This window comes from Polistes fuscatus, unplaced genomic scaffold, assembly GCF_010416935.1.
Source record: "Polistes fuscatus isolate 324 unplaced genomic scaffold, CU_Pfus_HIC Scaffold12, whole genome shotgun sequence".
In the NCBI taxonomy this organism is placed as follows: Eukaryota; Metazoa; Arthropoda; class Insecta; order Hymenoptera; family Vespidae; genus Polistes; species Polistes fuscatus.
This window is the reverse complement of record NW_025113020.1, coordinates 3339987-3412075: the sequence shown is the minus strand read 5'-3', so window position 1 is coordinate 3412075 and position 72089 is coordinate 3339987. Positions and strand designations below refer to the sequence as shown.

At 30.4% G+C, this 72089-nt stretch overlaps 2 protein-coding genes and 3 long non-coding RNA genes across 6 annotated transcripts; all 5 read left to right on the top strand.

The window, feature by feature from the left end:
• Nucleotides 1-21816: 21816 nt before the first annotated feature.
• LOC122513494 lies at nt 21817-22353 on the top strand. Its single transcript, XR_006302768.1, has 2 exons — nt 21817-21909; nt 21985-22353. It is a non-coding gene; the product is annotated as an uncharacterized LOC122513494 (long non-coding RNA).
• Nucleotides 22354-23162: 809 nt separating this feature from the next.
• On the top strand, nt 23163-23507 carry LOC122513181 (histone-lysine N-methyltransferase SETMAR-like). Its single transcript, XM_043629448.1, has one exon. The coding sequence runs from the start codon at nt 23163-23165 to the stop codon at nt 23505-23507; it is 345 nt and encodes a 114-aa protein (XP_043485383.1).
• Nucleotides 23508-39453: 15946 nt separating this feature from the next.
• On the top strand, nt 39454-39962 carry LOC122513493. 2 transcript variants are annotated; one of them, XR_006302767.1, is made up of 2 exons: nt 39454-39518; nt 39617-39962. It is a non-coding gene; the product is annotated as an uncharacterized LOC122513493 (long non-coding RNA). The 2 variants fall into 2 exon arrangements; XR_006302766.1 differs by having other exon boundaries at nt 39462-39518; nt 39594-39962.
• A 774-nt stretch (nt 39963-40736) lies between these two features.
• LOC122513180 (histone-lysine N-methyltransferase SETMAR-like) lies at nt 40737-41114 on the top strand. The gene has a single exon (XM_043629447.1). The coding sequence runs from the start codon at nt 40737-40739 to the stop codon at nt 41112-41114; it is 378 nt and encodes a 125-aa protein (XP_043485382.1).
• Nucleotides 41115-51194: 10080 nt separating this feature from the next.
• Nucleotides 51195-52874, top strand: LOC122513232. The gene is made up of 2 exons (XR_006302698.1): nt 51195-52268; nt 52633-52874. It is a non-coding gene; the product is annotated as an uncharacterized LOC122513232 (long non-coding RNA).
• The last annotated feature ends 19215 nt before the right edge of the window (nt 52875-72089 follow it).

Genomic DNA, 72089 nt, shown 5'->3' with positions numbered 1-72089 from the left:
TGTTATTATTATTATATTATTATTATTATTATTATTATTAATATTATTATCTTCTTCTTCTTCTTCATTCTTTAATTTAGGCAAGTTGCCTGTTTCGTAACGACGTTTTTCTGCCTATTGCACTGTTAAATTGTCGCACCATCGTTTTCGTGGGCGCCCCGTACTTCTGCGGCCAATCGGTGATTTATTCCGTGCAATTCTGTCGATTCTTGTTGTCCATTCTGCTAATAGACAGAGTGTCGTTTCTATGAGCCGCAAATTTTTTTACGTTGGGTAGGGAGCTAACCTGATCCAACAAGCCTTTTCCCAGGCTTAGGACCGGCAACATGATCGCTGACCTTGATCCGTCCAGCGATCATGCAGGCGGAGTTTAATATTATTATCATTATTATTATTATTATTATTATTATTATTATTATTATTATTATAAATTATCTTCTTTTATAGAATATACTTAATAAAGAAACCTGTTCCGCCCTCCCTGCTTGATGATCGATAATATTCGCTAATGTAAGCCGATTATTTTTCTTTTATTAATATTTTATTCATTTATTTATTTATTTAATTTTATAAATATATATATATATGTAACGAAATATTACTATTTATATTTTGTCACCTTTACTAATAATTTAAATTGGCCGCTGTCTTACAATTAAGACGCGCAGGCGTATTAGGCTTAGAAAGATTCTGGAACGTTAATAACGAGACAGAAAATATAGAAACGGTTAGTAGTTTGCTAAGCAGAGACGGTTAGAGTTCAAATTGCGAAGCTAGTGATAAGACAATAAAATAAGAGTGAATATTAGCTGTAAATGTTGTTTCTCTTATTTGCAGAAACTCAAGGAAGTTATATTTCCAAGACATCATCCTTATAAGAACTATATAGAATATACCTTATATATATATATATATATCGTGACCAGGTAATAAGGGGGAGGATTAGAAGTATAAGAAGATAAGCTACTAATTATTATTAATATTTATTTATTTAACAAAAATAAAGAACGGAATCATATTTTCAATCGATCGATATATTATATATTTATATATAAGAAAGAATAAAAAGATATTAAAATATAGATACCAGTCCACACTAAATATAAGGGAGATATATCGAATTACTATATGCTTCAAAGGCCATGACACGGTGATAGAACTAGTTCCCGCTCGATTATTTAAGTCAAGCAGCGCTGAGTACGATTAGTACTTGGATGGGTGACCCGCTTGAGGAAAAAAAAAGGAAAGAAGAAGAGAAAAGACGACTTCATGACGAAAATTTGAAAACGTTTCGCCGCGAATCGTTAAATACCGACAAATTTCGTGGTGTCGATTTTTACCTTGTCGCTCGGAAAAATTTTACTCCAATCACATTTTCCAAAACGCGCCAAAAGAAGAATACCTTCAAAAAAGGAATTCTGATAATGTTTATGGTAGTTTAGTTTTAAGTAAGAGAATTTCTTTGCACGGAAATGTAATATATTTTGATAAATAAAATACAAAACAATATTAATACAATAAGACGAGTACACTGTTTGAGTATTAGACGCTAACTGCCTTCTTAAATGATTTTTTTTGATTATTTCGTTTACCTCTACCCTTAATAAATTATAGTTATTCGACTATTTACATTATTTGGCCGATGACCTAATTTAGCTTGCATTCAATAATTTCACACTTTATGTCACTCACATACTAACGATTTGTCATACTCGTTGCAACACACATACATAATTGTTATAAATTGTGTGCCTATTTAGTACAAAATTTAAATAAATAACAATACCATTTTAAAAATCAATAATAACTTTATGTTTTCGTCTAATTCGTAAAAAATATGTAGTGTAAAAAACAAATTTTTTGGTCCTTAATATAAATTTATTTCGATAATTATGTAGGATCCAAATATAATTGTTTGAATTAATTCGAAATCATAAAAGAATACTGTTTTATCATAATATCATAGCCTTGTCGTTTATTTTATTTTATTTAACTTGTAATTGTTATTTGAAAGAATGATCATATAATGTTACATACTTTAAATCAATTATTTAACGTTGCAAATTATTAAAGAACAGAAATTTCAATAGTAATTTACGGTTAGGTTATTGTACTTTTACTTGTTTCTTTTTTATGTCCTTGTAGTTTCAAAGGCTCCTTCATTTGACTTGCGAATTAAAATTATTCTCTTCCATATTAATAGCAATACTTAAAATATCGTTGAACGGTAAGCCAGAAATATTATTTAAATGAGATCTTATATCATCGTTGATGATTCCATTGATAAATCTTTCACAAAAGTTTTCTCTTTGGCGACTTAAATAATCACACTTATCATATATTTTCTTTAAATTATCATAATATTTTGCAATCGTTTCTTTTTCATATTGATTTCTACACTTGAAACGTTTTATGTATAAATCAACTTCGTCGGGAAGAAAATAACGCAGGTAATGGATTACTGTTATCTCGTATGAGTATTCAGGGAAGTGGATAATACCGAATCTCTTCTTGACACTCGTATGAACATTTTGATCAACCATTCTATTAAAGAATTCAACCATTTCCACATCTGGTACTTCGATCATATCTGCTACATACTCAAATTTATTTAATCAAATGTCAAACTCACCTTCACATTCTTGGTTGTAAATATTAATCATTGAAAGTGCTTGATCCACATAACTATGTATTCCTTTTGTTCTTTCAAATTCAATTGCCTTTGCCTTCATTTCATTGAATGTCGTGCAAATATTTTCTGTTAAATATTCTTTTAATTTATCGTTTCGGATTCCATATTGAAATTGTTTGCAAAATATTATATCATGGTCGCATTTATATTGGCACATATTGAGTATTTCTTTTAAATTAATGATGTATTCTTCTAACGATTCGTTGTCGTACTGAATTCGACTTTTAAAACGATCTCTGTGCAATTGATTCTCGTTATTATCAGAAAAAAAATTAAAGTAGTTCTTTAATATATCATTGTATGAAAGATAAGAAAAGTTTATATTATCGTATTTATTTTTGACAAGCTTATGGACATCATCGTGCACCATTTTAACGAAGATTTTACCCATTTTATCACTTGGTATCTCGACCTTATTTGCTACATACTCAAATCTATTATACCACACATAAAATTTTTCTGCATTGTTTGTATTGTAAATATTAATAAAGGTAAGTGCTTTATTTACATAAGAATGTATTTTATTTTCTTTTGAATATGTAATTGCTTTTTCTGTCATTTCTTGGAACGATAACCCAACAAAATGTTGTATATAATTTCGTATGTTATCGTCGCGGACTCCGATTAAGAATTGTTCGCATAAAATTTTATTATGGTCACTAGTATAACTGCACTTATCTAATAATATCATTAAATTTATTGCATATTCTTTTATCGTTTCATTTTTATATTGATTTCGGCACTTGAAACGTTTCATGTGTAAATTAACTTCGTCGGGAAGAAAATAACGAAGGTATTGTTTTACTGTCTCTTTGTATGGAAGTTTATTGAAGTTTACAGCAGAAAAACTCTGCTTGACAATCGTATGAACATTTTGATCAACCATTTTATTAAAGAATTGTACCATTTTCTCCTCTGGTACTTTGATTACATCTGCTACATACTCGAATTTATTTAACCAAACGTGAAACACACTTTCCCTTTCTTGATTGTAAGTTTGAATCACTGAAAGTGCTTGATTCAAATAAGGAAGTAGTTCTTTTTCTTCTCTTTCCAATTCAATTGCCTTTGTTACAGTTTCATTAAATGTTTTGCTTTGAGATATCGTTAATCTCGTTTTTATATCTTCATTTCGGATTCCAATCAGGAATTGTTTGCGTAATGCAGATTCCTTGTAACATGTATAGTTGCACTTTTGATATAGTTTCCATAAATTAATAGCATATTTCTCTGTTGCTTCGTTTTCATACTGATTTCGAGCTTTAAAAACTTTCCTATAGAAAAGATATTCATCTATATTATAGAAATAATAGATGTAACAACTTATTATTTTTTCGTATGAAAGTTCTGACAAATTTTTATCGGAGATACTTTGCATGATAAGTTTATGGATATTCTCTTCTACCATGTTTTCAAAGAATTCAATCATTTTATTTTGTGGTACCTTGATCAGTTCTGCCACATACTCGAATTTATTTAACCACACATGAAATTCATCTCTATTATTTGGATTAAAAATATTAATCATTGTAATTGCTTGGTTTACGTAATGAAGTATATTATTTTCCTCAAAAAATCTAATGGCTTTTTCTACCATGTCTTCGAACGACAAGACAAGAAACTGTTTTAAATAATGTCTTATACAATCGTCGCAGATTCCTTTAAGGAATTGTTCGCATAATATTTCGTTTCGGTTATTTGCACCACTGCACTTATTAAATAATTTCAATAAATGTTTCGCGTATTTATCTATCGTTTCATTTTCATATTGATTTCGGCACTTGAAACGTTTTCTATGTAAATAAGCTTTCCAGGGAAAAAAATAACGCAGGTAACGGTATACTATCTCCTCGTATGGAAGTTTATTGAAGTTTACAGCAGAAAAACTCTGCTTGACAATCGTATGAACATTTTGATCAACCATTTTATTAAAGAATTTTACCATTTTCTCGTCTGGTACTTTGATTACATCTGCAACATACTCTAATTTATTTAACCAAACGTGAAACACACCTTCCCTTTCTTGATTGTAAGTTTGAATCATAGAAAGTGCTTGATTCAAATAAGGAAGTATTTCTTTTTCTTCTTTTTCCAATATAATTGCCTTTGTTACAGTTTCATTGTATGTTCTGATCGAAGAGATCGTTAATTGCGTTCTTATATCTTCCTTGCGGATTCCAATCACGAATTGTTCGCATAATCTAGATTCGGTATAATTTTTATAGTCGCATTTCTCATGTAGTTTCCATAAATTAAAAGCATATTTCTCTATTTTTTCGTTTACATTCTGTTTCCGAGATTTAAAACATCTCCTATAGAAAGTACTTTCAGTTGTATTACAGAAATAACGGATGTAATAGCTTATTATTTTTTCGTATGAAAGTTCTGACAAATTTTTATCAGAGATACTGTGCATGATAAGTTTATGATTATCCTCTCCTACCATTTTTTCAAAGAATTGAATCATTTTATTTTTTGGTACCTCTATCATTTCTGCTACATACTCAAATTGATTTAACCACACATGAAATTCATTACTATTATTTGGATTGAAATTATTAATCACTGTAATTGCTTGGTTTACGTAAGGATATATTTTATAATCCTTTAAAAATCTAATGGCTTTTTCCACCATCTCTTCAAACGATAAACCAACATACTGTTTTAAATAATTTCTTACATTATCGTCGCGGATTCCTTTAAAGAATTGTTCGCATAATATTTCGTTTTGGTTAATCGCATTACTGCACTTTTTACATAATTTCATTAAATTTTTAGCATATTTATCTATCGTTTCATTTTCATATTGATCTCGACACTGGAAACGTTTTACATGCACATCAACATCCTTGGATAAAAAAAAATTAAGGTACTTTAGTATTGTATCTTCGTATGTAAGATCAGTTAAGCTTAAAGTAGGGTAGTGTAGTCTGAAATCTCTGTGAACGTCATTATCAACCATTTTTTCGAAGAAATCCAGCATCATCTCTTCTGGTACTTGGATCATGTCTGCTACATACTCAAATTGATTTAACCACGTATGAAATTCATCTCTATTATTTGGATTGAAAATATTAATCATTGTAATTGCTTGGTTTACGTAATGAAGTATATTATTTTCCTCAAAAAATCTAATGGCTTTTTCCACCATCTCTTCAAACGATAAACCAACAAACTGTTTTAAATAATTTCTTACATTATCGTCGCGGATTCCTTTAAAGAATTGTTCGCATAATATTTCGTTTTGGTTAATCGCATTACTGCACTTTTTACATAATTTCATTAAATTTTTAGCATATTTATCTATAGTTTCATTTTCATATTGATCTCGACACTGGAAACGTTTTACATGCACATCAACATCCTTGGGTGAAAGAAAATTAAGGTACTTTAGTATTGTATCTTCGTATGTAAGATCAGTTAAGCTTAAAGTAGGGTAGTGTAGTCTGAAATCTCTGTGGACGTCATTATCTACCATTTTTTCGAAGAGTTCCAGCATCATCTCGTCTGGTACCTTGATCATGTCTGCTATGTACTCAAATTTATTTAACCAAACGTAAAACTCATCTTTCCTTTCTTGATTGTAAGTTTGAATCATTGAAAGTGCTTGATTCAGATAAGAAAGTAATCTTTCTTTTCTTACAAATTCAATTGCTTTTGCCATCATTTGATTGATGTTCTGGTAAATATTTTCTCTCAAATATTTTTTTAATTTTTCGTCTTGGATTCCATATTGGAATTGTACGTATAATATTTCTGCATGGGCACTTTCATAATCGCACCTACTTAGTATGTTGCGTAAATTAATAATGTATTGTTGTAATGATTCGTCGTCATATTGTAATCGACTTTTAAAACGACATCTGTGCAATAGTTTTTCTTCATAACTTGAAAAAAAATTAAAGTAATAGCTAGTTATTTCATAGTATGAAAGTTCAGAGACGTTTATATCAGAATATTTATTTTTGACAAGAGTATGGACATCATCGTGAACCATTCTAATAAAGAATTTACCCACATTGTCATTTGGTATCTTGATCTTATTTACTACATACTCAAATCTATTAAACCACCAAAAAAAATCATTTGCAGCATTTGTAGATGAAATTTCGTAAATATTAATCATTGTAAGTGCTTGGTTTACGTAAGAATTTATTTTATTATCCTCAAAAAATGTAATGGCTTTCTCTACTAATTCTTCGAACGATAAGCCAAAAAACTGTCTTAAATAATTTCTAACATTATCGTCGAGGATTCCATTAAAGAATTGTTCGCATAATAATTCGTTTTTGTTACTCGCAGAACCGCACTTATTAAATAATTTCAATAAATTCTTAGCATATATATCTATCGTTTCATTTTCATATTGATCTCGACACTGGAAACGTTTTACATGCACATCAACATCCTTGGGTGAAAAAAAATTAAGGTACTTTAGTATTGTATCTTCGTATGTAAGATCAGTTAAGCTTAAAGTAGGGTAGTGTAGTCTGAAATCTCTGTGGACGTCATTATCTACCATTTTTTCGAAGAATTCCTGCATCATCTCGTCAGGTACCTGGATCATGTCTGCCACATACTCAAATTTATTTAACCACATATGAAACGCTAAATTTACCTCATTATCAAAAATAGGCAATAACGATAGAGCCAAATCTACATAGTAAGATATTTGATTAGTTGCTATTGCTTCCTGTGATGAGTCCTGGTTGATCATTATTTTAAAGAAAGGAAAAACTTCTAATACTCATTGTTCATTAATAGATGAATGTTTGAAAATTCTTTGTACGGACTTTTTGTTTATCCTTTTACCACCAACTTCAGTACACTATTCATAGAGTGAGTTTGAAGGACTTAATTTTGAAAGATTTTGAAAGTTTAGGAACACAAATACGTTTTATATTTTCTATTATTTCTTTTATATTTAAAATGTAGGTTAACGATCTGAATTTCGTAGTTTATATGTGAAAGATTTTGAAAGAAATTATAAAGCAAACAAGAATAAATGTACAAAAGTTCAACAATACCTTAAAGGTTTAACGTATTCTTAACGACTGACTCACTATTTAAATCTATTTACTTTTTTTTTAGATAGATGTAGAGAAGGGAAATTTATTTAGCGTCCCACATTTGTTTTGGTTAGAAATAATAATAATATAAGAAGCAATGAGAAGAATCAAATCTTCGTTGAATATTTCAAATTTCAACTTTTAGCAGGATCAACAGTTACATTATCCTTTTGACAATGTTATGATTTTATATATGAAAAGAAATGTATTTATATTGACATATTAGTATTCTCATATTATTTTGATAATTATAAATTAATTATTGATAAATGTATCGCTCGAAAGTTGGACAAGGTAATAAAAAAATCATAACGTGATGCTTTGATCTTATTGAACGTTTTGTTTTCATTGGGAAATCTTCATCAATTATAAAATTTATGATATAACCTTAAAAATACATAGTTTATCTCTCTCTCAAAACATTTAATAAATAGTTATTAAAGATTATCTCTATCCTCAATGTTTAAAGTCTCCTATGTATTGACAAGATATACATTATTAGATATTAATGAATCTTACAATATTTTGTTATTCATAATATATTGACCATGTATACTGTGAATTTTTAAACTTAAATGTTCTTATTATTGCCTCCTTATACATAACACATAATCAATTTCTACATCAACGTTTAATTTTTTTTTTTTGTCAATTTTCCGAAAGGATATCTGACGAACAGAAAAAAGTAATTCTGATTTTGTGTATGGTAACTTAGTTAAGTAAAAAAATCTCTATGTACAGTAATGCAATATATTTTGATAAATAAAAAAAAACAATACTAATACAATAAGACGAGTTCGCTATTTGACTATTGGAAGCTGACTGCCTTGTTAGGACATTTCTTTTCTATACTTTGATTAGCTCTTGTCGTAAGAGACTATAGTTATTCTACTGTTTACATTATTTTGCCAAAAACCTACTTTGGGTTGCATTCAATACTCTCACACTTTATATCTCACACATACAAACGATTCTTATTATTCGTGGTCACATAAATTCATAAATCACATAAATTATGTGCCTATTTAGTACAAAATTTAAATAAAAAACTCTCTTAATAAACAATAATAACTCTATGTTTTCGTCTAATACGTAAAAAATATTTAATGTAAAACACGAGCTTTTGCTTCCTAAATATAAATTTATTTCGATAATTACGTAAGATCAAAATATAATTATTTAAATTTATTCGATAACATTATAGAATACTGTTTAATGACAGTAACACAGCTTTGCCGTTTATTTCATTTTATTTAACCTGTAATTGTTATTTGAAAGAGTGATCATATTATGTGATATACTTTTAATCAATTATTTGCGTTACAAATTATTAAAGAACAGAAATTTCAATATTAATTTACAGTTAGGTTATTGTACTTTTACTTGTTTCTTTTTTATGTCCCTGTAGTTTTTAAAGACTCATTCATTTGACTTGCGAATGAAAATTTTTCTCTTCCATATTAATAGCAATAGTTACAATTTCGTTCAACGATAAGCCAAAAATATTGTTTAAATGAGATCTTATATCACCGTTGATGATTCCATTGATAAATCTTTCGCAAAAGTTTTCTCTTTGGCGACTTAAATAATCACACTTATCATATATTTTCTTTAAATTATATATATATTATATACATATAGATTGATACATTGTATAATGTATCAATCAATGCCTTGATGCAACAATTATTCACTCGAACGTCAATAACGCACTTCTTTTCTTGAATTCTAAATGTGTTCAAACTTTCTTTTACTACGGGATATTTCTTCGGACAATTCGATGCAATGTGTCCTCGCTCTCTGCAATTGTAGCACGTTAGTCCTTCCTTCTTCTTTGGACAACTATCAGCCATATGGTCAAGTGATCCACAAATAAAACAACTTCTTGTCTGCTTCGTAGATTTCCACCCTTCTGTATTCCAATTCTTCATGTTGTAAGGTCTTCTAACGAATCTCGTATCACCCGGAATTCGATTCTTTTCCTGCAAGGTCACTCCTTCGAAAGCTTCTAGGATATCTGCCTTCGTTCGTAACCTATTTATCTTAGCTTGGTTTTTAAGATTTGCATCTGGAATACCTTCGATGATATAATCTACAATTTCATCTTCATGAATCGGAACTTTGTTTCCGAGTATCACCTTGTTGTGAACATACTCACGAAATGATTCATCTTTTCTCCAAACACGCTCTTCAAAAATTTTTCGTAGAACTATACGATTTTGCCGATGACAAAATGTGCTTCTTAAATCGGCTAGCAATTCCTCAATGGGTATTGTGACATAATCTGATTTTGAATAGAACCATTCAAGTGCCTTCTCTTTTAATCTCATGCTGATTAACATACGCACTTGATTATCGTTGAGACTATATGTTGCTCGTAACATTCTCAGCTGTCTTTCCCAATTTTCGTATTCACCCATTTCTCCCTTAAAAACATTCAAAAGGTCAGCAACAAGCCTTATATCAACCCTTTCTCTAAAATCTGGATTACTGTAACTTTGTTCTTACGTTTCAACTAATTGTCGTCGCTCTGTACTAATACTTGCACCGCGAAGACTTCTAACCAATTCTAACTCACGTCGTACGAGTTTCAATTCTTCCTCCAGTAAATGCTTATCATTTCTTCTAACTTCTTCTTCGCAATTATCATTCAAAAATCTCCCTACATCTTCAGCATCAGGGAATCTTACTTCTTCACACACAACGCGTGGAGCTGTATTTGTTACGTTCTTCTGAGCCCACGCTTCCGACGGATCAACTTCTCTCAACCGTTGTATTAATTCGGTTTTCGTTCCTGAAGTGCTACATCCTAATTCTTTGCACTTCTCCTTGAGTTCAGCAATCGTAGTGTTATTCTGTGACTTCGACATCTTATAAATCTTTTCAACGAACCGACAAACCAAAAACTGTGTCCAACCTCGATCTTTAATACAGGATTAACCAACGCTGTATAACTTACACGAGGGTGCTACACACTACTTCACACGACACGAAAATTGACAAAATATGCCCAACCTCGATCTTTAATACAGACTTAACCAACGCTGTATAACTTACACGAGGGTGCTACACACTACTTCGCGCAACACGAAAATACAACACCAGCAATTACAAAAATTACACTCACTCACGACTTACTTTTTACTCAATCCCGGACGAGCCCCCAAAATTTGTAGGATGTTTAAATTATAAAAAATAGTGAGGAGTGTGATTGTACAGTAAAACCTCTTTTTGTGCGGTGGATAGGGACCGCATAAAAGAAATCGTACAAAAAAATATTCGGTAATTTTATAAATACTTACATATTATAAACAACTTTGTACGATATACAGTAAAACCTCTTTTTGTGCGGTGGATAGGGACCGCATAAAAAAAGTCGCACTTAGAAAATACATCAATTATTTGCGAAATATAGATGTGAAAATGCTTTCAATCAAATTAAATAATTGTTAGGAGATTGTTTAAATCAGATGAACAGCGTCGCGAAGTCCGGATACATCGTTGTCAAGGAGACCATGTAATCAGCTCGTCCACACATGTATATGTACATTGAAAGAAAACATAAAACTGGTAGCAACGCTGCTGAGATTTAGATACCGCATAAAAATAAATCGCACGAAACAAATCGCACAAAAATAAAATCGCACAAAACAAATCGCACAAAAATAAAATCGTATAAAAAAGGACCGCACAACAAGAGGTCTTACTGTAAATGGATTAAGGCCACTTTCAAAATAAACGGCTCAGTTATTAAAGATTACATCGATCATCAATTCGTGTGTGTGCGTTTAAGGTCTCCTATTTATTGAAAAGACATACATTATTAAGTATTAATGAATATTAAAATATTTTGTTATTTATTAAATATTGACCATTGTTACGTCCGAAGACGCGAAACGTTAAAATGTAACAAACAAAGCCTATTTTGGCCACTCTGCGTACACCGAGTATAGCCGGGACCAGCCAGGCTCGTCTTTCTCGATGATTTAATAATAATAAAAATGGCGGATAAAACTTGGAATATGAGTAAATTATTAAAGGAATGAGGAATGAAACGAAAGGATTTATTAGAGGCGAATGCCAATCCCGTTCACCAGTTCTCTGGTTCAAAAGATATTTTATATAAAGGAAAACAATTACTTACAGAATGAATCCTTAAAACGAGCAGCACGCTTACATACACACACACACTTCCAAATACAAGCTTATAATTAGTAATATTCGAATAATAAAAAATGATGAAGGAAATTATAAAACAAATGCTTCTGACGAGAAATGAATAAACTTTGAAATATATAAAACTACTACATATATAAGGCTTTTGATAAGTACGAATTTTTGGGTAAGAACTTTTTCGGTAAGAGTTATTTCGATAAGATAACTTTTTTGGTAAGAGACTTTTCAGTAAGTTATTTTTTGATAAGAGATCGTGAGGTCAACAATATGTATTCTTATATATTCTTTGTATCTACCCTGGTGGGGGTTTTGCTTTCCACCCATTTCGTCATCTCAAACAAAATCCGCGAGCATCCGCAATGGCGGATTGCTACACGTGTACGATCCGTCCAGCGGCAGCCCGTAATCCCGCTTTGTTCCGTCACAAGTTGTCCATTTCCTGGCAACGGTTCCGTTATTATTGTTAGCAACGACGTCGGTTTTGTTCTCGTACGTTCATACGCTCCTCTTCCTGGTGGGGGTTTGTTTCCACAATCTCGCAAGCACATCACAACGGTGGAGAGGGCACTTGCGGAACGCGTGTACCGCCGCAGAGGATAAATGGTCGTACACGTGCAGGAAACAGGGAGGGGGTTTCCCGATATGTTGTATAGTGGAAAATGTATTACAAAAGAAAAAACAATGTTGAGAAATTATACGCGTGGCGGGACGTCACAACCATGTATACTGTGAATTTTTAAAATTAAATGTTCCAATTATTGCCTCCTCATACATAACACATAATCAATTTCTCCATCAATTTTTAATTTGATTATTTTTTTCAATTTTCCGAAAGGATATCTGACGAACAGAAAAAAAGTAATTCTGATTTTGTGTATGGTATCTTAGTTAAGTAAAAAAATCTCTATGTACAGTAATGCAATATATTTTGATAAATAAAAAAAAACAATACTAATACAATAAGACGAGTTCGCTATTTGACTATTGGAAGCTGACTGCCTTGTTAGGACATTTCTTTTCTATACTTTGATTAGCTCTTGTCGTAAGAGACTATAGTTATTCTACTGTTTACATTATTTTGCCAAAAACCTACTTTGGGTTGCATTCACTACTCTCACACTTTATGTCTCACACATACAAACGATTCTTATAATTCGTGGTCACATAAATACATAAATCACATAAATTATGTGCCTTTTTAGTACAAAATTTAAATAAAAAACTCTCTTAACAAACAATAATAACTCTATGTTTTCGTCTAATTCGTAAAAAATATTTAATGTAAAACACGAGCTTTTGCTTCCTAAATATAAATTTATTTCGATAATTACGTAAGATCAAAATATAATTATTTAAATTTATTCGATAACATTATAGAATACTGTTTAATGACAGTAACACAGCTTTGCCGTTTATTTCATTTTATTTAACCTGTAATTGTTATTTGAAAGAGTGATCATATAATGTGATATACTTTTAATCAATTATTTGCGTTACAAATTATTAAAGAACAGAAATTTCAATATTAATTTACAGTTAGGTTATTGTACTTTTACTTGTTTCTTTTTTATGTCCATGTAGTTTTTAAAGGCTCATTCATTTGACTTGCAAATGAAAATTTTTCTCTTCCATATTAATAGCAATACTTACAATTTCGTTCAACGATAAGCCAAAAATATTGTTTAAATGAGATCTTATATCATCGTTGATGATTCCATTGATAAATCTTTCGCAAAATTTTTCTCTTTGGCGACTTAAATAATCACACTTATCATATATTTTCTTTAAATTATATATATATTATATACATATAGATTGATACATTGTATAATGTATCAATCAATGCCTTGATGCAACAATTATTCACTCGAATGTCAATAACGCACTTCTTTTCTTGAATTCTAAATGTGTTCAAACTTTTTTTTACTACGGGATATTTCTTCGGACAATTCGATGCAATGTGTCCTCGCTCTCTGCAATTGTAGCACGTTGGTCCTTCCTTCTTCTTTGGACAACTATCAGCCATATGGTCAAGTGATCCACAAATAAAACAACTTCTTGTCTGCTTCGTAGATTTCCACCCTTCTGTATTCCAATTCTTCATGTTGTAAGGTCTTCTAACGAATCTCGTATCACCCGGAATTCGATTCTTTTCCTGCAAGGTCACTCCTTCGAAAGCTTCTAGGATATCTGCCTTCGTTCGTAACCTATTTATCTTAGCTTGGTTTTTAAGATTTGCATTTGGAATACCTTCGATGATATAATCTACAATTTCATCTTCATGAATCGGAACTTTGTTTCCGAGTATCACCTTGTTGTGAACATACTCACGAAATGATTCATCTTTTCTCCAAACACGCTCTTCAAAAATTTTTCGTAGAACTATACGATTTTGCCGATGACAAAATGTGCTTCTTAAATCGGCTAGCAATTCCTCAATGGGTATTGTGACATAATCTGATTTTGAATAGAACCATTCAAGTGCCTTCTCTTTTAATCTCATGCTGATTAACATACGCACTTGATTATCGTTGAGACTATATGTTGCTCGTAACATTCTCAGCTGTCTTTCCCAATTTTCGTATTCACCCATTTCTCCCTTAAAAACATTCAAAAGGTCAGCAACAAGCCTTATATCAACCCTTTCTCTAAAATCTGGATTACTGTAACTTTGTTCTTACGTTTCAACTAATTGTCGTCGCTCTGTACTAATACTTGCACCGCGAAGACTTCTAACCAATTCTAACTCACGTCGTACGAGTTTCAATTCTTCCTCCAGTAAATGCTTATCATTTCTTCTAACTTCTTCTTCGCAATTATCATTCAAAAATCTCCCTACATCTTCAGCATCAGGGAATCTTACTTCTTCACACACAACGCGTGGAGCTGTATTTGTTACGTTCTTCTGAGCCCACGCTTCCGACGGATCAACTTCTCTCAACCGTTGTATTAATTCGGTTTTCGTTCCTGAAGTGCTACATCCTAATTCTTTGCACTTCTCCTTGAGTTCAGCAATCGTAGTGTTATTCTGTGACTTCGACATCTTATAAATCTTTTCAACGAACCGACAAACCAAAAACTGTGTCCAACCTCGATCTTTAATACAGGATTAACCAACGCTGTATAACTTACACGAGGGTGCTACACACTACTTCACACGACACGAAAATTGACAAAATATGCCCAACCTCGATCTTTAATACAGACTTAACCAACGCTGTATAACTTACACGAGGGTGCTACACACTACTTCGCGCAACACGAAAATACAACACCAGCAATTACAAAAATTACACTCACTCACGACTTACTTTTTACTCAATCCCGGACGAGCCCCCAAAATTTGTAGGATGTTTAAATTATAAAAAATAGTGAGGAGTGTGATTGTACAGTAAAACCTCTTTTTGTGCGGTGGATAGGGACCGCATAAAAGAAATCGTACAAAAAAATATTCGGTAATTTTATAAATACTTACATATTATAAACAACTTTGTACGATATACAGTAAAACCTCTTTTTGTGCGGTGGATAGGGACCGCATAAAAAAAGTCGCACTTAGAAAATACATCAATTATTTGCGAAATATAGATGTGAAAATGCTTTCAATCAAATTAAATAATTGTTAGGAGATTGTTTAAATCAGATGAACAGCGTCGCGAAGTCCGGATACATCGTTGTCAAGGAGACCATGTAATCAGCTCGTCCACACATGTATATGACATTGAAAGAAAACATAAAACTGGTAGCAACGCTGCTGAGATTTAGATACCGCATAAAAATAAATCGCACGAAACAAATCGCACAAAAATAAAATCGCACAAAACAAATCGCACAAAAATAAAATCGTATAAAAAAGGACCGCACAACAAGAGGTCTTACTGTAAATGGATTAAGGCCACTTTCAAAATAAACGGCTCAGTTATTAAAGATTACATCGATCATCAATTCGTGTGTGTGCGTTTAAGGTCTCCTATTTATTGAAAAGACATACATTATTAAGTATTAATGAATATTAAAATATTTTGTTATTTATTAAATATTGACCATTGTTACGTCCGGAGACGCGAAACGTTAAAATGTAACAAACAAAGCCTATTTTGGCCACTCTGCGTACACCGAGTATAGCCGGGACCAGCCAGGCTCGTCTTTCTCGATGATTTAATAATAATAAAAATGGCGAATAAAACTTGGAATATGAGTAAATTATTAAAGGAATGAGGAATGAAACGAAAGGATTTATTAGAGGCGAATGCCAATCCCGTTCACCAGTTCTCTGGTTCAAAAGATATTTTATATAAAGGAAAACAATTACTTACAGAATGAATCCTTAAAACGAGCAGCACGCTTACATACACACACACACTTCCAAATACAAGCTTATAATTAGTAATATTAGAATAATAAAAAATGATGAAGGAAATTATAAAACAAATGCTTCTGACGAGAAATGAATAAACTTTGAAATATATAAAACTACTACATATATAAGGCTTTTGATAAGTACGAATTTTTGGGTAAGAACTTTTTCGGTAAGAGTTATTTCGATAAGATAACTTTTTTGGTAAGAGACTTTTCAGTAAGTTATTTTTTGATAAGAGATCGTGAGGTCAACAATATGTATTCTTATATATTCTTTGTATCTACCCTGGTGGGGGTTTTGCTTTCCACCCATTTCGTCATCTCAAACAAAATCCGCGAGCATCCGCAATGGCGGATTGCTACACGTGTACGATCCGTCCAGCGGCAGCCCGTAATCCCGCTTTGTTCCGTCACAAGTTGTCCATTTCCTGGCAACGGTTCCGTTATTATTGTTAGCAACGACGTCGGTTTTGTTCTCGTACGTTCATCCGCTCCTCTTCCTGGTGGGGGTTTGTTTCCACAATCTCGCAAGCACATCACAACGGTGGAGAGGGCACTTGCGGAACGCGTGTACCGCCGCAGAGGATAAATGGTCGTACACGTGCAGGAAACAGGGAGGGGGTTTCCCGATATGTTGTATAGTGGAAAATGTATTACAAAAGAAAAAACAATGTTGAGAAATTATACGCGTGGCGGGACGTCACAACCATGTATACTGTGAATTTTTAAAATTAAATGTTCCGATTATTGCCTCCTCATACATAACACATAATCAATTTCTCCATCAATTTTTAATTTGATTATTTTTTTCAATTTTCCGAAAGGATATCTGACGAACAGAAAAAAAGTAATTCTGATTTTGTGTATGGTATCTTAGTTAAGTAAAAAAATCTCTATGTACAGTAATGCTATATATTTTGATAAATAAAAAAAAACAATACTAATACAATAAGACGAGTTCGCTATTTGACTATTGGAAGCTGACTGCCTTGTTAGGACATTTTTTTTCTATACTTTGATTAGCTCTTGTCGTAAGAGACTATAGTTATTCTACTGTTTACATTATTTTGCCAAAAACCTACTTTGGGTTGCATTCACTACTCTCACACTTTATGTCTCACACATACAAACGATTCTTATAATTCGTGGTCACATAAATACATAAATCACATAAATTGTGTGCCTTTTTAGTACAAAATTTAAATAAAAAACTCTCTTAACAAACAATAATAACTCTATGTTTTCGTCTAATTCGTAAAAAATATTTAATGTAAAACACGAGCTTTTGCTTCCTAAATATAAATTTATTTCGATAATTACGTAAGATCAAAATATAATTATTTAAATTTATTCGATAACATTATAGAATACTGTTTAATGACAGTAACACAGCTTTGCCGTTTATTTCATTTTATTTAACCTGTAATTGTTATTTGAAAGAATGATCATATTATGCGATATACTTTTAATCAATTATTTGCGTTACAAATTATTAAAGAACAGAAATTTCAATATTAATTTACAGTTAGGTTATTGTACTTTTACTTGTTTCTTTTTTATGTCCATGTAGTTTTTAAAGGCTCATTCATTTGACTTGCAAATGAAAATTTTTCTCTTCCATATTAATAGCAATACTTACAATTTCGTTCAACGATAAGCCAAAAATATTGTTTAAATGAGATCTTATATCATCGTTGATGATTCCATTGATAAATCTTTCGCAAAATTTTTCTCTTTGGCGACTTAAATAATCACACTTATCATATATTTTCTTTAAATTATCATAATATTTTGCAATCGTTTCTTTTTCATATTGATTTCTACACTTGAAACGTTTTATGTATAAATCAACTTCGTCGGGAAGAAAATAACGGAGGTAATGTATTACTATTATCTCGTATGAACATTCAGGGAAGTGGATAATACCGAATTTCTTCTTGACACTCGTATGGACATTTTGATCAACCATTCTATTAAAGAATTCAACCATTTCCACATCTGGTACTTCAATCATATCTGCTACATACTCAAATTTATTTAACCAAATGTCAAACTCACCTTCACATTCTTGGTTGTAAATATTAATCATTGAAAGTGCTTGATCCACATAACTATGTATTCCTTTTGTTCTTTCAAATTCAATTGCCTTTGCCATCATTTCATTGAATGTCGTGCAAATATTTTCTGTTAAATATTCTTTCAATTTATCGTTTCGGATTCCATATAGGAATTGTTCGCATAATATTTTATCATTTGAATATTCATAAAGGCAGCTAATATATATTTTCTGTAAGTTAATAATGTAATCGTTTAATGATTCGTCGTCGTATTGTAATCGACTTTTAAAACGATTTCTTTGGAATTTTTTTTCGTTATCATTAAAAAAATAATTAATGTAGTATCTTCTTTTTTCATAGTATGAAAGTTCAAAAACGTTTATATTGAGGTATTGATTTTTGATAAGCATATGGACATTATCGTGCACCATTTTAAAGAATAATTCACCTATTTTATCGCTTGGTATCTCGATCTTATTTACTACATGCTCAAATCTATTAAACCACAAACAAAAATCATTTGCAGAATCTAGAGATGAATATTCGAAAATATCTATCATTGTAAGTGCTTGGTTTACGTAAAATGTTATTTCTTCATCCTTCCAAAATTTAATGGCTTTCTCTACTAATTCTTCGAACGATAAGCCAGAAAACTGTTTTAAATAATTTCTTATATTGTCGTCGCTTATTCCATTAAAGAATTGTTCGCATAATAATTCGTTTTTGTTACTCGCAGAACTGCACTTATTAAATAATTTCAATAAATTCTTAGCATATTTATCTATCTTTTCATTTTCATATTGATTTCTACACTTGAGACGTTTTACATGCAAATCAACATCCGAGGGTGAAAAATAATGATGGTACTTTAGTATAATATTTTATCTTCGTATGTAAGTTCAGTTAAGCTTAAAGTAGGGTTGTTTTGTCTGAAATCTCTGTGAACGTCATTATCTATCATTTGTTCGAAGAATTCAAGCATCAACTGGTCTGGTACCTCGATCATATCTGCTGTGTACTCAAATTTATTTAACCAAACGTGAAACTCGCCTGCCGTTGCTAAATTGTAAGTATTAATCATTGAAAGTGCTTGATCCATATAAGGAAGTATTTCTTTTGTTCTTTCAAATTTAATTGCCTTTCTAACAGTTTCATCGAATGATTTGTCCAGAGATATTGTTAAATGGGTTCTTAAATCTTCCCTGCGGATTCCAATTAGGAACTGTTTACACAATCTAGTTTCCTTGTCTTTTTTAAAGCCGCACTTATCATGTAGTTTCTCTAAATTAATGGAATATTTCTCTATGGTTTCCTGTTCATACTGACTTCGATCTTTAAAACGTCTCCTATAGAAGATAATTTCAGTTGTAGCACAGTAATAACGGACGTAATGATTTATTATTTTTTCGTATGAAAGTTCTGACGAATTTGTATCAGAGATTCTTTTCATGATACGTTTATGGATATTCTCTTGCACCATGTTTTCAAAGAATTCAATGATTTTATTGTCTGGTACCTTGATCATTTCTGCCACATACTCAAATTTATTTAACCACGTATGAAACGTTCTTAAATACTTCTTTTTTTTCAAGATAGGCATAAATGAAAGAGCCAAATTTACATAGTAAGATATTTGATTAACGTCTTGTGATGTATTATTGTTACACATTATTTAGAAAAAAGGGAAAACTTCTAATTACTTATTGTTGAATAATAGTTGAACGTTTGAAAATTCTTTGTTCGGACTTTTTGTTTATGCTATTATCACCAACATCAGTACACTTTTTATAATGTAATCTTGAAAGATCTCGAAAGTTTAGAAACACGTATACGTTTTATATTTTCTATTATTTCTTTTATATTTGAAATGTAGATAAACGATCTAAGTTTCTTAATGTAAATATTGAAATATTTTGAACAAAACTATAAAATTAGCAAGAATAATCGTACAAAAGTTTAACTATTATCTTAAAGTTTTAACGTATTCTAAACGACTGACTCACTAATTCAATCTATTTGCTTTTAGATAGAAGTAGAGAAGGAGAATTTATTTAGCGTCCTACATAAGTCTTCTGTAGAAATAATAATAATATAACAAGCAAGGAGAAGAATCAAATTTTCGTAGACTCTATTACAAGTTTTAACGTTAAGCAGAATCAACAGTTACTGTATTTGCCAAAATTCCTCCGGCGATTGGATTAAGCTTAATTATTGCCTCTTTCTCCACTATCGTCGTTATAATATCGCCTCTGCGATCCACCACCGTCGATATAATATATCTGTAAGATGTATTCGCTTGACAGATAAATTCGTTGTCCTTCTAATACTCCCTCTCGCTCGTTGTATCGAAGTATTCTCGTATGCGTCCAGCGAAGGAATAGACTGAATGTCTTTTGTAATGGGCCCTGCAGGGTGCACTCACTCGAAGGTCGAGTGGTGGGGGTTATGGACGCTAGTTACTAGTAACTCTCTATCGATTAGTGCGCGCACAGTAACTATCGATTTTTAGTTACTATCGATTTTTGTTATGATCGATTTCAATCGTATATACAAGTTTTAACGTTAAGCAGAATCAACAGTTACATTATTGTTCCGTGAAATAAGGGCATTTGACCGATTTGTATTGCGCGCGGAATAAGTTAGATAGCGACGGCGTTGAGACATTAGATTGGTTAAAATCACACCCTAAATAGGAACGGTCACGATTGCCTCAGTTGTGGTGTGAGGGCGCGCGGGGGCATTAGAGATACATGTAGGACCGCCTTAGCACGCCAGGTACATGCGAGTGCGTCTTGAGATAGTTGGGAGGGGGTATGCGTGCGTTGGGCCTTGGTCTCGAGGGCGCACGCGATAGTCCAGATCTGGATAGCGAGGAGAAAGTGTTTATTTCTGAAAATAGAGAGTGAAGCCATATTGGCCTTATCTAACAAGGGGACCTTACACTGGGACCCCCACAGATCTTAACGAGCTTTGGTATATTAGTAGTATACTTTTAGGGTGTTATCGTGGTAAAGGGTTTTCTCAAAATGCGCAGTCGTTTTTGAGAAAAAATGTTTTAAAGTTTTGACTTTTGTTGTATATATGTTTATATTATTTTAATTTCGACCGTGTATCAAGTGACGTTATGTGATGTTAAAAAATTTATTATTTCTAATTTTTTTGTAATAAATAATTTTCTCTTTCCTGTATATATTTAAAAATTAAGAAATATGAAAAAAAAATAAAAAACAGATAGAAAAAAAATTAATAAAAAAAACTTATCCCACGAAGGATCGAACACTGACTAACCGCGCGAGAAGCGTGAATGCTACTATTGACGCTATCGCGTCACTTGATACACGGTCGAAATTAAAATAATATAAACATATATACAGCAAAAGTCAAAACTTTAAAACCTTTTTTCCCAAAAACGACTGCGCATTTTGAAAAAACCCTTTACCACGATAACACCCTAAAAGTATACTACTTTTATACCAAAGCACATTAAGATCTGCGGGGGTCCCTTGCAAGTGAGAGCTGTGGTGTTCTTTTTGGTGCGCTTCCAAGTTACCAACGTGTGAGTTTAAGGGTTGTGCAGAGACACAACCATTCGAGGGTTGTAGCTGCAAGGCTACAACCATTCCTTTTACAGAGAGTAGCGGTGTTTTTTTGCAGTGCTTGCCAATCTGCCAACGTAGGATAGTATTGCAGCGGTTCAGGCTACACCCAGGTTGAAGTTGTTAGTGTCGAGTACAACGCGTATTTGTAGGACTGGTCACGTGTTTAGGTAGATTGTGGTATCTTGAATAATTGCGACGGAAACAAAGGTAAGAGAGATCTCTAGCGTAAGGAAGAAAGAGGTCCTTCGCGATGAAATTAGTGCTCGTGTTCTTTCTTTAACTTGTCCGCAGGATACTACTTACTGTATCATTTGTTTAAATAAAGTCACCGCTTGCCCCGGCTTTTCTCCCAACTTCGAGAGAACTTTTATGCCGCGGCAAGTGTTCTATACCGCGTAAAATTGTGTTGATTGATTTATCTATCCTTTCCTATCTCACTCATTCGTACGTTGAATTAATCGAACTCACGACAATAATTTCAAATTGCTTAAGTCATATATTCTACAAACAAATATAACCTCAATAACCTCAAAAATAACTTAAAGAAAATAACTTAAAAACAAAATAGTAATAATTAATATTATTATTATTATTAATAATTTTTCTTGCTACTTTTTAATGTTTTTTGTTTATTTTTTAATTAATGTTATTATTATTATTATTATTATCATTATTAATTTTCTTTTTACATAGAATATAGTTGATAAAGAAACCTGTTCCCCCCACCTTGCTTGATGATCGATTACATTCGCTAATGTAAACCAATTATTTTTCTTTTATTGTTATATTTTTATTCATTTATTTATTTATTTAATTTTATAAATATATATACCATGACCAGGCAAAAAGGGGAAAGATTGGAAGTATGAGAAGATAAGTTACTAATTGTTATTATTTATTTATTTAACCAAAAAAAGAAAGGAAACATATTTTCAATCGATCGATATATTATATATATATAAGGAAGAATAAAAGAAAAAAAATATCAAAATATTAGGTCGAGTCATAAGTAACTTCCGACACAGCTATGTAGAATCTATTATTCGAATTTACCTGCTATGAGTTACCAATACAACGAGTTATTGATTTCATTAGCTATACGAGGTTTCCGTTAGTATTTCGTCAATAACTTTGTATGATACACGTTAAAATAAACTGCTTCTCTTTATCCTCTGAAACGGACAGTCAAAAAGTACATATTCGTCTTGTGATGCTTTGGGAATTTAAACAAGGCAATAGTGCTAAAACGACAGACGAAAAAATATGCAGAGTGTATGGTGAAGGATTGATAACTGATCGGGCAGTTAGAAATTGGTTCGTAAAATTCCGTTCTGGAGATATGACTTTAAAAGACAAACCGAAGTCGGGACGTCCTTCCAACTTCAACGACAACCTTTTAAAGGCAGTATTGGAGCAAAATCCACGTCAATTGACAAGATATATAGTAGAAAGGTTGAATACATCGCAATCAACCGTTATCTGCTACCTGGAGATATTAGAGAATCGTCAATTGCAGAAATGTCATCCTTCTGCTCGACAACGCGAGATCACATAAAACAAAGGTGACTCAAGAACAAATTCTTGAGCTTGGATGATCTGTTTCACCACATCCTCCTTACTCCCCAGATCTTGCCCAGAAAGACTACAACCTTTTCTGTTCCTTAGAAAATTTTTTGAATAGAAAATCTTTCAATTCTGAAGAGCAAATTACGCAGGCTGTCGAAAACTTCTTCCAGTCCAAACCAGTCACATTTTACAAGAAAAAATTTATAAACTGCCAAGAAGATAGGAGAAGGTTATAGATAACGGTGGTAAATACGGAATAAATTAATGTAATTTTTTTATTTAATGAGAGCGAAATAAATATCTGATAAAGGAACGGAAGTTACTTATGACTCGACATAATATTATCTTCAGAAAATATAATGGCTTTTTCCACCATGTCTTCGAACGATAAACCAACAAACTGTTTCAAATAATTTCTGACATTATCTTCGCGGATTCCTTTAAAGAATTGTTCGCGTAATATTTTCTTTTTGTTACTCACAGAAATGCACTTATTTGATATTTTTGTTAAATTTATAGCATATTCTTTTATCGTTTCATTTTCATATTGATTTCGACACTTAAAACGTTTAAGATCTAAATCGTTTTCGGAGGAAAGAAAATAACGGAGAAAATGGCTTACTGTTTGTTCATATGAAAGTCCGGAGAAGTTGACATTAAGCCAACTCTGCTTGACATTGTTTTGGACATTTTGTTTAACCATTTTATTAAAGAATTCCAGCATCAACTTTTCTGGTACTTTAATCATGTCTGCAACATACTCAAATTTATTTAACCAAACGTGAAACTCGTCTTCCTTTTGTTGATTGTAAGTATGAATTATAGGAAGTGCAAGGTTTACGTAAGAATCTATTCCATTAATTTCTAAAAATGTAATTGCTTTTTCTGTCATTTCTTGGAACGATATGCCAACAAAATGTTGTAAATAATTTCTTATATTATCGTCGCGGATTCCAATTAGAAATTGTTTGCATAAAATTTCATTTCGGTCACTAGTATGACTGCACTTATTTGATAATTTTATTAAATTAATTGCATATTCTTTTATCGTTTCATTTTCATATTGATTTCGACACTTAAAACGTTTAAGATCTAAATCTTCTTCGGAGGAATGAAAATAACGGAGAAAATGGCTTACTGTTTGTTCATATGAAAGTCCGGAGAAGTTGACATTAAGCCAACTCTGCTTGACATTGGTTTGGACATTTTGTTTAACCATTTTATTAAAGAATTCCAGCATCAACTTTTCTGGTACTCTAATCATGTCTGCAACATACTCAAATTTATTTAACCAATCGTGAAACTCGTCTTCTGTTTTTTGATTGTAAGTATGAATTATAGGAAGTGCAAGGTTTACGTAAGAATCTATTCCATTAATTTCTAAAAATGTAATTGCTTTTTCTGTCATTTCTTGGAACGATATGCCAACAAAATGTTGTAAATAATTTCTTATATTATCGTCGCGGATTCCAATTAGAAATTGTTTGCATAAAATTTCATTTCGGTCACTAGTATGACTGCACTTATTTGATAATTTTATCAAATTTATTGCATATTCTTTTATCGTTTCATTTTCATATTGATTTCGACACTTAAAACGTTTAAGATCTATATCGTTTTCGGAGGGAAGAAAATGACGGAGAAAATAGCTTACTGTTTGTTCATATGAAAGTCCGAAGAAGTTGACATTAAGCCAACTCTGCTTGACATTGTTTTGGACATTTTGTTTAACCATTTTATTAAAGAATGCCAGCATCAACTTTTCTGGTACTTTAATCATGTCTGCAACATACTCACATTTATTTAACCAAACGTGAAAATCATCTCCCGTTTCTTGATCGTAAATATGAATCATTGAAAGTGCTTGATCCATATAAGAAAGTATTTCGTTTCTCCTTTCAAATTCAATTGCCTTTGCCACAATTTCATCGATTACAGAGCAAGGATTTTCTATTAAATATTTTTTTAATTTATTGTTTCGGATTCCACACTGGAATATTTTGCAAAATTTTGAATCATGTCTTCTTATATAATTGCACATATTTAATATTTCTTTGAAATTAATGATGTATTCTTCTAACGTTTCGTCGTCGTACTGAATTCGACTTTTAAAACGATCTCTGTGCAATTGATTCTTGTTATTATCAGAAAAGAAATTAAAGTAGCTCTTTAATATATCATTGTATGAAAGATTAGAAAAGTTTATATTATCGTATTTATTTTTGACAAGCGTATGGACATCATCGTGCACCATTGTAACGAAGAATTTACCCATTTTATCACTTGGTATCTCGATCTTTTTTGCTACATACTCAAATCTATTAAACCACACATAAAATTTTTCTGCATTGTTTGTATTGTAAATATTAATAAGTGTAAGTGCTTTATTTACATAAGAATATATTTTATTTTCTTTTGAATATGTAATTGCTTTTTTTGTCATTTCTTTGAACGATAAGCCAACAAAATGTTTTATATAATTTCTTATATTATCGTCGCGGATTCCAATTAAGAATTGTTCGCATAAAATTTCATTTCGGTCACTAGTAGGACTGCACTTATTTGATAATTTCATTAAATTTATTGCATATACTTTTATCGTTTCATTTTCATATTGATTTCGACGCTTAAAACGTTTAAGATATAAATCGTCTTTGGAGGGAAGAAAATAACGGAGAAAATGGCTTACTGTTTTTTCATATGAAAGTCCGGAGAAGTTGACAGTAGGAAAATTCTGCTTGACTCTTGTATGGACATCTTGGTCAACCATTTTATTAAAGAATGCCAGCATCAAATTTTCTGATACTTTAATCATGTCTGCAACATACTCAAATATTTAACCAAACGTGAAACTCATCTTCCGTTTCTTGGTTGTAAATATGAATCATTGAAAGTGCTTGATCCATATAAGGAAGTATTTCATTATTCCTTTCAAATTCAATTGCCTTTGCTATCATTTTATCGATTACAGAGCAAGGATTTTCTAATAAATAAATTCTTAATTCATTGTTTTGGATTCCGCACTGAAATTGTTTGCAAAATTTTGAATTATGTCTTTTTTTATAATTGCACATATTTAATATTTCTTTTAAATTAAAGATGTATTCTTCTAACGTTTCGTCGTCGTACTGAATTCGACTTTTAAAACGATCTCTGTGCAATTGATTCTCGTTATTATCAGAAAAGAAATTAAAGTAGTTCTTTAATGTATCTTTGTGTGAAAGATTAAGAAAGTCTATAATAGGGTATTTATTTTTGACAAACGTATGGACATCATCGTGCACCATTTTAATGAAGAATTCACCGATTTTATCACTTGGTATCTCTATCTTATTTGCTACATACTCAAATCTATTATACCACACATAAAATGCATCTGCATTATTTGTATTGTAAATATTAATAAATGTAAGTGCTTTGTTCACGTAAGAATGTATTTTATTTTCTTTTGAATATGTTATTGCTTTTTCTGTCATTTCTTCGAACGATAAACAAAAAAACTGTTGTAAATAATTTCTTATATGATCGTCGCGAATTCCATTAAAGAATTGTTCGCATAAAATTTCATTGTTTTTATTCGCAGAACTGCACTTATTAAACAATTTCAATAAATTCTTAGCATATTTATCTATTGTTTCATTTTCATATTGATTTCTACTCTTGAAACGTTTAAAATGTAAATCTACATCCAAGGGTGAAAAATAATCAAGGTAGTTCTGTATTGTGTCTTCGTATGTAAGTTTAAGTAAGCTTAAAGTAGGGTAGCTTTGCATAATATCAGTATGAAGATCATTATGCACCATTTTTTGGAAGAATTCCAGCATCATCTTGTCAGGTACCTCGATTACATCTGCTATGTACTCAAATTTATTTAACCAAACGTGAAACTCACCTTCTGTTTCTGAATTGTAAGTGTTAATCATTGAAAGTGCTAGATTTAGAAAATAAGTAATATCTTTATCGTCTTCTTTTTCCAATGCAATAGCCTTTTCTACAATTTCAGCGTATGTTGTGTTCGGATATATCCTTAATTGCATTTTTATATCTTCCCTGCGGATTCCATTTCGAAATTGTTTGCATAATCTATATTCCATGTATTTTTTAAAGAAGCACTTTTTGTGTAGGTTGCGTAAATTAATAGAGTATTTCTCTGTTGTTTCGTTTTCATACTGATTTCTAGCATTAAAACGTTTCCTAATAAAAGAAATTTCATTATAACAATAGAGAGCAGTTACGTAATAGTTTATTATTTTTTCGTATGAAAGTTCTGACAAATTTTTATCAGAGATATTTTGCATGATACGTTTATGGGTATTCTCTTCTACCATGTTTTCAAAGAATTCAATCATTTTATTGTTTGGTACCTTGATCATTTCTGCCACATACTCAAATTTATTTAACCACGTATGAAATGTTATTGGATTCGTCTTTTTATCAAAATTAGGCATTAATGTAAAAGCAATATTTACGTAGTGAGATATTTGATTAACTTCCTGTGATGAATCCTCGTTGCTCATTATTTGGAAAAAAGGGAAAACTTCTTATTTCTTATTGCTTATGATAGATGAACGTTTGAAAATTCTTTGTTCGGTCTTTCTGTTTATACTACTACCACCAACTTCAGTACACTTTTCTTAGAGTAATTTTGAAAGAACTCGAAAGTTTAGAAAAACGTATACGTTTTACATTTTCTATTGCTTCTTTTATATTTGAAATGTAGGTAAACGATCTAAGTTTCGTAGCGTATATTTGAAATATTTTGAACAAAACTATAGAGGTAACAAGAATAAACATACAAAAGTCCAACTAATATCTAAACGGATTACCGTATTCTTAACGACTGACACTATTTAAATTTATTTGTTTCTAGGTAGAAATTGCGAAGGAGAATTTATCTAATGTCCTACATTAGTCTTTTGTAGAAATAATAACAATAATATTACAAGCAATGAGAGAAAGAAAATTTTCGTAGAATATTACAAATTTAAATTATAAGCAGAATCAATAGTTAGATTATACTTCTGACAGTGTTATGATTTTATATATAAAAAATAATCTATTGATATTGATATATTGATATTCTCATAATATTTTGATTATTATAAATTAATTAATAATAAATGTATCGCTGAGAAGTTGAGCAAGGTAAAAAGAAATCAGAACGTTATATTCTGATCTTGTTGAACGTATAGTTCTTTCTTTGGGACTACTTAAGAAACTATAAAATATATGACATAACCTTAAAAATGCATAGTTTATCAAGATATTTAATAAATTGTTTTTAATGATTACTTTGATCGAAAATGTTTAAAGTCTCCTATGTATTAAAAAGACATATATAATTTGCTATTAATGAATCTCAAATATTTTGTTATATATTAAATATTGACCTGGTAAGCTTTGAATTTTTACACTTAAATGTGCTAATTACGGCCTCCTCATGCATAACTCATAATTAATCCCTACATGAATGTTTGATTTTTCTATTTTTGTCAACATTTCGAAAGGATATCTGACGAACAGAAAAAAGGAATTCTGATAATGTTTATGGAAGTTTAGTTTTAAGTAAGAGAATTTCTTTGCACGCAAAAAATAATATATTTTGATAAATAAAATACAAAACAATATTAATACAATAAGACAAGTACGCTGTTTGAGTATTAGACGCTAACTGCCTTCTTAAGTGATTTTTTTTTAATATTTCGTTAACCTCTACACTTAATAAATTATAGTTATTCGACTATTTACATTATTTGGCCGATGACCTAATTTAGCTTGCATTCAATACTTTCACACTTTATGTCTCTCACATACTGACGATTTGTCATACTTGTCAATACGCACGTATTAGGTGTACAAATAAGTTTCCGCCGTTTTTTATTAAAAATTAAGTATTTATTCTAGAAGAATGGTAATTTTAAGGTTATTTAAAATACTGTCCATCACTTGCAATGACTTTTTCCCATCTCTCAGGCAACATTCGGATCCCACGTCGGAAGAACTCCTTGTCTTTTAAGGCTATCCACGAATCAACCCAATTTTTGGTATCTTCATATGATTTGAACCGCTGCTCCGACAGAGCATGTGCCATGGACCGAAATAGGTGATAATCGGACGGTGCAATGTCTGGTGAATACGGCGGGTGGGGTAACACTTCCCAATCAAGTGTTTCCAAATACTTTTTCACGGGAGCCGCTACATGTGGACGAGCATTGTCATGCAGAAGAATAATTTTTTCGTGTCTAGAATAGTATTGAGGGCGTTTTTCCTTCAGAGCTCGGCTCAATCTTATTAATTGTGTTCGATAGAGGGCTCCGGTGATTGTTTCGCTCGAATTAAGCAACTCATAATACACTACACCCAGCTGATCCCACCAAATACACAGCATGAGTTTTTTTCAGTGAATATTCAGTTTTGCTGTTGATGTTGACGCATGGCTTGGTAATCCCCATGATTTTCTTCTTTTTGGATTATCATAATGTATCCATTTCTCGTCACCAGTGATGATAAGATGTAAAAAATCCCTTTTTTATGTGTAGCAAGCAGTATTTCACTTAAGCATAATCGGCGTTCAATATCTCTCGGCTTTAATTCGTACGGAACCAAATTTCCTTGTTTATTAATCATTCCTAATGATTTTAAACGATGTGAGACTGCTTGCTGAGTGACTTCTAATGTTACAGCAAGTTCTTTTTGTGTTTGAGATGAATCTTCTTCAAATATTTCCTCCAATTCTGCATCCTCGTAAATTTTTGGCCTTCCACTGCGATCTTTGTCTTCTACGTCGAAATAACCGTTTTTAAACTTTTGAAACAACTCACGACACGTTCTCTCACTCAAAGCAGTCTCACCATATGCTTCTACAAGCAATCGATGCGCCTCAGCAGCAGATTTCTTTATATTAAAGAAGTAAACTAATATTTCCCGCAAATGACGCTTATTTGGCTCAAATTTGGACATTTTCAAATAAAAAAAATTATATTTTTGTTATGTTAGGTGGATTAAATAAAATAGTTGTGGGTTAATAAACTCTAAAAATAACTCTTTATTCTAATCCTAGATTAATTTCTTACATTCTAAGTGTTACGACTAGCCGCTTGCTCTCTACCAACTGAACGTACACGCATGCTGGCTACAATTGTAGCTCCCTACCATAGGCTCTCGACACACACATATATATATATATATATATATGTGTGTATAAATTATAGTATAAAGGTACCATACTCAACATGCTTCCTTACCTTTATACTATATCCCACTATCATTTATTATCATTTCAAATACAACTTTATTTTAAATTTAACATTCTTCTAAATTTTTCAAACTTATCTCTACATAACGCTTTTGTAAACATATCTGCTAGATTTTTTTCGGATTCTACTTTGAGTACCTCGATAATCTTTTGTTCTACACTCTCATGTACATAGTGATAGTGAATTTCAATGTGTTTTGAGTTTTTCGTAAAATTACCGTACTTTGCAATATTTATTACCCCTGAATTATCTTCGTATATTTTAATCGGTTTTTCCATTTCAATTTCAAATACTTTTATTAGTTCCTTTATATATTTTACTTCAGTTACCAATTCCGATAATGCTACATATTCGGCATATGTTGACGCTTTGGTAATGCACTTCTGTTTTCGCGATTTCCAATAGATCAAGTTTCCATATAATCTAATCGCATATCCTGTTGTTGACTTTCTATCTGAACTATCACCTGCCCAATCAGCGTCTACATAACAATCAACAGTCTCATAGTTCTCATTTTTATTGTAACATAACTTTAAATCTTTGGTACCATATAAATATTTCAAGATTCTCAAAGCATATCTAAAATGTGTACTCGTATAACAATTCTGAAATCGGCTAAGGTAGTTTACACTATAACTTATATCTGGCCTTGTGCCCGAACTAATATACAACAAGGCCCCTAGTAGGTTTTTATACATAATATTTTCATTGCAACAATCCGGTTTTTCTACATTTAATCTTGTTTCCATTGGGGTATTATAACACTTACTATTTACTACATCATATTTATCTGCTAGCTTTTCTATATATTTACTTTGACTTAATTTCATTTCATTCTTCTCTATATTATAGTCTATCTCTATACCTAAGTATTCTTTAATTTCTCCTATGTCTTTAATTTTAAATTTTTCCCCTAATAATCTTTTAATAACTTTAATTTTATTTTTATTTTTACAACATATTATTATATCGTCAACATAATTCATTAAGTAGACTTTATTATCTCCTGTACCGTGTACATATAAACATAATTCTATACCATTTGTCCTAAATCCTAAGCTTTCTACATACTTATTAAAACATCTATACCAATCTCGTGGACTCTCACTTAGACCATACATTGACTTTACTAATTTCATAACTCTATCTGTGCCATCACTAAAACCTTTAGGCTGTTCAATATACCTCTGAGATTACATCTCCATACAAGAAGGCTGAATCTACGTCTACTACTTCAATTGTCAATCCATTAATGCAACAGAAAGATAACAAAAACTTTATAGCCTGATTGCTCGCTACAGGAGCATAAATATCATCAATTGCATTTTTCTGTTTAAACCCTCTGGCAACCAATCTTGCCCTAAATCTACCATTCACCTTTTTAGTATATACCCATTTGGTATCAATAATATTCTTACTATTTTTCCTATTTACTAAAACCCAGGTTTTGTTTTCATTTATATTCTTAATTTCGTCTTTCATCGCTACTTCCCATTTCTCATGTTCCTCGCAATTTAATGCTTCCTCAAATGATTGAGGTACATTTATATCCATATAGTTTACAGAGATGCAATACGTTGTAGGATCTCCAAATCTTTTTACCTTATTTCTTGTTCTCTGTGATACACTCTCTGGGTCTCTATTGCTTTCATTTTTCCACTCATTACTTCCAATTTTCTCATTAGTGTTTTCTACTTCATTATTCTTATCTTCATCACTATCTCTAAGTTCCTCCTTGGTTTGCACAGAAATAGGAGTACCATTTTCTAAATTTACAAAATTAAATTTTTCATTTTCATTCTTTTCGTTTCTGTCTTTGGTTCCATTTTCACCATAAATCAAATCATTCTCATTTTCAATTACTTCAACATGTCTTGCATCTATAACTTTATTATCGACTAGAACTCTGTAACTATCATGATTGTACCCAACCAAAATCCCTAATTTGATTTATCATCCCATTTTCCTTTTCTTAAAACTTCTGGGACTCTTACAAAAACCTTACTTCCGTATATTTTTAAATGTTTAATATTTGGTTTTGTACCAAAGAAAATCTCATAAGGAGTTTTATTTTCCAGCGTATTGGCTATCGTACGATTTTTCAAATACGCTACCGTTTTCATTATTTCAGGCCAATACTTAATATTAACTTTTGCTTCTCTTGCTAAGCATCTGCCCATGTCCATTGCTGACCTATTGTACCTTTCTGCTACTCCATTGAGTTCATGAACATATGGGGGACAATTTAATATCTCAATACCCTTACTTTTTACGAAATCATAAATTCTCTTATTTAAGTACTCTGTACCATTATCACACCTTAATTTTTTTATACCTTTACCGAATTGGTTTTCTACTAAGTTTACAAATTCAATTAGACAATCAGCTGTCTCATCTTTACTTTTAATACAATATATCTTAGTACATCTACTATAATCATCAATGAAACTTACAAAATATCTTTCTCCTTTGTAACCAGGAGTCCTATGAGGCCCATTTAAGTCTGTGTGAATTACCTCTAATATTTCTTTTGACCTAGTCCGCTTATTTTCAAATGGTACATTAGCCATTTTGCTTTGCTTACAATTTATACATTGCATAAAACCTTTTTCTATCTTATCTGGTAACCCATCGAGCATTTTATCCCTTACTAGTTTACTTAAATACCTAAAATTTATATGGCCAAGTGCTCTATGCCATTTTTCTTTACTTGTTATTTTAACAGAATTTGGGTAAACATTATCCTTATTATTCTTACGTATAAAGCTAGTCATATGATACAAACCATCAGTCTTTTCTGCTACTGCTGTTAATTTATGATAATTATTATAAATTTTTGCATATTTACCAGATGCTACTACTTTATTCTTCTCGGTTATTTTCGATATGCTTAATAAATTTCTTTTTATCCCTTCTACAAAAAATACATTTTTTAATTCAACATTTGTTTCATAGTTATACGTTTTGAACACCGTATTTACGCTTCCTATCTTAGTAGCTTTTAACTTTTTATCATTTGGGAGGATAACTTCTATTGGGTTTCTCAAATCTGTTATATCACATAGATATTTCTGATCATTTACGATATGATCTGTGCAACCACTATCAAGTAACCATTCTATAATGTTCTCATTCTCGTTTTCACTCTCACTACACTGGTTTACATTTCCTTGAACTACCTGTGTTGCCCAGGATTCGTGCGATGATTTCTGTTGTTGTTCATGACCTCTTCCTCGACCTCTGTACGTGTTGCCTCTGCGAGACCCCATTTGTCCTCTCGATGACTTCTGATATTGTCTTTGTTTGTTATGCCAGCAATCTTTTATATGATGTCCTGTTTTGCCACAGTTAAAACATTGACCTTTAGTTTTAACATTAAATGTACTCGTATTTATTTTATTTTCACTATCATTGGCATTTATCTTCTTTTCTCGAATCTTAGATTTTATTAAATCAACAGTCTTTTGATCTTCTGGCACCAAATCAATAAAATCTCCAATATGTGCATAACTAGATGGAAGTGCTTTTATAATATATCTCATTTTCTCTTCTTCTAATAATTTTCCGCCAGCCTGTTTAAACTCATTACAGGCTTTTTCAAATTCAATGAAAAATTCATCTACTGTGTGATAGTTTTCCAATTTTATTTTATCTAATTTATTCCGATTGATTATTTGCAGTGCAGTTGATTTACTTGTGTATAAAGTTTCTAATTTATTTATCATTTCAAACGTCGTCGTACACTCACTCAGATATTCTAATTGTTTATCGGATACAGAACTAATTAATATCGTTTTCGCTTTTAGATCTAACTTTTTCCAACTAGCTTCATTTTCTGTATCCAACCTTTTCCTTATTGCAGGCTTATCACATTCTTTATACTCTAATAAAGTCAAAAGTCTAAATTTCCATGCACTATAATTAACTCCATCAAATATTGGAATACGAATATCATCAATTCTTGCTTGATCAGCCATTTATTCTTCCTTTTATTATCTTTAATTTTTAATTAATCTCTTTAGCCATATGTTAATTAAACACTTACTTTTATATCGTAACCACGCTCTGCTACCATGTTGATGTTAGGTGGATTAAATAAAATAGTTGTGGGTTAATAAACTCTAAAAATAACTCTTTATTCTAATCCTAGATTAATTTCTTACATTCTAAGTGTTATGACTAGCCGCTTGCTCTCTACCAACTGAACGTACACACGCATGCTGGCTACAATTGTAGCTCCCTACCATAGGCTCTCGACACACACTCATATATATATATATATATATATATATATGTGTGTATAAATATAGTATAAAGGTACCATACTCAACAATTTTACCAATATGAATTCAATAATATTAATAGGTTATGTTGTTCTTAAACGTCCAAACTAATTTTTAAGCAGGATATCATCTGCGAAAGTTAACGGAAACTCCGCGCCACGCTATCTACATTAAAACGGCGGAAACTTATTTGTACACCTAATATATAAATGTCATATAATTGTGTACCTGTTTAGTACAAAATTTAAATAAATAACAATATCGTCTTAAAAAACAATAATAACTTTATTTTTTCATTTAATTCTTAAAAAATATTTAGCGTAAAAAACAATTATTTATATCTTAAATATATAAATATATTTCGATAATTTTGTAAGATCCAATTATAATTGTTTGAATTTATTCCATAACATTAAAGAATTGTGTTTAAAGATAGTAACACAACTTTAACAGTTACTTCATTTTATTTAACTTGTGTTTGTTATTTGAAAAAATGTTCATATAATGTAAAATATTTTTAATCAATTATTTAACGTTGCAAATTATTAAAGAACAGAAATTTCAATATTAATTTACGGTTAGATTATTGTAATTTTACTTGTTTCATTTTTATGTTCCTGTAATTTTTCTTCTATGCTAATAGCATTACTTATCAATTCATCAAACGATATATCAGAAATTGTTGAACGACCGATGCCTTATATCGGTACTCCGGTGGTTTTCTTGTCGTTGAAAATGCACTTATAGGTGGATGAGGAATGAGGGTAGTTGAAAATAAATTAAAATATATTTTTTGTGCCCATTCAGTACTAATAAGTACGAATTATTTGGCTCGTTGCAGGGAAAAGCCTTTCGTCAGCTATCGCTGATGATGTTAATCCAAATGCAGAATATAATTCTGACCACGTGACCTTCTTCTCTTGTTCCTTTTTTCCACTGATGTAATAGTAGCGCAGGAGTGTAGTTCTCTTCGAATTGATTGCTCGCATGTCTCGTGGTAGAATAACATTAAAGCGTGAAAGCACGCGGCTTTTATAGAAAAAGACGATGCAACGCGCAGACCAATTACAGAAAAGTTGGATAACGTAGCTGTCGATGCATATGATTGGACTAATAGAAATGGTGGGAGAACGCGTGCTAGAAGAACGAAAGCGCCCTGCAAGGAGTTCGCTGCGCTCCTTTGTTACACCGTAACTAAGATGTTTCTTTGTCGCTATATCTCGGCACGCGTCGATACGTCTCGAAACGTCCAGATGATTCTCACTCATTCGCTTGCGTAGGATTACGCAACAAAGGGCAAATGTAAAGCGATAAATGTTTTCCCCATAACCACTCCTATCTAAAAGAAATAAAGTTTAAACTGTTAGTCGTTGGGCATACGTTAAACCGTTAAGATATTTATTAAGCAATTACATATTTAATCCAGTTCAATAGAGATGAATATTCGAAAATATCTATCATTGTAAATGCTTGGTTTACGTAAAATGTTATTTCTTCATCCTTCCAAAATTTAATGGCTTTCTCTACTAATTCTTCGAACGATAAGCCAGAAAACTGTTTTAAATAATTTCTTATATTGTCGTCGCTTATTCCATTAAAGAATTGTTCGCATAATAATTCGTTTTTGTTACTCGCAGAACTGCTCTTATTAAATAATTTCAATAAATTCTTAGCATATTTATCTATCTTTTCATTTTCATATTGATTTCTACACTTGAGACGTTTTACATGCAAATCAACATCCGAGGGTGAAAAATAATGATGGTACTTTAGTATTTTATCTTCGTATGTAAGTTCAGTTAAGCTTAAAGTAGGGTTGTTTTCTCTGAAATCTCTGTGAACGTCATTATCTATCATTTGTTCGAAGAATTCAAGCATCAACTGGTCTGGTACCTCGATCATATCTGCTGTGTACTCAAATTTATTTAACCAAACGTGAAACTCGCCTGCCGTTGCTAAATTGTAAGTATTAATCATTGAAAGTGCTTGATCCATATAAGGAAGTATTTCTTTTGTTCTTTCAAATTTAATTGCCTTTCTAACAGTTTCATCGAATGATTTGTCCAGAGATATTGTTAAATGGGTTCTTAAATCTTCCCTGCGGATTCCAATTAGGAACTGTTTACACAATCTAGTTTCCTTGTCTTTTTTAAAGCCGCACTTATCATGTAGTTTCTCTAAATTAATGGAATATTTCTCTATGGTTTCCTGTTCATACTGACTTCGATCTTTAAAACGTCTCCTATAGAAGATAATTTCAGTTGTAGCACAGTAATAACGGACGTAATGATTTATTATTTTTTCGTATGAAAGTTCTGACGAATTTGTATCAGAGATTCTTTTCATGATACGTTTATGGATATTCTCTTGCACCATGTTTTCAAAGAATTCAATGATTTTATTGTCTGGTACCTTGATCATTTCTGCCACATACTCAAATTTATTTAACCACGTATGAAACGTTCTTAAATACTTCTTTTTTTTCAAGATAGGCATAAATGAAAGAGCCAAATTTACATAGTAAGATATTTGATTAACGTCTTGTGATGTATTATTGTTACACATTATTTAGAAAAAAGGGAAAACTTCTAATTACTTATTGTTGAATAATAGTTGAACGTTTGAAAATTCTTTGTTCGGACTTTTTGTTTATGCTATTATCACCAACATCAGTACACTTTTATAATGTAATCTTGAAAGATCTCGAAAGTTTAGAAACACGTATACGTTTTATATTTTCTATTATTTCTTTTATATTTGAAATGTAGATAAACGATCTAAGTTTCTTAATGTAAATATTGAAATATTTTGAACAAAACTATAAAATTAGCAAGAATAATCGTACAAAAGTTTAACTATTATCTTAAAGTTTTAACGTATTCTAAACGACTGACTCACTAATTCAATCTATTTGCTTTTAGATAGAAGTAGAGAAGGAGAATTTATTTAGCGTCCTACATAAGTCTTCTGTAGAAATAATAATAATAAACAAGCAAGGAGAAGAATCAAATTTTCGTAGACTCTATTACAAGTTTTAACGTTAAGCAGAATCAACAGTTACTGTATTTGCCAAAATTCCTCCGGCGATTGGATTAAGCTTAATTATTGCCTCTTTCTCCACTATCGTCGTTATAATATCGCCTCTGCGATCCACCACCGTCGATATAATATCTGTAAGATGTATTCGCTTGACAGATAAATTCTTTGTCCTTCTAATACTCCCTCTCGCTCGTTGTCTCGAAATATTCTCGTATGCGTCCAGCGAAGGAATAGACTGAATGTCTTTTGTAATGGGCCCTGCAGGGTGCACTCACTCGAAGGTCGAGTGGTGGGGGTTATGGACGCTAGTTACTAGTAACTCTCTATCGATTAGTGCGCGCACAGTAACTATCGATTTTTAGTTACTATCGATTTTTGTTATGATCGATTTCAATCGTACATACAAGTTTTAACGTTAAGCAGAATCAACAGTTACATTATTGTTCGGTGAAATTAGGGCATTTGACCGATTTGTATTGCGCGCGGAATAAGTTAGATAGCGACGGCGTTGAGACATTAGATTGGTTAAAATCACATCCTAAATAGGAGCGGTCACGATTGCCTCAGTTGTGGTGTGAGGGCGCGCGGGGGCATTAGAGATACATGTAGGACCGCCTTAGCACGCCAGGTACATGCGAGTGCGTCTTGAGATAGTTGGGAGGGGGTATGCGTGCGTTGGGCCTTGGTCTCGAGGGCGCACGCGGTAGTCCAGATCTGGATAGCGAGGAGAAAGTGTTTCTTTCTGAAAATAGAGAGTGAAGCCATATTGGCCTTATCTAACAAGGGGACCTTACACTGGGACCCCCACAGATCTTAACGAGCTTTGGTATATTAGTAGTATACTTTTAGGGTGTTATCGTGGTAAAGGGTTTTTTCAAAATGCGCAGTCGTTTTTGAGAAAAAAGGTTTTAAAGTTTTGACTTTTGTTGTATATATGTTTATATTATTTTTATTTCGACCGTGTATCAAGTGACGTTATGTGATGTTAAAAAATTTATTATTTCTAATTTTTTTGTAATAAATAATTTTCTCTTTCCTGTATATATTTAAAAATTAAGAAATATGAAAAAAAAATTAAAAACAGTTAGAAAAAAAATTAATAAAAAAAACTTCCCCCACGAAGGATCGAACACCGACTAACCGCGCGAGAAGCGAGAACGCTACTATTGACGCTATCGCGTCACTTTATACACGGTCGAAATTAAAATAATATAAACATATATACAACAAAAGTCAAAACTTCAAAACCTTTTTTCTCAAAAACTACTGCGCATTTTGAAAAAACCTTTACCACGATAACACCCTAAAAGTATATTACTGTTATACCAAAGCACATTAAGATCTGTGGGGGTCCCAGTGTAAGGTCCCCTTGCAAGTGAGAGCTGTGGTGTTCTTTTTGGTGCGCTTCCAAGTTACCAACGTGTGAGTTTAAGGGTTGTGCAGAGACACAACCATTCGAGGGTTGTAGCTGCAAAGCTACAACCATTCCTTTTACAGAGAGTAGCAGTGTTTTTTTGCAGTGCTTGCCACTCTGCCAACGTAGGATAGTATTGCAGCGGTTCAGGCTACACCCAGGTTGAAGTTGTTAGTGTCGAGTACAACGCGTATTTGTAGGACTGGTCACGTGTTTAGGTAGATTGTGGTATCTTGAATAATTGCGACGGAAACAAAGGTAAGAGAGATCTCTAGCGTAAGGAAGAAAGAGGTCCTTCGCGATGAAATTAGTGCTCGTGTTCTTTCTTTAACTTGTCCGCAGGATACTACTTACTGTATCATTTGTTTAAATAAAGTCACCGCTTGCCCCGGCTTTTCTCCCAACTTCGAGAGAACTTTTATGCCTCGGCAAGTGTTCTATACCGCGTAAAATTGTGTTGATTGATTTATCTATCCTTTCCTATCTCACTCATTCGTACGTTGAATTAATCGAACTCACGACAATAATTTTAAATTGCTTAAGTCATATATTCTACAAACAAATATAACCTCAATAACCTCAAAAATAACTTAAAGAAAATAACTTAAAAACAAAATAGTAATAATTAATATTATTATTATTAATAATTTTTCTTGCTACTTTTTAATGTTTTTTGTTTATTTTTTAATTAATGTTATTATTATTATTATTATTATCATTATTAATTTTCTTTTTACATAGAATATAGTTGATAAAGAAACCTGTTCCCCCCACCTTGCTTGATGATCGATTACATTCGCTAATGTAAACCAATTATTTTTCTTTTATTGTTATATTTTTATTCATTTATTTATTTATTTAATTTTATAAATATATATACCATGACCAGGCAAAAAGGGGAAAGATTGGAAGTATGAGAAGATAAGTTACTAATTGTTATTATTTATTTATTTAACCAAAAAAGAAAGGAAACATATTTTCAATCGATCGATATATTATATATATATATAAGGAAGAATAAAAGAAAAAAAATATCAAAATATTAGGTCGAGTCATAAGTAACTTCCGACACAGCTATGTAGAATCTATTATTCGAATTTATCTGCTATGAGTTACCAATACAACGAGTTATTGATTTCATTAGCTATACGAGGTTTCCGTTAGTCTTTCGTCAATAACTTTGTATGATACACGTTAAAATAAACTGCTTCTCTTTATCCTCTGAAATGGACAGTCAAAAAGTACATATTCGTCTTGTGATGCTTTGGGAATTTAAACAAGGCAATAGTGCTAAAACGACAGACGAAAAAATATGCAGAGTGTATGGTGAAGGATTGATAACTGATCGGGCAGTTAGAAATTGGTTCGTAAAATTCCGTTCTGGAGATATGACTTTAAAAGACAAACCGAAGTCGGGACGTCCTTCCAACTTCAACGACAACCTTTTAAAGGCAGTATTGGAGCAAAATCCACGTCAATTGACAAGATATATAGTAGAAAGGTTGAATACATCGCAATCAACCGTTATCTGCTACCTGGAGATATTAGAGAATCGTCAATTGCAGAAATGTCATCCTTCTGCTCGACAACGCGAGACCACATAAAACAAAGGTGACTCAAGAACAAATTCTTGAGCTTGGATGATCTGTTTCACCACATCCTCCTTACTCCCCAGATCTTGCCCAGAAAGACTACAACCTTTTCTGTTCCTTAGAAAATTTTTTGAATAGAAAATCTTTCAATTCTGAAGAGCAAATTACGCAGGCTGTCGAAAACTTCTTCCAGTCCAAACCAGTCACATTTTACAAGAAAAAATTTATAAACTGCCAAGAAGATAGGAGAAGGTTATAGATAACGGTGGTAAATACGGAATAAATTAATGTAATTTTTTTATTTAATGAGAGCGAAATAAATATCTGATAAAGGAACGGAAGTTACTTATGACTCGACATAATATTTTCTTCAGAAAATATAATGGCTTTTTCCACCATGTCTTCGAACGATAAACCAACAAACTGTTTTAAATAATTTCTGACATTATCGTCGCGGATTCCTTTAAAGAATTGTTCGCATAATATTTCGTTTTGGTCACTAGTATGACTGCACTTATTTGATAATTTCATTAAATTTATGGCATATTCTTTTATCGTTTAATTTTCATATTGATTTCGACACATAAAACGTTTAAAATCTAAATTTACTTCGGAGGAATGAAAATAAAGGAGAAAATAGCTTACTGTTTGTTCATATGAAAGTTCGGAGAAGTTGACACCAAGCCAACTCTGCCTGACATTGTTTTGGACATTTTGTTTAACCATTTTATTAAAGAATTCCAGCATCAACTTTTCTGGTACTTTAATCATATCTTCTATGTACTCAAATTTATTTAATTAAACGTGAAACTAACGTTCCATTTTTTGATTGTAAGTGTAAATCATTGAAAGTGCTTATTTCCTAGAATGAAGTATTTTGTTTCTCCTTTCAAATTCAATTGCCTTTGGCACCACTTCATCGATTAGCGTCCAAGGATTTTCTAATAAATATCTTTTTAATTTATAGTTTCGGATTCCATATTTAAATTGTTCGCAGAAAATTATATCGTCGCGTTTATATTTGCCCATATTAAGTATTTCTTTTAAATTAATGATGTATTCTTCTAACGTTTCGTCGTCGTACTGAATTCGACTTTTAAAACGATCTCTGTGCAATTGATTCTCGTTATTATCAGAAAAGAAATTAAAGTAGTTCTTTAATATATCATTGTATGAAAGATTAGAAAAGTTTATATTATCGTATTTATTTTTGACAAGCGTATGGACATCATCGTTCACCATTGTAACGAAGAATTTACCCATTTTATCACTTGGTATCTCGATCTTTTTTGCTACATACTCAAATCTATTAAACCACACATAAAATTTTTCTGCATTGTTTGTATTGTAAATATTAATAAGTGTAAGTGCTTTATTTACATATAAATGTATTTTATTTTCTTCTGAATATGTAATTGCTTTTTCTATCATCTTTCCGAACGATAATTCAGGGAAATGTTTTAAATAATGTCTTATACTATCGTCGCAGATTCCTTTAAGGAATTGTTCACATAATATTTCGTTTCGGTTATTTGCAATACTGCACTTATTTAATAATTTCAATAAATGTTTAGCGTATTTATCTATCGTTTCATTTTCATATTGATTTCGACACTTAAAACGTTTTAAGTGTAAATCAACTTCGTGGGGAAGAAAATAACAAAGATATTTATTAACTGTCTCCTCGTATGGAAGTTCAGAGAAGTTGACAGTAAGGAATTTCTGCCTGACATTTGTATGGACATTTTGATCAACCATTTTATTAAAGAATTCAACCATTTCCTCATCTGGTACGTTGATTATATCTGCTACATACTCGAATTTATTTAGCCACATATAAAATTCATCTCTATTATTTGGATTGTAAATATTAATGATTGTAATTGCCTCGTTTACGTAAGAAAGTATTTTATTATCCTCTACAATTGCAATAGCTTTGTCTACCATGTCTTCGAACGATATGCCAAGAAACTGTTTTATATAATTTCTTACATTATCTTCGCGGATTCCTTTAAAGAATTGTTCGCATAATATTTCCTTTTTGTTACTCACAGAAATGCACTTATTTGATATTTTTGTTAAATTTATAGCATATTCTTTTATCGTTTCATTTTCATATTGATTTCGACACTTAAAACGTTTAAGATCTAAATCGTTTTCGGAGGGAAGAAAATAACGGAGAAAATGGCTTACTGTTTGTTCATATGAAAGTCCGGAGAAGTTGACATTAAGCCAACTCTGCTTGACATTGTTTTGGACATTTTGTTTAACCATTTTATTAAAGAATTCCAGCATCAACTTTTCTGGTACTTTAATCATGTCTGCAACATACTCAAATTTATTTAACCAAACGTGAAAATCATCTCCCGTTTCTTGATTGTAAATATGAATCATTGAAAGTGCTTGATCCATATAAGAAAGTATTTCATTATTCTTTTCAAATTCAATTGTCTTTGCCACCATTTCATCGATTACAGAGCAAGGATTTTCTATTAAATATTTTTTTAATTTATTGTTTCGGATTCCACACTGGAATTGTTTGCAAAATTTTGAATCATGTATTTTTTTATAATTGCACATATTTAATATTTCTTTCAAATTAATGATGTATTCTTCTAACGTTTCGTCGTAGTACTGAATTCGACTTTTAAAACGATCTCTGTGCAATTGAATCTCGTTATTATTAGAAAAAAAATTAAAGTAGTTCTTTAATATATCATTGTATGAAAGATTAGAAAAGTTTATATTATCGTATTTATTTTTGACAAGCGTATGGACATCATCGTTCACCATTGTAACGAAGAATTTACCCATTTTATCACTTGGTATCTCGATCTTTTTTGCTACATACTCAAATCTATTAAACCACACATAAAATTTTTCTGCATTGTTTGTATTGTAAATATTAATAAATGTAAGTGCTTTATTTACATAAAAATGTATTTTATTTTCTTCTGAATATGTAATTGCTTTTTCTATCATCTTTCCGAACGATAAGCAAGGAAAATGTTTTATATAATTTCTTATATTATCGTCGCGGATTCCAATTAAGAATTGTTCGCATAAAATTTCATTTCGGTCACTAGTATGACTGCACTTATTTGATAATTTCATTAAATTTATTGCATATTCTTTTATCGTTTCATTTTCATATTGATTTCGACACTTAAAACGTTTAAGATATAAATTGTCTTCGGAGGGAAGAAAATAACGGAGAAAATGGCTTACTGTTTGTTCATATGAAAGTCCGGAGAAGTTGACATTAAGCCAACTCTGCTTGACATTGTTTTGGACATTTTGTTTAACCATTTTATTAAAGAATGCCAGCATCAACTTTTCTGGTACTATAATCGTGTCTGCAACATACTCAAATTTATTTAACCAAACGTGAAACTCGTCTTCCGTTTCCATGTTGTAAGTATGAATCATTGAAAGTGCTTGATCCATATAAGAAAGTATTTCATTATTCTTTTCAAATTCAATTGTCTCTGCCACCATTTCATCGATTACAGAGCAAGGATTTTCTATTAAATATTTTTTTAATTTATCATTTCGGATTCCATATTGGAATTGTTTGCAAAATTTTGAATCATGTCTTTCTATATAATTGCACATATTTAATATTTCTTTTAAATTAATGATGTATTCTTCTAACGTTTCGTCGTCGTACTGTATTCGACTTTTAAAACGATCTCTGTGCAATTGATTCTCGTTATTATCAGAAAAAAAATTAAAGTAGTTCTTTAATGTATCTTTTTGTGAAAGTTTAAGAAAGTCTATAATAGGGTATTTATTTTTGACAAGCGTATGGACATCATCGTGCACCATTGTAACGAAGAATTTACCCATTTTATCACTTGGTATCTCGATCTTTTTTGCTACATATTCAAATCTATTAAACCACACATAAAATTTTTCTGCATTGTTTGTATTGTAAATATTAATAAGTGTAAGTGCTTTACTAACATATAAATGTATTTTATTTTCTTTTGAATATGTAATTGCTTTTTCTGTCATTTCTTGGAACGATAAGCCAACAAAATGTTTTATATAATTTCTTATATTATCGTCGCGGATTCCAATTAAGAATTGTTCGCATAAAATTTCATTTCGGTCACTAGTATGACTGCACTTATTTGATAATTTCATTAAATTTATTGCATATTCTTTTATCGTTTCATTTTCATATTGATTTCGACACTTAATACGTTTAAGATCTAAATCTATTTTGTTGGAATGAAAATAACGGAGAAAATAGCTTATTATTTGTTCATATGAAAGTTCGGAGAAGTTGACAGTAGGAAAATTCTGCTTGACTCTCGTATGAACATCTTGGTCAACCATTTTATTAAAGAATGCCAGCATCAAATTTTCTGGTACTTTAATCGTGTCTGTAACATACTCAAATTTATTTAACCAAACGTGAAACTCGTCTTCCGTTTCCATGTTGTAAATATGAATCATTGAAAGTGCTTGATCCATATAAGAAAGTATTTCATTATTCTTTTCAAATTCAATTGTCTTTGCCACCATTTCATCGATTACAGAGCAAGGATTTTCTATTAAATATTTTTTTAATTTATCATTTCGGATTCCATATTGGAATTGTTTGCAAAATTTTGAATCATGTCTTTTTATATAATTGCACATATTTAATATTTCTTTTAAATTAATGATGTATTCTTCTAACGTTTCGTCGTCGTACTGAATTCGACTTTTAAAACGATCTCTGTGCAATTGATTCTCGTTATTATCAGAAAAGAAATTAAAGTAGTTCTTTAATGTATCTTTTTGCGAAAGTTTAAGAAAGTCTATAATAGGGTATTTATTTTTGACAAGCGTATGGACATCATCGTGCACCATTGTAACGAAGAATTTACCCATTTTATCACTTGGTATCTCGATCTTTTTTGCTACATATTCAAATCTATTAAACCACACATAAAATTTTTCTGCATTGTTTGTATTGTAAATATTAATAAGTGTAAGTGCTTTATTTACATAAGAATGTATTTTATTTTCTTTTGAATATGTAATTGCTTTTTCTGTCATTTCTTGGAACGATAAGCCAACAAAATGTTTTATATAATTTCTTATATTATCGTCGCGGATTCCAATTAAGAATTGTTCGCATAAAATTTCATTTCGGTCACTAGTATGACTGCACTTATTTGATAATTTCATTAAATTTATTGCATATTCTTTTATCGTTTCATTTTCATATTGATTTCGACACTTAATACGTTTAAGATCTAAATCTACTTTGTTGGAATGAAAATAACGGTGAAAATAGCTTACTATTTGTTCATATGAAAGTTCGGAGAAGTTGACAGTAGGAAAATTCTGCATGACTGTCCTATGAACATCTTGGTCAACCATTTTATTAAAGAATGCCAGCATCAAATTTTCTGGTACTTTAATCGTGTCTGCAACATACTCAAATTTATTTAACCAAAAGTGAAACTCATCTTCCGTTTCCATGTTGTAAATATGAATCATTGAAAGTGCTTGATCCATATAAGAAAGTATTTCATTATTCTTTTCAAATTCAATTGTCTTTGCCACCAATTTATCGATTACAGAGCAAGGATTTGCTATTAAATATTTTTTTAATTTATTGTTTCGGATTCCACACTGGAATTGTTTGCAAAATTTTGAATCATGTCTTTTTATATAATTGCACATATTTAATATTTCTTTTAAATTAATGATGTATTCTTCTAACGTTTCGTCGTCGTACTGAATTCGACTTTTAAAACGATCTCTGTGCAATTGATTCTCGTTATTATCAGAAAAGAAATTAAAGTAGTTCTTTAACATATCATTGTATGAAATATTAGAAAAGTTTATATTATCGTATTTATTTTTGACAAGCGTATGGACATCATCGTTCACCATTGTAACGAAGAATTTACCCATTTTATCACTTGGTATCTCGATCTTTTTTGCTACATACTCAAATCTATTAAACCACACATAAAATGTTTCTGCATTGTTTGTATTGTAAATATTAATAAGTGTAAGTGCTTCATTTACATAAGAATGTATTTCATTTTCCTCGGAATATGTAATTGCTTTTTCTATCATCTTTTCGAACGATAAGCCAGGAAAATGTTTTATATAATTTCTCATATTATCGTCTTGGATTCCAATTAAGAATTGTTCGCATAAAATATCATTTTGGTCAATAGTATAACTGCACTTATTTGATAATTTCATTAAATTTATTGCATATTCTTTTATCGTTTCATTTACATATTGATTTCGACACTTAAAACGTTCAAGATCTAAATCTACTTCGTTGGAATGAAAATAACGGAAAAAATAGCTTACTGTTGGTTCATATGAAAGTTCGTAGAAGTTGACAGTAGGAAAATTCTGCTTGACTCTCGTATGGACATCTTGGTCAACCATTTTATTAAAGAATTCAACAATTTCCTCATCTGGTACGTTGATTATATCTGCTACATACTCGAATTTATTTAGCCACATATAAAATTCATCTCTATTATTTGAATTGTAAATATTAATAAATGTAAGTGCTTTTTTTACGTAAGAATGTATTTTATTTTCTTTTGAATATGTAATTGCTTTTTCTGTCATTTCTTCGAACGATAAACAAAAAAACTGTTGTAAATAATTTCTTATATGATCGTCGCGAATTCCATTAAAGAATTGTTCGCATAAAATTTCATTGTTTTTATTCGCAGAACTGCACTTATTAAACAATTTCAATAAATTCTTAGCATATTTATCTATTGTTTCATTTTCATATTGATTTCGACTCTTGAAACGTTTAAAATGTAAATCAACATCCAAGGGTGAAAAATAATTAAGGTAGTTTTGTATTGTGTCTTCGTATGTAAGGTTAAGTAAGCTTAAAATAGGGTAGCTTTGCCTAACATCAGCATGAAGGTCATTACGCAACATTTTTTGGAACAATTCCAGCATCATCTTGTCAGGTACCTCGATTACATCTGCTATGTACTCAAATTTATTTAACCAAACGTGAAACTCACCTTCTGTTTCTGAATTGTAAGTGTTAATCATTGAAAGTGCTAGATTTAGAAAATAAGTAATATCTTTTTCGTCTTCTTTTTCCAATGCAATTGCCTTTTCTACAATTTCAGCGTATGTTGTGTTCGGAGATATCCTTAATTGTATTTTTATATCTTCCCTGCGGATTCCATTTCGAAATTGTTTGCATAATCTATATTCCATGTATTTTTTAAAGAAGCACTTATTGTGTAGGTTGCGTAAATTAATAGAATATTTCTCTGTTGTTTCGTTTTCATACTGATTTCTAGCATTAAAACGTCTCCTATTAAAACAAATTTCATTATAACAATAGCCAACAGTTACGTAATAGTTTATTATTTTTTCGTATGAAAGTTCTGACAAATTTGTATCAGAGATATTTTGCATGACACGTTTATAGGTATTCTCTTCTACCATGTTTTCAAAGAATTCAATCATTTTATTGTTTGGTACCTTGATCATTTCTGCCACATACTCAAATTTATTTAACCACGTATGAAATGTTATTGGATTCGTATTTTTATCAAAATTAGGCATTAATGTAAGAGCAATATTTACGTAGTGAGATATTTGATTAACTTCCTGTGATGAATCCTCGTTGCTCATTATTTGGAAAAAAGGGAAAACTTCTTATTTCTTATTGCTTATGATAGATGAACGTTTGAAAATTCTTTGTTCGGTCTTTCTGTTTATACTACTACCACCAACTTCAGTACACTTTTCTTAGAGTAATTTTGAAAGAACTCGAAAGTTTAGAAAAACGTATACGTTTTACATTTTCTATTGCTTCTTTTATATTTGAAATGTAGGTAAACGATCTAAGTTTCGTAGCGTATATTTGAAATATTTTGAACAAAACTATAGAGGTAACAAGAATAAACATACAAAAGTTCAACTAATATCTAAACGGATTACCGTATTCTTAACGACTGACACTATTTAAATTTATTTGATTTCTAGGTAGAAATTGCGAAGGAGAATTTATCTAATGTCCTACATTAGTCTTTTGTAGAAATAATAACAATAATATTACAAGCAATGAGAGAAAGAAAATTTTCGTAGAATATTACAAATTTAAATTATAAGCAGAATCAATAGTTAGATTATACTTCTGACAGTGTTATGATTTTATATATAAAAAATAATCTATTGATATTGATATATTGATATTCTCATAATATTTTGATTATTATAAATTAATTAATAATAAATGTATCGCTGAGAAGTTGAGCAAGGTAAAAAGAAATCAGAACGTTATATTCTGATCTTGTTGAACGTATAGTTCTTTCTTTGGGACTACTTAAGAAACTATAAAATATATGACATAACCTTAAAAATGCATAGTTTATCAAGATATTTAAGAAATTGTTTTTAATGATTACTTTGATCGAAAATGTTTAAAGTCTCCTATGTATTAAAAAGACATATATAATTTGCTATTAATGAATCTCAAATATTTTGTTATATATTAAATATTGACCTGGTAAGCTTTGAATTTTTACACTTAAATGTGCTAATTATGGCGTCCTCATGCATAACTCATAATCAATCCCTACATGAATGTTTGATTTTTCTATTTTTGTCAACATTTCGAAAGGATATCTGACGAACAGAAAAAAGGAATTCTGATAATGTTTATGGAAGTTTAGTTTTAAGTAAGAGAATTTCTTTGCACGCAAAAAGTAATATATTTTGATAAATAAAATACAAAACAATATTAATACAATAAGACAAGTACGCTGTTTGAGTATTAGACGCTAACTGCCTTCTTAAGTGATTTTTTTTTTTATTTCGTTAACCTCTACACTTAATAAATTATAGTTATTCGACTATTTACATTATTTGGCTGATGACCTAATTTAGCTTGCATTCAATACTGACACACTTTATGTCTCTCACATACTGACGATTTGTCATACTTGTCAATACACACGTATATAAATGTCATATAATTGTGTACCTGTTTAGTACAAAATTTAAATAAATAACAATATCGTCTTAAAAAACAATAATAACTTTATTTTTTCATTTAATTCTTAAAAAATATTTAGCGTTTTTTTCTCAAAAACGACTGCGCATTTTGAAAAAACTCCTTACCACGATAACACCCTAAAAGTATACTACTAATGTACCAAAGCTCGTTAAGATCTGTGGGGGTCCAAGTGTAAGGTCCCCTTGTAAGTGCTAAAGCAAGACTAGCTTTAAAAAACCTGACTTATTTAAATACATACTATTACATGTTTATATATGAGTAACAATATTATTTAATATAATATAATAAATGAAAATACATTAACAAAATTGGAAAATTACTATACCTTAAGATCGCTTAATAAACCCTGATTTGTAAGATTTAAAATTAATTATACAATCTTTCACTAAAATACTGTTTAACACTGTTTATAGAATATAAGACTTTAAGCAATTTTAAATTAATTTCGTGAGTTCGGTTAATTCAACGTATGAATGAGTGATATAGGAAAGGATAGATAAATCAATCAACACAATTTTACAATTTAGACAATGCCAATATGGCGCCACTTTCTTTTCCCAAAAAACGAGCCCTTTTTTTTAGCTATCCCGATCTGGACTACCCGCGTGCCCCTTCGAGACCAAAGCAACACGCACTCATCCCACCACGTGTACCTTAAAAGTGTTAAGGCGCTCTCACATATATCTCTAATGCCCTTGCGCTCCCTCACAACTCCACTAAGGCAATAGTGACCAATCGTTTTTAGGGTGTAATACGAACCAATCTAATGTCTCAACGCCGTCGCTACCTAACCTATTCTGCGCGCAATACTAACCGGTGAAAAGCCATAACATCGCCGAACAAACACATTCTTTGGTTTTTAATCACTTTTTAGAAAACATATGTTTTTTGTTTTACTCTTTTAAATAAATTATTAAGAAATAGTTTCTTAATATATAATTTATTTATTCGAAAGTCGTGCATGAGTTCTACTAAATGAACATTTTAAATAATGGTAGAATATGTAAATGATAATTTAATGTACGATCACGATACATCATTGCAATGAAGATGAAGATATATTTGTAATTACGAATCAGGTATCGAATCATACGAATCAAATTAAAATATTTTTTACTTCTGCTGACCGACTGCTATCTGAGTAGTGAAACTTAAGGGGTTATATCCACTTGTGATTTTCAAAAAAAATTTTTTTTTTTTTTTCATTTTTTGAATGTAAATATATTCAAGAATATTCTCTGAAAATTTCAAATCGATCCGACAATTAGTTTCGGAGATATGAGCGTATTAGTAAGAACGTCTCCGAGCGTTCGAAAGTAGGCGGAGCACGAGCCGGAGTAGCAGCTGTTTCTGGTAGCCGCTATACTTTTGATCTCGACTTATATTGTGTTTGGGACCCTAAGATAATAATACAAAAGGTCTAGTTTATACGTGAAACCTATGTTGAGGAATTTTAAGTTAAAAATATGTGAACTCATCAGTTAAAAGTGATCTTCCACGTGGACAAGTTGTGTTTTTGCTCAGTTTGTGTATTTCTCAGTGTGTATAGTTTAATTAATTAAAGTAAAAAATGCCTCGTAAAATTAGCAGAGAAACTCGTAGAACTTCCAGTGAACAGTTGTCTCGAAGAAATAAACGGAAGAACGTTTTTAATCCGAAAACCGTGGAATATGATGATAGCAGTTTGATTATGAGGCCTTACCACCTGATGTTGCAACAGCTATTTTTCCAATTTATGAAGATCTAAGTAACAAAAAATTATTGGAACGATGCGTTGGTGGTTTTACCAAGAACAATAATGAAAGTTATAATCAGCTGATATGGAAAATAACTCCAAAAATTATTCCAGCTGGCTCTAAAATTGTGGAAATAGCTGCAAACATTGCAGCCGGGGTCTTTAATGAAGGTAAAACATCTCTTCTTTATTATATGAGTGCTATGGGATTATCACTTGGACCCAATGCTCATTCCTTCGTGAGTAAAGAGGACGCAGAGCGCATCTCAATTTCGGACGCAAGAGCGCAAGGGTCGACGCGCGAGGGGAGAATGGCTCGTAGACAACAACAACTAAACATTTTAGAGGCAAACGACGAAGCAGAGGGTTCCTCTTATGGTGCTGGAATAGATGACACGATGTAAGTTGAAAAAAAAAATTTTTAATTTAGTGTAAATCATTCCCGAAACTTTAAACGCGTTTATCTCGAAACCGTGTTTTCAGAGTCGGTGAGGAAAATTTCCCCGAAACCGCTAAACCGATCGGTTTGAAATTTTCACACGACTTACTCAGATATATTTTTCAGGTAATGATCGAAGGAATAAGGTTTTGGACAATAATTTCGATTTTTTAAGCCACTTTGAAGTGAAAAATTTTCATGAAAAACTGAATTTTTTTTTTGAACAGCCGCCATTTTGTCAAAAATCAAAATTTTGACTAGACCTTCGATCATTATCTGTATTTATTTATTACAAAACTAAATATTTTTGGTTTTTGGTTTTCAGATAATTTGGACCAGAGATATCTTGTACACCGCCAAGCACTTTTTTTGGGAGGTCTCTCCGCAGATCATCTACAGGAGCTAGGGGATCCAATATTTTTTTAAATAAACCGCTGATTGTTAAAGTACATTAAATTCTGTTTAAGTACATTTTTTCCATTAATGTATAAGATTAAATGCCTCTTTGGAAAAAATTCACAAAAAAACGCGTTTTTTCTGCCTCGCAAGTGGATATAACCCCTTAAATAACACGATTCAAAATATGCCAATATCAGAAATTTCTAATAAGCTTAAAAATTAATGACATCGTCGAATGGATAATATTTGCTTTATTTTTTCTAACGTATGGATTTAAAATACACAATGAACTGTTTATTGTGCTCAATAGTAAATATATTATTAATTCTACCAAGGGCAAATGTAAAGCGATAAATGTTTTCCCCATAACCACTCCTATGTAAAAGAAATAAAGTTTAAACTGTTAGTCGTTAAGCATACGTTAAACCGTTAAGATATTAATTAAGCAATTACATATTTAATCCAGTTAACATTACAGTTTTTGAAAATAATTTTTAATGTTCGCTACGACACAAAGATCGGTTTCTTCTATATAAATCACAAAATTCTCGTACAAAATATTTAACGTAAACGTGCTATTGAAGGAAAATTGTTTTAAATTATATAAAGAAAAGTGTACACCTGTCATTGGTAGAAGAGAAAAAAAATCAAAACAAAGATTTTTCGAAAGTATAATAGGTAATAAAAAGGCTTTTCCCTATTGAATATAATGAGTCACGAGAACTTATCATACGAAAACATAGGAATGAATTATAAAATTAGAGCACTTACAATGATGCCAGTTTACGTGTCAGAAGAAGTGGAAAAATTTAATGAGTGGTTAAACAGATTTGAATATGTAGCAAATATTATCTGCGTACCAAGATATAAAAAGATTAATTTATTCGTTGAAATGGTGAATGATGATGTACATAAACGTGTCCAGCGGAAAAACCGGTCCATCAATTTCAGTGAACTTCCATACGAGGACATAATTAAATATTACATTAATTTAATCTATCCACAGGAAGGTAATATATACAGAGTGCTTTTCAACTGTCGAGATCAATACGAACACGAGAAGATAGAACATTATGCTAACTATTTACGAAGATTAATTATTAAGTGCGATTATAGAGAAAAAACAAATGAAATATTGTTTAAGAAATTTTTATTCGGACTACGCGAAATAGAAATAAGAAATTATTTGAGTGAAATTAAATGCAATTCGTTTGATGAAATGGTGGCAAAGGCCATTGACTTTGAAAAAGTTAATCTAATATCGTATTACGTTGATCGAGCCCTTTTAAAGATGAATATTTACAAACAAGGAAACGATGATGAGTTCCACGTTTGGTTCAATAAATTTGATTATGTAGCAAATGTTATCGATGTACCTAATGATAAAATGGTTGAGTTGTTCAATAAGATGGTGGATAATAATTGTCACACGTACGTCCAGGAGACTTATCGTTCCGTAAAATTTTCTGAACTTTCATACAACGATATAGTAATTAAATACCTTAGTCTTTTTTCTCCCGAAGAAAATAATTTACACGGAAAACGTTTAGCGTGTAGACATCAATACGAAAACGAGACTATAGAAAATTATGCAAATAGTTTACGAAAAATATTTAATAAGTCCACATATACAATTGAAAACAAAGATATATTATTATGCGAACAATTCATTAAAGGACTTCGTGAAAATGATGTAATAAATTATTTAACAGCAAATCCTAGCTCATCATTCGATCAAATGGTAAAGAAGGCCGTTGAATTTGAAAAAATGAATCTAATATCGTATTACGTTGATCGAGCTCTTTTAAAGATGAATACTTACAAACAAGGAAACAGTGATGAGTTCTACGTTTGGTTTAATAGATTTGAGTACGTAGCAGATATGATCGACGTACCGTGTAGTAAAATGGGTCAGTTTTTCATTAAAATGATTAATAATGATCTCTATCAAAGTGTTGCGGAAAAATATCCTTCTATCGATTTCTCTAAACATTCATACAATCAAATAATAAAATATTTCTTTTGTGATTGGGTTTCTGTCGATCCAACTGAATCACGAATAAAACGTTTTTACTGCCGAAATCAATACGAACAAGAGTCGTTAGAAAATTATGCTGATAGTTTACGAAAAATATTGGATCACTGCAAATTTACAGAATTCTTAAATTGCCAATTATATATAAGATTCGTTAATGGACTGCGTGAAAATGATATAAGAATTCATTTAAAGAAATTTATAAGAATATCGTTCTATGAAGCAGTAAAAATGGCAATTAATTTTGCTAAAGTTAATCTTATATCGTATTACGTTGATCGAGCTCTTTTAAAGATGAATATTTACAAACTACGAAAAGATGATGAGTTTCACGTTTGGTTAAATAAATTTGAGTATGTAGCAAACGTTATAGATCTACGAAATGATAAAATGGTTGAATTACTCAATGAAATGGTGGATAATAATTTTCATATGCACGTCAAGGAGACTTATCGTTCCGTAAACTTTTCTGAACTTTCATATGAAAGTACAGTAACTCTTTACCTGCAACTTTTTTCTCCTAAAGAAAAATATGTACATAGAAAACGTTTCGCGTGTAGATATCAATACGAACACGAGCCTATAGAACATTATGCGAAGAGCTTACTAGAAATAGTTAATAAGTGCAGATATACGTATAACAGCAAAGAAATATTATTATGCCAACAATTCAGTTACGGACTTCGTGAAGATGATGTTAAAAATTATTTAAGAGTAAATCGTAACTCATCATTAAAAGAAATGGTAGCGAGTGCCGTTGAATTTTCAAAAATGAATCTAGTATCGTATTACGTTGATCGAGCTCTTTTAAAGATTCATATTTACAAACATAAAAACATAGATGATGAGTTCCGCGTTTGGTTTAATAGATTTGAGTACGTAGCAGATATGATCGACGTACCGAATAACAAAATGGTTCCGTTTTTCATTAAAATGATTGATAATGATCTCTATCAAAGTGTTGCGAAAAAATATTCTTCTCTCGATTTCTCTAAACTTTCATACGATCAATTAATAAAATATTTCTTTTGTGATTGGGTTTATCCCGATGAAACTGAAGCACACAGGAAACGTTTAAGGCGCCGATATCAATACGAACAAGAGCTGTTAGAAAATTATGCTAAGTCTTTACGAAAAATATTTAATCAGTGCAAATATGTACAACATCTCGAAAGCTTATTATGTAGAATTTTCGTTAGTGGACTACGTGAAAATGATATAAGAATTCATTTGAGCAAATTTCCTAACTTATCGTTCGATGAAGCGGTAAAAATTGCGGTTAAATTTGAAAAAGTTAATCTAATATCGTATTATGTTGATCGAGCTATTTTAAAGATGAATATTTTCGAACAAGGAAACGATGTTGAGTTTCTCGTTTGGTTAAATAAAATTGAGTATCTAGCAAATATTGTAAATGTACCGAATAATAAAATGGTTAAATTTTTTTATAAAATGTTGGATAATATTACCAATACGTCTGTGCAAAATACTGATGTTTCTGCCATAGTCTATGAAGAATCATACAAAGACGTAATAAAAATGAACATTGAGCAAATTTTAGGCCATGGAGTCGATGTATACAGTAAACGTCTATTCTATCGTAAGCAGTACGAACATGAAACTATAGAAAATTATGCTCATACTTTACAAAAATATTGTAATAAATGCATTAATACAACTTACAGCGAAAAAAGATTATTGGGACAATTTATTATGGGACTACGCGAAAATAATATAACAATTCATTTAAGGAAATTTTCACAATTATCGTTCCAGGAAGCGGTAAAAATTGCAGTTGAATTTGCTAAAGTTAATCTAATAACGTATTATCGAGATCATGCACTTTTAAAGATGAATATTTACAAACTAAGAAGGGATGATGAGTTTCACGTTTGGTTCAATAAATTTGAGTATGTAGCAAATATGATTGATGTACCGGATGATAAAATGGTTAAATTACTCAATGAAATGGTGGATAATAATTTTCATATGCACGTCAAAAAGACTTATCCTTCCGTAAATTTTTCTGAACTTTCATACGACGATATAGTAATTCATTACCTTCGTCTTTTTTCTCCCGAAGAAAATAATTTACACAGAAAACGTTTCGCGCGTAGATATCAATACAAACACGAGCCTATAGAAAAATATTCCAATCAGTTAGAAATATTATTTAAAAAGTGCGAATATTCAAGCAAAGAACATCAAAAATTATCTGCAAGATTTTTAAGTGGACTACGCGAAGTTTCGATAAATAAGCATTTAATGAAATTTCCACATATTACGTTCGATCGAATGCGAGAAAGAGCCATTGAATTCGCAAAAGTTAATCTTATATCATATTACGTTGATCAAGCACTTTTAAAGATTAATATTTACAATCCACAATGGGATGATATTTTCTACATTTGGTTAAATAAATTTGAGTATGTAGCAGATATGATCAATGTACCGAATAATAAAATGATTGAATTTTTTTATGAAATGGTGGATAATGATTTCCATGCATCTGTTAAAAATATTTTTCCTTCTGTTACCTCCTCTGAATATACGTACGATGACAAAATAACCCTTTATCTTCTATATTTTTTTCCGAATGAAGATGAAAGAGACCGTTTCAACTCTCGAGATCAATACGAACACGAGTCGATAGAAAAATATGCTTATTTTTTACAAGAATTATTTGATTGCTGCGAATATTCCAACAAAGAAGAAAAACATTTAACAGGAAGATTTTTCTGTGGACTACGAGAATCTTCGATTCGGGAACATTTAAAGGATTTTTCTGAATTATCGTTCGATCAGATGCGAGAAATGAGCACTGAATTTGCAAAAGTTAATCTAATATCGTATTATGTTGAGCAAGCTATTTTAAAGATCGATACTTACAATCCAAGGAAGTTTTTTTTTTATTCTTGGTTAAATCATTTCGAGTATGTAGCAAATGTGATCGACGTACCAAATCATAAAATGATTGAGTTGTTCAATAAGATGGTAGATAATGATGTACATACGTCTGTACAGAAGACTTATCCTTCTGTCAAATTTTCTCAACTTCAATACGATGAAATAATAGAACATTATTATTTTCATTTTGCTACTTTCCGTGAAATTGATATAAACGATAAACGATTCATGTCTCGAAATCAATATGAAGGAGAATCAATCAATGAATATACTAATAATTTAAAAAAATTACATTCTAGGTGCTATTATACAAGTTGCAAAGAAAATAAATTAGGCTTACGATTCTACAGTGGAATACGCGACGATGATGTAAGATCTTATTTAATTAGTGATCATACTTTTTCATTCGAAGAAATGGTAGTAAGGGCCGAAAGATTTAAAAGACGTAAAAAAAAACATAAGAAAAATTAATAACCACAATTAAATGAACTATCGGCCATTAAAAAATAAACAAATAAAACAAATGATAACGGAAGCAAAAATTTGATGCAATTGAAATTGTCAATAATTTAGAAATATAGTTAATTAATAGAAGAATAATACATTACTGTATCATCTTTTATAATCACAAGAAATATTCGATAACCTATGAAATTGTTGCCTGAACTATGAAAAAACAAATTAAGTAGCACTTGAAATAGTACATTTATCCAATTTTAGACGAAAAGAAGGAAGAAAATATACTTTAGTTTTATTCTTAAACAGTAATCATATTCATATTTGAAAACTTTAAGACGATCAATTTTTTATGATACATAATTATGGAAATATATTTATATTTAAAACATAACAATTTGTTCAGGACATTATACTTTTGTAAAAATGAGACCTTAATAAAATGATAATAATTATTTAGAGAAGGATATTGTTCTTTATATCAATTTTTTTTTTAATAAACATACATTTTATTTATGATATTTACATAGGAATCAAATATGAGTTATGTATGAAGTGGCATTTGCTAAAAATTGTAAGTGTCAAAATTCAAAACAAACCTTATCATCATTTAATACATATAAAAATATTGTAGGATTAATTATTTCTCATGAAAATGTTATGAGAATATTATTATGTAAATATCTTGTATTTCTTATTACATATAAAAGCTTAACATCTTTATAAGGTTAATGCAACTATTGATTATGTTCTACGTTAAAATTTGTAATATTCTATGAACTATTTAATTTGCTGATTATTTCTTATATTATTATTGAATCTACCAAAATCTATAATGTAAAGAGTCATAAATCTTCTACTTTCAACTCCTATCTAAAGGAATAATGTTTAACACGTTTAATTACTCGTCAACAGTAAAGCAAACAGGTAAACCACCAAGTTTAATTCCGATATCTAAGTAAACAGATGGGTCACGGGAAGTTTGAATTCTGACGTCGTGAATATAAAAACAAGAAATACTGCTATGCCGGCACAACAGTGATTTAGCAACGGGAATTGAAACAGATGATCCGTCGGTGAACGCGCGTCAGATCGATGTAAATAAAACGCGTTCGAAAGTATCTATTCACGAGAGCAAGCACAGCTAAATTAAATTTAAAGTGTGGGGTTTTGAATTATCTAGAAGTATAGAGATAAATATGTAGTGGTATGAGTGTGAGATAGGAATGAAAGAACGCATCGGGCGAGAATAAACATAGGGACCGTTGCGTTAGGATGTCTGCTCAGGATATTTGTTTAGGTTCAGGGTCACATCATCTGGACTTTGTCGCCTATGCATAGCTACATCGAGGCCTCTTGAACGTTCTCGATTTTAAGGTGAGGAAAAGGCCGTTATTCATGATGGTGGATCATCGGGAAATTTCTAGAAGAAGCAACGAGAGACGATGGAGGGGATGTGGGGGTATAAATTGGCGACGGGAAGGACCGGTGGTGCGTTCTGTGGTAGCTCTTGATTGAGACGACGAGGGAAAAGTGTAACGTGAAGTACGGAAGGCAACGGGGAACGGCGAAGGATTACGATAGGCGACGACGAGTCGGATTCGGGTGTTCCTTGTAGTTGTTTGTGGACGTAGAGAGATACACTTAGTATATCGTAGCATTAGTTTAGATTATAGATACTTACTATTCTATCTCTTAAAAACATTATACCTTGGTATTTATTTTTAATAAATAAATACTTTACTATTATCATTATAAATATATATTATATCATTATACAATAAATCTTACAAAAGTTTAGACTTTTTTTTTGTTTTCGAATTTACCACTAACCTTTAATACATTTGTTGATAAAATAATTCGAAGATCTTTTCTTTTAAAAACATTGATATGTTTAATACTTTCTAGTATAAAAGGTATATCTATAAGTGTTGTAACGATTATTTATAATTTAAAATAAAATTATAAAATTAACGAGAATAACCGTACAGAATTTTAAGCAATATCGCAATGGTTTAACTGGTATGACTGAACGAATAACGATTTAAACTTTATTGTTTTTAGATAGGAATGGGGTGAGGGGAAAATAATTAACGCTTTGTCTTTAGTAGAATTAATAATATATTTACCAATGTGACCACAATAAACAGTTCATTGCATATTTTAAATTTCAACGTGAGAAAGATCAAAAATTACATATGACGCAACCTTAACGATGTCATAACTTTATAAACTTCAAGAAATTTGTAATATTACCAACTTTAGAAACGTATTGCAAGGTGTTACATGATATCTTGATTTGAATTTATTTATGATCAAGTTCATTTGGATAATTTACACTTACGAGATCTAATTATGGCAACCTGATACGTCGGTTCATTTACAAATATCGGAAATACATTTTCTTTTTAATTCGGACAAAATATAAATAAATAATGATAATATTTTTCGTAATAAGTAAAACTTCTAAGTTATGTCTTATCATTAGAAACATTTAATGTGAAAAACGAATGTTTATGTCTTAAAATATAAAAAATATTTTCTTTAATTTTGTAAAATCCAAAATGAAATCATTGAACTTGAAATTGAAGAGAAATGCAACTTTTTTGTTTAATTAATGAGCGTAATAAACATTTCTTGAATATTGCAATTATCAAAATATTAAATATTGCAATATTCAAACGTTAACAAGGTTCACAGTTACATTACCGTCATCGTAACGAAAAAAGAATATATTTTAATTTTTTGTCCCTTTTTTTATTATTATTAGAGGAATACACAATCAATTCAAGCAATTATTGAAATAATATATTATTACAACATTATACAATATGTATGTACTTAATACGTACAATATACGATTTTAATGTGTACATACGTTCAGTTTGATTATTTACACTCACACGATCTAATTATGGCAATTTGATACATCGATTCGTTTATAAATATCGAAAAAATACATTGTGTTTTTATTTAAGATTAAATATGAATAAAACCGATATCATTTCTAATAATTATTACTACTTTTTGATTTCGTCTTATTGCTAAAATCATATAATGTAAAAAAACAAATGTTTACGTCTTAATTATAAAAAACATTTTCTAAAATGTGTGAAATAAAAAAGTACATTTTTTAACATTTTTGAAATCACGCAGGATTACCATTTAATACGTCAGAGACACAGCTTTTTCATTTAATCCTTCTTTTTTTTTTATATTAATGCCTCTGACCATTGTTCGTGCAATTATTTAACTAATTTGACATACTAATTGTACTCGTAGAAAAAATTACAATAATGCGATATTATTTGATTAATTTTGATTATTTGAATGAATTTTGAACGTTTTCAATTTACGCTGATTATAGGTTCGCTTATTCTTCGGTTAATTATTTACTGTTTAAGATCAGTAATTTATTTAGGCCGCCATATAATTCAATTTATGATTTTATTTTTTGATTTCAAATTCAATTGCCTTCTTGACCATTTCACCGAACGATAAGAAAGGTAATTCAATTAAATTGTTTTTGATATCATTTTCACGGATTCCGTTAATAAATTGCGCGCACAGATCTTTTTCCATATTAGTTTTATAATAGAACTTATCGTATATTTTTTGTAGATTACTAGCATATTTTTTGATCGATTCGCGTTCGTATTGTTTACGACGAAAGAAACGCTCCTTGTGTAAATCATAGAAGCCGGAAGAAAAAAATATAAGATAATTGTTTATTATTTGCGAGTATGACATTTTAAAGAAGTTTATATAAGTGTTATCTTTTTGTATTCTCTTATGAACAACATCGTCTACCATTTTATAAAAAAATTCTATAATCATATGATCCAGTACCCCGATAATATCTGCCACGTATTCGAATTTATTAAACCAAACATGAAAGGAACCTTCGTACTTTGGATGGTAAGTATTCATCTCGACAAGTGCTCGATTTACATAATACGTCATTAAATCAGATTTGCAAAATTTAATGGTCCTTTCTACCATTTCATTGAATGATAGAGTGGTGGCTTTACTGAAAAGATTTTTTATATTATGGTCGCGGGTTCCATATAGGAATTGTTTGCATAATAATTTTTCTTCTAGATGTTTTTCCACCAAACACTTATTACATATTTTTTTTAAGCTATCAGCATATTTCTTTATTGATTCTCTATCATATTGTTTACGATGCCTAAAACGTTTTCTGTGTAAATAAACTTCGTAGGGACAAAAATAACAAAGGTAATAGGTTATTATCATATCGTATGAAAGTTCATTGAAATTGAGGTTAGGATTAAAGTTCTCGACACGTTTATGGGTAAGATTATCCACCATTTTAAAGAAAAATTCAATCATTTTATCTTCTGGTACACTGATATAATCTGCTACATATTCAAATCTATTTAACCAGAACTCAAACCTTTCTTCTGAGTTAAAATTATAAATTCGCATCATTTTAAGAGCTCGATATAGATACCAGGGTACTTGATAATCATGGTGTACTGAATTATCCTCGTTGCTCGTCATTTTTAAAAGAAGAAACCCTTTTGATTACTTATTTCACTTAAATATATAATCCGTTGAAAGTTATTTGTTCGGATTTTTTTTCTTTTTTTACCAATAACTTATTATATTTACTATTATAGATACTTACTATTTTATTTTATCTTATCTCATTATATCAAATTAAACCTTATAAATAAATACAAAAATAAACAAATAAATAAATAAATAAATAAATAAATAAATAAAATTTTAAATGTTACATAAGTACAATAAGGTATCTCACCGATAGTTCATTTCAAGAAAAGCAGGGCCTCTTCCTACGCTTCCTTTCGCTTAGTTTCTTCCTCCTTTGTTTGCTAACTTCGTGGTATGCGTCACTGTTTGCCGTTTTTGCAGTCTACACTCTGTAGTATATGAAATATATGGAAGTAGTATATGGAATATGGAATATAGTATATGAAATAGTATATGGAAAATACTTGTAACTTTTGCTTCACTTTCGTTATAGTTTTCTAGCTGACTGTCACAAGGTTTCATCGGAAACGTTTAGCGGAAGAATAGACCGAGTGTCTTCTTTTGTAATGAACGGCAACATGGTGGCCGTATTAGAAATTCGAGTGATGGGGGAGCGTAAGTTATCTCTTCCATCGCCCTGCGAGAATATAGGGCTAACTTTTACTAAGGCGCGCATTTCGAATACTGGTTAATAGTTTACGGTTGATTCCAATAGTACAATAATGTAAATCTTCTGTACAGACATATGGAGATCATTATCCACTATCTTATTGAACAATTCAACCATTTTATTATCTGGTACGTCATACTATCATATCTGCTACAAACTCAAATGTATTTAACCTAACGTGAAACTTAAACAAATTTACTTTTCTTGATTGTAAGTATGAATTTTTAGAAGAACTTCATGTAGATAATCCGTTATTAGATTAATTTTTATAAATTTAATGGCTTTTGCAGCTATTTAATCGAATGATAAGCAATGATTTCTTCTTAAATGAGTTATTTCATCATTTACACGCAGTCCATTGACGAATTGTTCCCTTAATCTTCTTTCGTAGTCGTTTGTACAAACGCACTTGTAAAATATTTTTCGTAAACTCTTGGCATAATTTTCTATCGTTTCTTGTTCATATTGATAACGACAGGTGATACGTTTTGCGTGTAAATCATTTTCATTTGGAGAAAAATGACGAAGATAATGGATTACTACTCCCTCGTATGGAAGTTCAGAGAATCTGACTAAAGGAAAAGTATGCATTACACTAGTGTGGACATATTGATCAATCATATTATTAAAAAATTCAACCATTTTATTGTCTGGTACTTCGATCATATCTGCCACATATTTGAATTTATTTAACCACGCGTAAAATTTTTCCACTTCTTCTGATACGTAAATTTGCATCATTGTCAAAGCTCGTTTTAGATACCAGGATATTTGATTAACTTGGTGTACTGAATTATCCTCGTTACTCGCCATTTTTCAATGAAGGAACACCCTTTTTATTACTTATTAAACGTAAATATGTAATCCGTTGAAAGTTGTTTGTTTGGATTTTTGTTTTTCTTTTTTTACCAATTAAAGGTGTACACTTTTCGTAATGTAATTGAAAATAATTTTCTTTTAACAACACGCATACGTTTTATATTTTATACGATATTTTTGACTTTTATATAGAAGTAACCGATCTCAGTGTCCTAATGAATATTAAAAATTATTTTCAAGAAGTATAATGTTAACGAGATTAAAAATGTAACTGCTTAACTAACATTCTAACAGTTTAAGGTATGCTCAACGACTCACAGTTTAAATTTTATTGCTTTTAGATAGGAGTGATGATTAGGAAAATATTCATCACTTTACATTTGTCCTTGGTAAAATTAATAATATATTTACTAATGAACAAAATAAATAAATCATTGCATATTTTAAATTCGAACGTGGGAAAGATCAAAACCTACGTTATCCTTTTACACATGAATACATAAATCTCATAAACTGTGTGCCTATTTAGTACAACATTTAAATAAATAACTATTAATAAACAATAATAACTTTATGTTTTCGTCTAATTCGTAAAAAATATTTAATGTAAAATATAAATATATTTCGATAATCGTGTAAGATCCCAAAATAATTGTTTAAATTTATTCGATAACATTAAATAATACTGTTTAATGACAGTAACACAGCTTTGCCGTTTATTGCCTCCTTATACATAACACATAATCAATTTCTACATCAATGTTTAATTTGTTTTTTTGTTGTCAATTTTCCGAAAGGATATCTGACGAACAGAAAAAAGGAATTCTGATAATGTTCATAATAGTTTAGTTAAGTAAATGAATCTCTATGCACAGATTTGCAATATACTTATATAAATAAAATACAAAAACAATACTAATACAGTAAGACAAGTTCGCTGTTTGACTATTGGACGCTGACTGCCTTGTTAGGACATTTTTTTTGTATACTTAAATTAGCTCTCGTCGTAAGAAACTATAATTATTGGACTGTTTACATTATTTAGCTGATTACCCATTTGGGCTTGCATTAAATACTCTCACATTTTTTGTCCCACATATAATAACGATTCGTCTGACTCGTAATCACACATATACATAAATGTCATATAAATTGTTTGTCTATTTTGTACAAAATTTAAATAAATAATCCTTAATCAATAATAACAACTTTATGTTTTCGTCTAATTCATAAAAAATATTCAATGTTATAAATGAGTTTTTGTGTCCTAAATAAAAATTTATTTCGATAATTATGTAGGATTCAAATATAATTGTTTGAATTAATTCGAAAACATAAAATAATACTGTTTTATAATAGTAACACAGCTTTTTGTTTATTTCATTTCATTTAACCTGTATTTGTTATTTGAAAGAATTATCATATTATGTGATATACTTTTAATCAATTATTTGCTTTACAAATTATTAAAGAACAGAAATTTCAATAATAATTTACGGTTACGTTACAATACTTTTATTTCTTTCTTTTTGGTATTCTTTCTTCAATATAGTCTTTCCATGAATCTGGCATAACTTGCCATTTTATCAAACGATGAGAAGGAAATATTATTTAAACGAGATCTTATATAATCGTTGGTGATTCCATGGAGAAATTTTTCGCATAAAATTTCTTCATTGATACTTTTATTATCACATTTATCATATATTTTCTTTAAATTTTTCGAATATTTCACAATCGTTTCTTTTTCGTATTGATTTCGAAACTTGAAACGTTTTACGTGTAAATCAACTTCGTCGGGAAGAAAATAACAGAGGTAATTTTTTACTGTCTCCTCGTATGAAAATTCAAAGAATTCGATAGGATCGAATTTCTTCTTGACACTCGTATGGACATTTTGATCAACAATTTTGTTAAAGAATTCAACAATTAACTCGTCTGGTACCTGGATCATATCTGCTATATACTCAAATTTATTTAACCACACGTAAAATTCATCTTTTCCCGTTAAATCGTAAACATTAATTGTTTCAAGTGCTAAATATCTATACGTATTTATTTTCAAAGATTTTTCCAATTCAGTGGCATGTTCTGTACATTTCTCGAATGGTAATTCAGGAAAATTTTCCAAATTATTTTTTATTTCAACGTTGCGTATTCCATTACGGAATTGTACGTGTAATAATTCTTTTGGGTAATCCAAATGAATGAACTTATCATAAATTCTCTTTAAATTACGAGCATATATATCTATCGTTTCATTTTCATATTGATTTCGACACATGAAACGTATATTATGTAAATTAACTTTGGAAGGAAGAAAAAAACCAAGGTAGTTCTGTATTGTGTCTTCGTATGTAAGTTTAAATAAGCTTAAAGTAGGGTAGCTTTGCATAATATCAGTATGAAGATCATTATGCACCATTTCTTGGAAGAATTCCAGCATCATCTTGTCAGGTACCTCGATTACATCTGCTATGTACTCAAATTTATTTAACCAAACGTGAAACTCACCTTCTGATTCTGAATTGTAAGTGTTAATCATTGAAAGTGCTAGATTTAGAAAATAAGTAATATCTTTTTCGTCTTCTTTTTCCAATGCAATTGCCTTTTCTACAATTTCAGCGTATGTTGTGTTCGGAGATATCCTTAATTGTATTTTTATATCTTCCCTGCGGATTCCATTTCGAAATTGTTTGCATAATCTATATTCCATGTATTGTTTAAAGAAGCACTTATTGTGTAGGTTGCGTAAATTAATAGAATATTTCTCTGTTGTTTCGTTTTCATACTGATTTCTAGCATTAAAACGTTTCCTAATAAAAGAAATTTCATTATAATAATAGACAACAGTTACGTAATAGTTTATTATTTTTTCGTATGAAAGTTCTGACAAATTTTTATCAGAGATATTTTGCATGATACGTTTATGGGTATTCTCTTCTACCATGTTTTCAAAGAATTCAATCATTTTATTGTTTGGTACCTTGATCATTTCTGCCACATACTCAAATTTATTTAACCACGTATGAAATGTTATTGGATTCGTCTTTTTATCAAAATTAGGCATTAATGTAAGAGCCATATTTACGTAGTGAGATATTTGATTAACTTCCTGTGATGAATCCTCGTTGCTCATTATTTGGAAAAAAGGGAAAACTTCTTATTTCTTATTGCTTATGATAGATGAACGTTTGAAAATTCTTTGTTCGGTCTTTCTGTTTATACTACTACCACCAACTTCAGTACACTTTTCTTAGAGTAATTTTGAAAGATCTCGAAAGTTTAGAAAAACGTATACGTTTTACATTTTCTATTGCTTTTTTTATATTTGAAATGTAGGTAAACGATCTAAGTTTCGTAGCGTATATTTGAAATATTTTGAACAAAACTATAGAGGTAACAAGAATAAACATACAAAAGTTCAACTAATATCTAAACGGATTACCGTATTCTTAACGACTGACACTATTTAAATTTATTTGTTTCTAGGTAGAAATTGCGAAGGAGAATTTATCTAATGTCCTACATTAGTCTTTTGTAGAAATAATAACAATAATATTACAAGCAATGAGAGAAAGAAAATTTTCGTAGAATATTACAAATTTAAATTATAAGCAGAATCAATAGTTAGATTATACTTCTGACAGTGTTATGATTTTATATATAAAAAATAATCTATTGATATTGATATATTGATATTCTCATAATATTTTGATTATTATAAATTAATTAATAATAAATGTATCGCTGAGAAGTTGAGCAAGGTAAAAAGAAATCAGAACGTTATATTCTGATCTTGTTGAACGTATAGTTCTTTCTTTGGGACTACTTAAGAAACTATAAAATATATGACATAACCTTAAAAATGCATAGTTTATCAAGATATTTAATAAATTGTTTTTAATGATTACTTTGATCGAAAATGTTTAAAGTCTCCTATGTATTAAAAAGACATATACAATTTGCTATTAATGAATCTCAAATATTTTGTTATATATTAAATATTGACCTGGTAAGCTTTGAATTTTTACACTTTAATGTGCTAATTCCGGCCTCCTCATGCATAACTCATAATCAATCCCTACATGAATGTTTGATTTTTCTATTTTTGTCAACATTTCGAAAGGATATCTAACGAACAGAAAAAAGGAATTCTGATAATGTTTATGGAAGTTTAGTTTTAAGTAAGAGAATTTCTTTGCACGCAAAAAGTAATATATTTTGATAAATAAAATACAAAACAATATTAATACAATAAGACAAGTACGCTGTATGAGTATTAGACGCTAACTGCCTTCTTAAGTGATTTTTTTTTAATATTTCGTTAACCTCTACACTTAATAAATTATAGTTATTCGACTATTTACATTATTTGGCCGATGACCTAATTTAGCTTGCATTCAATACTTTCACACTTTATGTCTCTCACATACTAACGATTTGTCATACTCGTTGCAACACACATACATAATTGTTATAAATTGTGTGCCTATTTAGTACAAAATTTAAATAAATAACAATACCATTTTAAAAATCAATAATAACTTTATGTTTTCGTCTAATTTGTAAAAAGCATGTAGTGTAAAAAACAAATTTGTTGGTTCTTAATATAAATTTATTTCGATAATTATGTAGGATCCAAATATAATTGTTTGAATTAATTCGAAATCATAAAAGAATACTGTTTTATCATAATATCATAGCCTTGTCGTTTATTTTATTTTATTTAACTTGTAATTGTTATTTGAAAGAATGATCATATAATGTTACATACTTTAAATCAATTATTTAACGTTGCAAATTAATAATGACCAATAATTTCAATAATTATCTACAGTAAGTTTACAATACTTTGACGAGTTTCCTTTTTATGTTCCAGTAGTTTTTGAAAGCCCATTCATTTGACTTGCGAACGATAAATATTTCTCTTCCATATTAATAGCTATACATACTTACAATTTTGTTGAACGGTAAGCCAGAAATATTGTTTAAATGATAACTTATATCATCGTTGATGATTCCATTGACAAATCTTTCGCAAAAGTTTTCTCTTTAGCGGTATAAACAATCGCACTTATTATATATTTTCTTTATATTATTATAATATTTTGCAATCGTTTCTTTTTCACAATAAGTTCTACATTTGAAACGTTTTATGTGTATATAAACTTCGTCGGCAAGAAAATAACGGAGGTAATGCATTACACTTAATTCGTATGCAAATTTAGAGAAGTTGACAGTAATGAATCTTTTTTGGACACTCTTATGGACATTTTGATCAACCATTTTATTAAAGAATTTAAACATTATCTTGTTTGTTACCTTGATCATATCTGATATGTACTAAAATTTATTTAATTAAACGTAAAACTCACTTTCCCTTTCTTGATTGTAAGTATCAATCATTGAAAGTGATTGATCCGTCTAAATAAGTGATTTCTTTGATCTTTTAAATTCAATTGCTTTTTCCATTATCTCATCGCCTAACAAGCAAGGATTTTATCCTAAATATTCTTAAAATTCATCATTGCGAATTCCATAAAGGAATTGTTTGAATAATCTTTTATTAAAGCAGTTGCTATAATTGCACTTATTGTATATTTTGTGTAAATAATAATGTATCTTTCTAACGATTGGTCGTCAATTTTGAAATCGGATGTTAAAAAACTTTTGTGAAATTTATTTTGTCATTTACAAAAATATAATTTAAGTAATAGTTTATTGTTTCCTTGCATAAAAGTTTAAAAAAGTTTATATAAGGGTAGTGATTTTTAACAACGTGACTCATTTAAATGAAGAGTTTACCCATTTTATCAATTTGTATCTCGATCTTATCTGCTACATACTCAAATTTATTAAACTACAAAGAAAATTCATCTCATGTTTTAATGGATTCTAAATATTAATTATCATAAGTGCTTCATTTGCGTAAGAATTTATTTCCTTCACCTCTAAATATGTAATTGCTTTTTCTGTCATTTCTAGAAACGATAAGCCAAGAAAATGTTGTAAATAATTTCTTATATTATCGTCGCGGACTCCAATTAAGAATTCTTCGCATAAAATTTCATTTCGGTCACTAGTATGACTGCACTTATTTGATAATTTCATTAAATTTATTGCATATTCTTTTATCGTTTCATTTTCTTATTGATTTCGACACATAAAACGATTATGATCTAAATCTAATTCGGAGGAATGAAAATAACGGAGAAAATAGCTTACTGTTTGTTCATATGAAAGTTCGGAGAAGTTGACAGTAAGAAAATTCTGCTTGACTCTCGTATGGACATCTTGGTCAACAATTTTATTAAAGAATGCCAGCATCAACTTTTCTGGTACTTTAATCATGTCTGCAACATACTCAAATGTTTTTAACCAAACGTGAAACTCATCTCCCGTTTCTTGATTGTAAATATGAATCATTAAAAGTGCTTGATCTATATAATTAAATATTTCATTATTCCTTTCAAATTCAATTGCCTTTGCCACCATTTCATCGATTACAGAGCAAGGATTTTCTATTAAATATTTTTTTAATTTATCGTTTCGGATTCCATATTGAAATTGTTTGCAAAATTTTGAATCATGTCTTTCTATATAATTGCACATATTTAATATTTCTTTTAAATTAAAGATGTATTCTTCTAACGTTTCGTCGTAGTACTGAATTCGACTTTTAAAACGATCTCTGTGCAATTGATTCTCGTTATTATCAGAAAAGAAATTAAAGTAGTTCTTTAATGTATCTTTGTGTGAAAGATTAGAAAAGTTTATATTATCGTATTTATTTTTGACAAGCGTATGGACATCATCGTGCATCATTTTAACGAAGAATTCACCGATTTTATCACTTGGTATCTCGATCTTATTTGCTACATACTCAAATCTATTAAACCACACATAAAATTTTTCTGCATTGTTTGTATTGTAAATACCAATAAAGGTAAGTGCTTTATTTACATAAGAATGTATTTTATTTTCTTCTGAATATGTAATTGCTTTTTCTATCACCTTTTCGAACGATAAGCTTGGAAAATGTTTTATATAATTTCTTATATTATCGTCGCGGATTCCAATTAAGAATTGTTCGCATAAAATTTCATTTCGGTCAATAGTATGACTGCACTTATTTGATAATTTCATTAAATTTATTGCATATTCTTTTATCGTTTCATTTTCATATTGATTTCGACACTTCAAACGTTTAAGATCTAAATCTTCTTCGGAGGAATGAAAATAACGGAGAAAATAGCTTACTGTTTTTTCATATGAAAGTTCGGAGAAGTTGACACCAAGCAAACTCTGCTTGACATTGTTTTGGACATTTTGTTTAACCATTTTATTAAAGAATGCCAGCATCAACTTTTCTGGTACTTTAATCATGTCTGCAACATACTCAAATTTATTTAACCAAATGTGAAACTCCTCTCCCGTTTCTTGATTGTAAATATGAATCATTGAAAGTGCTTGATACATATAATTAAGTATTTCATTATTCCTTTCAAATTCAATTGCCTTTGCTATCATTTTATCGATTACAGAGCAAGGATTTTCTAATAAATAAATTCTTAATTCATTGTTTTGGATTCCGCACTGAAATTGTTTGCAAAATTTTGAATTATGTCTTTGTTTATAATTGCACATATTGAGTATTTCTTTAAAATTAATGATGTATTCTTCTAACGTTTCGTCGTCGTACTGAATTCTACTATTAAAACGATCTCTGTGCAATTGAATCTCGTTATTATCAGAAAAGTAATTAAAGTAGTTCTTTAATGTATCTTTGAGTGAAAGATTAAGAAAGTCTATAATAGGATATTTATTTTTGACAAGCGTATGGACATCATCGTGCACCATTTTAACGAAGAATTCACCCATTTTATCACTTGGTATCTCGATCTTATTTGCTACATACTCAAATCTATTATACCACACATAAAATGCATCTGCATTATTTGTATTGTAAATATTA

What these genes read in the sequence shown, in the direction of transcription:
- LOC122513181 (XM_043629448.1), top strand. Translation starts at nt 23,163, where the DNA reads ATGCTTTGGGAATTTAAACAAGGCAATAGTGCTAAAACGACAGACGAA.
- LOC122513180 (XM_043629447.1), top strand. Translation starts at nt 40,737, where the DNA reads ATGGACAGTCAAAAAGTACATATTCGTCTTGTGATGCTTTGGGAATTT.